General features: G+C 41.0%; 1 protein-coding gene, 1 long non-coding RNA gene and 1 pseudogene across 2 annotated transcripts; 2 read left to right on the forward strand and 1 right to left on the reverse strand.

The window, feature by feature from the left end:
* Positions 1-12,005: 12,005 nt before the first annotated feature.
* On the reverse strand, positions 12,006-14,340 carry MID1IP1 (MID1 interacting protein 1). Its single transcript, XM_016188191.2, has 2 exons — positions 14,044-14,340; positions 12,006-13,822 (listed from the first exon to the last, which is right to left on the reverse strand). Exon 2 carries the CDS (start codon positions 13,570-13,572, stop codon positions 13,021-13,023), a length of 552 nt encoding a protein of 183 aa, XP_016043677.1. The 5' UTR covers positions 13,573-13,822; positions 14,044-14,340; the 3' UTR covers positions 12,006-13,020.
* A 3,893-nt stretch (positions 14,341-18,233) lies between these two features.
* Positions 18,234-51,966, forward strand: LOC132535734 (uncharacterized). Its single transcript, XR_009547454.1, has 5 exons — positions 18,234-18,410; positions 19,117-19,177; positions 26,229-26,332; positions 47,606-47,765; positions 51,433-51,966. It is a non-coding gene; the product is annotated as an uncharacterized LOC132535734 (long non-coding RNA).
* LOC103113651 (large ribosomal subunit protein eL21-like) lies at positions 38,799-39,383 on the forward strand (annotated as a pseudogene).
* Positions 51,967-72,089: the final 20,123 nt, after the last annotated feature.

Below are 72,089 nucleotides of genomic sequence, written 5' to 3' on the forward strand. Positions count from 1 at the left end.
ACTGCTGTATCCAGTTGGCTAGAATTTTGTTCAGTATTTTAGCATCTATGTTCATCAAAGATATTGGTCTGTAGTTTTCTTTTTTGGTTGTGTCCCTGTCTGCTTTAGGTATCAGAGTAATGTTAGCTTCATAGAAGCTGGCAGGGAGTATTCCAGTGTGTTCAATCTTCTGGAAGACTTTTAAAAGTAGAGGTATTAGTTCTTCTTTGAAGGTTTTATGGAATTCATTTGTAAGACCATCTGGTCCAGGACTTTTATTTTTGGGAAGATTTTTGATACCTGTTTCAATTTCATTAGCTGTGATGGGCCTCTTCATGTTACCCACTTCCTCTTTACATAGTTTTGGAAGTTGGTAGGTATCTAGGAAATCATCCATTTCTTCCAGGTTCTCTAGCTTGGTGGCATATAGTTGTTCATAGAAGCCTCACATGATATAATAATATAAAATTATGAGTCACTACTCAAGGAAATTGAAAAAGGCACAAAGAAGTGGAAAGATATTCCATGTTCATGGGTTGGAAGAATTAACATCATCAAAATGAATAATACTACCCAGAGCCATCTACAAATTTAATGCTATCCCCATGAAGATCCCAAGCACATTTTTTAGGAGAATAGAACAAATGCTACAAATGTTTATCTGGAACCAGAAAAGACCTAGAATTGCCAAAACAATCTTGAGAAGAAAGAACAGAACCGGAGGCATCACACTCCCAGATCTCAAATTGTATTATAGGGCCGTTGTCATCAAAACTGCTTGATACTGGAACGTGAATAGACACACTGACCAGTGGAATAGAGTTGAGAGCCCAGAAGTGAGCCCCCACACCTATGGACATCTAATCTTTGACAAAGGGGCCCAGACTATTAAATGGGGAAACCAGAGTCTCTTCAACAAATGGTGTTGGAAACAATGGGTTGAAACATGCAGAAGAATGAAACTGAACCACTGTATTTCACCAAATACAAAAGTCAATTCCAAGTGGATCAAGGACTTGGATGTTAGACCACAAACTATCAGATACTTAGAAGAAAATATTGGCAGAACTCTTTTCCGCATAAATTTTAAAGACATCTTCAATGAAAAGAATCCAATTACAAAGAAGACTAAGGCAAGTATAAACCTATGGGACCACATCAAATTAAAAAAGCTTCTTCACAGAAAAGAAACCACTACCCAAACCAAGAGATCCCCTCACAGAACGGGAGAAGATCTTTACATGCCATACATCAGACAAGAGTTTAATAACCAACATATATAAAGAGCTTGCCAAACTCAACAACAAGACAACAAATAACCCCATCCAAAAATGGGGGGAGGACATGGACAGAATATTCACCACAGAAGAGATCCAAAAGGCTGAGAAACACATGAAAAAATGCTCCAAGTCTCTGATTGTCAGAGAAATGCAAATAAAGACAACAAGGAGATACCACTTCACTCCTGTGAGAATGTCAGACATCAGAAAAGGTAACAGCAGCAAATGCTGGAGAGGTTGTGGGGTCAAAGGAACCCTCCTACACTGCTGGTGGGAATGTCAATTGGTCCAACCTCTGTGGAGAACAGTCTGGAGAACTCTCAGAAGGCTAGCAATGGACCTACCCTATGATCCTGCAATTCCTCTCCTGGGTATAGATCCTAAGGAACCCAACACACCCATCCAAAAAGATCTGTGTACACATATGTTCTTGGCAGCACAATTTGTAATAGCCAAAACCTGGAAGCAACCCAGGTGTCCAACGACAGATGAGTGGCTGAGCAAGTTGTGGTATATATACACAATGCAATACTACTCAGCTGTAAAAAATGATGACTTCACCGTTTTCAGCCGATCTTGGATGGACCTTGAAAAAATCATGTTGAGTGAAATAAGTCAGAAACAGAAGGATGAATATAGAATGATCTCACTCTCAGGCAGAAGTTGAAAAACAAGATCAGAAAAGAAAACACAAGTAGAACCTGAAATGGAATTGGCGTATCGCACCAAAGTAAAAGACTCTGCAGTGGGTGGGTGGGGAAAATACAGGTCCAAGAAGAATTCAGAGGACCTAGTTGGGGTTGTATTGTTATATGGGAAACTGGGGAATGTTATGCATGTACAAACCATTGTACTTACTGTTGAATGTAAAACATTAATTCCCCAATTAAAAAAATAGAAAAAAAAAACCATGGTCTTGAACTAGAATACTATTTACAGCTTTATTCACGACAGTGCAATGAACTAAGTTTTAAAATGGAAACAATCAAAATGTTTAGCAATAGAAAATGTATTTATTTATTTCTTAATATTTTATTTATTTTCCTAATTTATGAGAGAGATCGGAGAGAGATAGAGCTAGACATCCCTTTGGTACATGTGCTGCTGGGGATCGAACTCAAGGCCTCATCCTTGAGAGTCCAACACTTTATCCGCTGTGCCACTTCCCAGATCACGCAATAGAAACTTATATGAGGAAACACTGCTCATCAACAAAACAAGAACGAACTACTGTGCTGAGAAAATAACACAATGGTTTTCTTTATTATTATCATTATTAATAATATTTATTTATTTTCCCTTTTATTGCCCTTTTTCTTTTTTTTACTGTCGTTGATGTTGTTGTTAGATAGGACAGAGAGAAATGGAGAGAGGAGGGGAAGACAGAGAGGGGGAAAGAAAGATAGACACCTTCAGACCTACTTGACCACCTGTGAAGTGACTTCCTTCTGGCTTTGCAGGAGCCAGAGTCTTGAACCAAGATCCTCACACTGGTCCTTGTACTTTGTCCCACATGCACTTAACCCGCTGTGCTACCGCCCGACTCCCGAGAATTTTTTTTTTTTAATTAAGGTACAGAGAGTGGTGGGAGATAGCACAATGGTTATGCAAAAAGACCTTCATTACTGAGTCTCCCAACCTCAATTCCCTGCACTACCATAAACCAGAATTGAGCAGAACTCTGGTGGGAAGAAAAAAAAAAAAGTGAAGAAATAATAGAAATGGGTAAGATCCTAAGATTGTCACAAAATATATAAAAAATAAAACCACTATATTTAAAGAGAGGGTTTTTTTTAGTAGCACAAAGGCAGCATCATAAGTAGTGTCCATTTATGCAGTTACTGTCACCTGCTCAGAACTTAAAGGACAAATAAACTATCTTTCACACATCAGGAGGAGACGAAGCTTTCGATATTGTCATGAACAAATTGTTGTGCTCAAAATTCGCTATTTTAACCAGCCCAAAAGTAATGGGTGGATTCAGTGCCATGAGTATGTATACAGCCCTTTTTTTTGTTGTTGTTTTTTGTTTTGTTTCATTTTCCGGCAACATGCTAGAGGTCAAGTGTTCCGGTCTCCTACTGTTTCTACCAAATTCCCACAAATTGGGTGACTTAATACAACGCAAAAGTCTTGCCTTACAGTTCCAGAGGTCAGGAGTCCAAAATGAGATGCACTGGCCTAAAGTCAAGGTGTTGGCAGAGCTGCATGCCATTTGGAGGTTCTAGAATTAATCTGTTTCCTTTGGCTTTCCCAGCTCCTGGAGACTGCCTACATTTTTTTTTTTTTTTTTTTGGCTCAAGGCCTTTTGCTTCATCTTCAAAGCCAGCAAGGTCAAATCAAGTCTTTCTCATGCTGCATTACTCTGACTCCAGTTCTTTCTGACTCCTGCTTCCATTTTTAAAAGCGTCTATGATTACTCTGGACCTATTTGGGAAGTTCGGGGTAATTTCTCCACCTGAGGGATCAGGTGATTAGAAACTTTAATTTTAGCTGAAACCTTAATTATCCTGTGCCACGGAAGGCAACATGCACACAGCATCCAATTATTTGGACGCACAGCTTGTCCTGAGGGTGAGTCAGTATTCTGCCAGTTCTGCAGGCTCTAATGGAAATAAATATAAATGCTCTTTACAACATCTTTCTAATCATCCATCACTTTCCTTTTTGCCATCACTGCTCTGAGCTGATTCTTGCAGATAGAGAGACAGAGACAGAGGAAGAGAGAGAAGGAGACCAGAGCACCAACGTTTCCACCAGTGCAGTGGGGGCTGGGCTTGAACCTGGGTCAAGCACATGCCAAAGCAGGTGCACTGTCCACGTGAGCTATCTTACCAGCACTCATTTATGGCTAGTAATCTTTTTACTCCCCATACCAGCTACCCAAGAAATGTTTCCAAAGGTTCCAGGTTTATTATAAGCTGTTACTCAGGTAAATGTGATAAAAATAGATCCTGTTCCATAGATGATATTCTGCTTTCAGTTGTTTTCACTTTGCTCTACAGTCTCCTGAAATGTGAATAAAAGGCTGCTGTTCCAACTATTGTTGCTGTATAGCAAACCACTTAGTGACTTAAAAGGATGGGAATATTTTGCACACTGTTCAGAACACTGTTCTGAAGTTTGGGTAGGGCTCAATGGGGACAGTTTGTCTCTATTCCACTTGGCATCAGCTGGGTGGCGCAGAGACTGGGGGCGAGAGTCAGCTAAAAGCTCGCTACTATGTCTGGCAGACTGTGGGCTGTTGGGTAGGACTTCAACGATGCTGCCACCTGGCACACCTCCATTCAGCTTCTGCCCTTGACCCGGCCTCCCACACAGCATTGCGACTGGGTTCCATAGCCCAGGATCTCAAAATGCAGCCATGCATCTCATACAAGAGGAAGGAGTGTCACTCTTTTTTTTTTTTTTTCTTCGCCAGGGCAGCCTCAAAGCCCTACCTAAACCCAAAGGGAGGAAATGGCAGTCCTGCTTCTTGATAGGATGGAGAGGCTGAGAAAGGGTAGACAGTGCCAGCAATAACTCTGCAAACTTTTATGGAAGATACAATTGACTGCTTTGCCACTTTCCCATTTCTTCTCTTCATTGGAAGTCTCCTCCTCTCTCTTCCCTTCTCTTTGTCTCCTTCATATGATTGACCCTTTTGGTCTATTTTTGTCTCCCACTCCATCTACCACTGAATCAGACCAATCCTGAGTTGGCAAACACTTGGCTCATAATGTGAGGGAAAAGAGCAATAAACACATCCAGAGAGGGGCACCTAGTTGCTGGAATCAGCAGTTATTCAACTAGCTTGGACCACCAAAAACGGTAATCTCATATGTCTCAGAATTTGCTGTCTCTTCAGTCAGAGGGAAAGGTTCTGCATGCAATCAGAAGAGGATGATTTCCTTTATCCTCATCTTCCCCATGGGCAGGAGTGACATAAAACACACTCCGCCCTTCTTCATCATGTCCCTTATCACACTGAGCCAGGAGCCATAGGATGACAGTTGGTAAACTTGAAAAGACAAAATGAGGCAGGCTTGTCTTGGCACACATTCCCTTTTCTACTGGGCCCAAAATGGCTGCAGAGAGCAAATTTTTCCCACTGCTTCCAAACCCTTTAGAAGGAAAGGGCTGCTGGTTTGGGGGGGTTCCTCCCAGGCCCCTCCCCAACACCTAGCTACATTTTTGACACTTTCCTCCCAAACATGGAAGCTATGAAGGAATTGTTGTCGAGTATTTTTCACAACAGAAACTAAATTATACCCTCAAAGCATCCAGGGGTTACAAGCTGCAATGTCAATTAGGTGCCACAAAATACTCTACCTTGTTTTGAATGACGACATGACACTAACTATACACACCTTACATTCTACACATAGTTTGACTGCTATGGAACACATTCTTTCACAATGTATACATTTCAATTGTTTTAAATACTTATTTATTTATTTCTGTTGCCCTTGTTCAATTTTTTAAATATTTATTTATTCCCTTTTGTTGCCCTTGTTTTTTATTGTTGTAGTTATTGTTGCTATTGATGTCGTCGTTGTTGAATAGGACAGAAAGAAATGGAGAGAGGAAGGGAAGACAGAGGGGGAGAGAAAGATAGACACCTGCAGACCTGCTTCAAGGCTTGTGAAGGGACTCCACAGGTGGGGAGCCGGGGGCTCCAACTGGGGACTCCCCCGCAGGTGGGGAGCCAGGGCTCCAGCAGGGATCCTTAAACCTGTCCTTGAACTTTGCACCATGTGCACTTAAACCCCGGTGCTACTGCCTGGACTCCCACATTTCAGGTTTTTTTTAAGCATAGCTTAAAATTTAGATCCCATTGAAAACAGCTAGAAAATTTAAATACTTTGGTCAGAATCAACAATGTGGTACTTTCATTTTCATCTTTCCTGGCCTACCAGACAGGAAACCTCCTCAATTAGATGTCCGCTAAGATGAAAATAAATAAATAAATAAATAAATAAATAAATAAATAAAATAACCATTATTCAAGAACACAGCAAGTTCTGTCAGGTATTTCAACATGGTGGAAGAGTAGTCAGGTTTTAATTGGCCCTATTGAGCTCACCCACAAGCTACAACATTCTTTACCTCAGCAGTGTGGTATTCAAAAGAAAGAAGAAAAAAAAACTACAAAGTTAGTTTCCACCTTTGAAAACATCAAATGAATCATGTCCAGTTTCATCCTGTTAACTGAATGCTGGCTGATAAAAGTGCACATATCAACACTAGCAAGTTTGGTATTGAAAAGTAAAATAAATTCTAGAAAACTCTCCACCTCCAACATTGTTTATTTAGCTAGTTAATACAAAGGGATGAGCTCTGTGTTTTGCGACAATCTTCTCAGAGCTCCTATTTGCAATGTTAGAAAGTAGTTTCGCTAGGCAGCCGAAGGTCATCAAATTACCTTTTCTAACCCTGTTCTTAACTAAATGATAAGAAATTTCTCCAATCGAAAACTCTTACCAGTTTGGAATTATTCAAGTTGGGCACACAGACAATTAATTACATTTTTAAAACTGCTAAGCAAAGCATTCTGAAACATTAGGCAAAGAAAGAAGTCATAAAATATAAGAAAAAGAATGAGGAGGTAGAAAAATGTTCCTTTTAAAAATAGAGAATGCCAAAACAGGAAGAGCTGATGAGATAGTTGTGGTTTTAAACAGACCTTGTTTAGACAGATGCTCAGCTATTAGCCTCCTGCTTAAACTTGACCAGGACTTTTGACACTAAAAAGAGAACAGCAAACTCAACAACACCCCCAAGATAGATCAAAGAAAACGTAGGAAGGTGAAATCTTCATGGCCTTAGAGAAGATGCATCCTTTTGGGTCTTTGCTATAATTGCGACCCTTCAAGTCCGGAATAGCAGGCAGCTGGAAAAGCTCCGTGTACAGATGTGGTTTGCCTTTTCCTTAACCAACATTGCATTAATTGAATGACATTCTTCAGTGGAGCAAGGAGACTCCTAAGGAATGTGGGAAATAGAAAAACCATGGAATCCTCATTTGCCAATACAGGAAGAGAACTTAATAAGGTTCAAGCTGCCTTCAGCTCTTTCTTTTGCAGCCTTTCAAATCCTTTGTTAGCACTGAGGGGGGTGGAAGTGGGAGGGCTCCAGCTCCTGCCTCCCCTCCTTAGCTTTCTGCCCAACCTCCATCTTTTGCAAAGCCCAGTTTGTATGTGCAGGCCCTGTCCACTATCTCTGCATGTCCACCATAGAGAGGGTAAACTTAGGGCAAACATCTATGGTGTCCTGGAAATGGGTTGAGGGCCATCTGGACAGGAAAATTTGGGGAACCAGGTACCCAAGTGTGGTCTGGAAGAAAGGTATAAGATATATGCATTTTTCCCCCTCTGAGGATGCAACAGTCCCTTTGAGGAGTTCCAAGACCTCAGGAGAGTCAATATGAAGGCCTTCCAAAGAAGGATCCCTGGTTACATGAGATAAAGGATGGTACTGGCCTCCAGTATAAAAAATGGTTATTGGCAGTAGACTATTATTATCACCCCAGAATATCATACACAGATCCACATGAAATAACTAGAGGTTTCATGCAGTGTGGAAAGTAACTCAAGTGCAATCTTTACATTTCCCCAAGTTATCAAAATAAAATAAAATAAAATAAAATAAACTTGACCTTAAAAGAAAAAATAATTTTAAGCTTAAACTATCTTTCTAACTGAAGTGATTTAGTCTTGATCATAGTTTGAAAAAAATTAAAGAAATAATAATTTTTTTTAAAGAGACCAATCCACTAGCTAAATTTTTTTCAGAAGGTTCTGCTCCAGATTTTTTTCTCTCTTTTTTTCCTTTGTTTTAGCCAGAGTACTACTAGGCTCCTAGACCAGGAACCTCTGAGTCTCAGGAATGAAAATCTCTTGCATAACCATTGGTTTATTTCGCTGGCTCTTCCAGATGTTGTTTGTTCATTTATTGTTTTATCTTGGGGGGGGGGCGGTGGCAAAAAAAGACTGCCTTTTTTTTTTTTTTTTCTGACTCTGTCTTTTTTTAAGAAAACATTCCTTCTGTCACTCATTGAAAATCTTTGAAAATAAATTACACAGGAATGTAATGCTCGGTTTAAGTCTCCTACATGTCCCATCGAAAGAGAATTTAAAAGAAAAGTATATGATACATGATTGGAGCCTTCAATCCTCTGGAGCTGTGTTCAATTTGCAGATGTCTGAGCACCACGGAATAGGGGTGAAGGAAAGGAGGAACAAGATAGACTCTGCTTCCAAAACACTTTTTGATTAGCAAAAACAAAGGAAGGGAAATGATAAGCCAAATACAAATGGCAAGGACTTTCATTACAAAAACAAACAAACAACAAAAAAAAACAAAAACAAAAAAACTCTTGGGCAGGAGTAGATAGCACAATGGTTATGCAAACAGACTCTCATGCCTGAGGCTCCAAAGGCCCAGGCTCAATCGCCTGCACCACCATAAGCCAAAGCTGAGCAGAGCTCTGGTTAAAAAAAAAAAAAAAAACCTCTAACAGACTCCAAGCTGGTGAGAAGAATAACAATCCCAGTTGCAGAGATGTGTTCTCTAACAGCTGGGTTCAGGTTCACAGAAAGACTAAATAAGGCCAGCCCACTAAGGAGCCCTGTCTAAATGTAAAACATAAAAATCCCCACACCAGCAAAGCAGGAAAGAGTGTTTTGGAGGCAAAACCAGATCTTCTCATAGGCTTTGGTGTGAGGCTTTAATGTAGGAGATTATTTATTTATTTATTATTGGATAGAGACTGAGAGAAATTGGGAGGGGGCAGAGGAGAGATAGAGAGACAGTGTAGTCCAGGAGGTGGCGCAGTAGATAAAGTGTTGGACTCTGGAGCATGAGGTCCTGAGTTTGATCTCATGAACCACACGTACCATGTACATGTATCACATATACCACATGCACATGTCCCAGAAAGATGCCTGGTTTTTTTTTCTCTTTCCTCCTATTTTTCTCACTAATAAATAAATAAAGTCTTAAAAATATATAAATATATATTTTTCTTTTACAAAATTTTATTATTTATTTCCCCTTTTGTTGCCCTTGTTTTATTGTTCTTGTAGTTAATATTGTTGTTGTTGTTGTTGATGTCGTTGTTGTTGGATAGGACAGAGAGATATGGAGAGAGGAAGGGAAGACAGACGGGGAGAGAAAGACAGACACCTACAGACCTGCTTCACTGCCTGTGAAGCGACTCCCTTGCAGGTGGGGAGCCGGGGCTTGAATCGGGATCCTTTCACAGGTCCTTGTGCTTTGCACCATATGCGCTTAACCTGCTGCGCTACCACCCGACCCCCCAAAATATATATATATTTTTAAAAGAGATAGGGAGATAGAGAGACACCTGCATCCCTGCTTCAACCACTTGTGAAAGTTTCCCTCTACAGGTGAGGACCAGGGGCTTGAACCCAGGTCCTATGCACTGTAATGTGTGCGTTTAACAAGGTTCACCACAGCATGGCTCCCTAATATGGGAAATTCTCATCAAAGGTATCCATAAATATGTAGAGGGTGGTCAATTTCATTCTAAGCTTTTCCTTTTTACTCAGTTCCTCTGTTTTTCTCTCTAGTCACGAACTACTATGATAAGTTCTGTCTCTGAGAGCTTAATTAAGAAGGTGCCATAAAGGAATTGCATTCAAGTCCCTGGTCCTCACCTGCAAGAAGGATGCTTTACAAGCAGCAAAGCAGTGCTACATGTGTCTCTTTCTACCTCTTATCTCCCTGTTCCCTCTCAATTTCTGTCTCAAAAAAAAGCCGGGGTGGGGGGGGGATGTAGCCATCTAAAGCAATGGATTGTTGTAGACACAGAGCCCCACTGAAAACTCTGGTGGTGTGTGTCTGTGTGTGTGGGGGGGGTAGCCACAATACTTACAATATTAAAAACCTCTAAAGTACTTTGATCTTCCTCTGGAAAGACCTTTTTAAAACATGAAGTCACTTAACATTTTTGCCTCAGAAGTTAAGCACAATTTAAAATAATTCAAAAAAAAAATTCAACAGGTGGCTGTCAGGGAGAGGCTAGACTTTGTTTCACAAACGGACCTTGAATAGTAGTTACTCTAAGTGGAAAAGAACCTACTGGACCTGGGAAACCTTATGTAGTTCATTAAAAATCCAGTCACCTATAATAGTGATTATTACTTCTTGGCCAGAATAATTATCTACATATAAAAACTACTCCTATATGAAGTGCTATTTTCCAAAATAAAGTTAAAATTGGGAAACCCCTTACAGTTTAGTTTTTGCTATCAACAGGTACTTGTTTGGACTCTTTCCTGAATAATCTCAAAACAACATTTAGTTAGCGTTTCATAAAAATTGTCATAATTTAGCCCAAACCATGAGGTTTTGATTTTCATTTAAGCTTTTCCTCATAACTGAGAAAAGAATTAAAGGGCAGGGGTAGATAGCATAATGGTTACACAAAGAGTCTCTCAAAAGTCTCAGGTTCAGTCCCCGCCCCATCACCATAAGCCTGAGCTGAGCAGTGCTCTGGGGGGGGGGGGGGGAACAAAATGAAAGCAATTAAGTTTACACCAGCTTCATGTATGTGATTGAAATTGAACATTTCCTAGAAACCTGCAAAACCTTTCAGTAGTACCCAATGAAATTCAAATGCCCCATTCTATTTATCATCTAATTTAATTCTTGCTGCAACTGTATGAAGTGTGTTCACTGTTATAATGCCTAATTTCAAGTGTGGCAACTAACTTGCATGGCCAAACACCTAACAAACAATAAGTAGTAACAAAAGTGTGAACACACACAACTTTCTGGCTCCAAATTTTTGGTGTTTGTATCAGGTAATTTTTTATTTTATTATTATTGTTGTTGTTGCTTGCACTTTAAGGGCATACAAAGCCAAAGACTATGTATGGGCCTGTCAGTGCTGCTTTGCTTATTATCTCTTTACATATTAACAATTAACTTTCTCTGGCAACAGCAAACAGCCTTCTTGACACTTCCCCATCTTTATCACTGCTGCTAAGAGCTGATAATAAGACTTAAGCTGCCCACACAAAAACTTTTGACATTTTTTAAAACTAATCATATCCATTTTAAATTCAAGCACTATGCACTTAAGAGAATGTCTCATGGGGCTGGGTGGTGGTGCACCTGGTTGAATGCACATGTTATAATGTGCAAAGACCCAGGTTCAAGCCCCCTCCCCCAGTCCCCACCTGCAGGGGGAAAGCTTCACAAGTGGTGAAGCAGTGCTGCAGGTAGCTATATCTCCTCCTTCCTTTCAATTTCTAGCTGTCGAGATGGAAAACTGAAGTTGAGTGAACACTTATTCCCCCTAAATAAATAATGGAGTTAGGAAAATGCGGGGCACTGTGTTCTGCCTTTGCTACCAACTACAGGGAAATCACCATAATGGCATCTAAGGGCTGTTCCCAAGGGCCCTACTTCAGATCAGACCTGCTGTCCAGAATTGCAGGCTGGCTCACAAGAAAACTGGAAGTATTGTTGGAGACCACTTAAAGTTTAGCAATTCACTGGGAACTAGCAAAAAACAAACAAAAACCACTGTGCATAGCAGCACATTTAAGTTTATCTACTGCTAGATTTACTTCCAAGATTTTTACTTGGTATGGAATCAGAAAGAAAGGAAGTAAATCTTGTGGGTAGCCAAATCCCCAACATAACTGAATACCTACAGCGTTGACTATTCACACCACCCCCCGGAAATTTTTTCCAAAGGGAAAAAGCAAATTGGACTTCTGCTAAGAGGAAAGACTCAATTAAATGTGCTTTTTATTCAACGACTAATGCATTAGTTGGGGGATTAAAGAGGAGCAAAGTTTTTTTGTGGCGTTAACACATTTAACTTTTTTTTATTTTTTAGAATATAGTCTACATCTGGATTAAAAAAGTTTTAAATAAGGTTAAGACATAATAACAACAGTGGAACCCTTCATCATTCTATGTACGACAAGGATAGAATGTCAGTTGGTTCCATTTCGGATAAGTCCACTTTCTCATAATAATGCTATTATTTTCACTGGCTGAGTGGCAAGCTTCGTACAAAATGGCACAGTGCCAGATTACACACACAGGATGGGGGTGGGGTGGTGTTGAAAGGGACAGAAGGGTGCCACAGGACAACTATACAGTGTAACAGAAAATCATTAATAAAGTAGTACCAGTTACCCACACAGTGCTGTTTGTGCGCTTATCACAATGGAATCACTGAAGTTTCAGAAGGAGATTCGAAATACTTAAAAGAGGGCCACAGTTACAGAAAGAAATAGTGCAAACAGGAAAACTGATGCAATCCTAACTAGGCTGCGGCCTCCACCAGCCCAACGGCAAGGCTGTGTGCCCCGCCTTCAACCAGCACCCAGCTCTGGGCGGCGCTCCCAAGTGTGGCAACCCGGCGCCGCGCCCTGGCAGGGCCCCTTCTCGGCCCTTTTCCTCCGGAAGGAGTAGAAAAGAAACTCCAGGAAAGGCACAGGCTGAATGCAGGGCGTCAGCTCAGTCCCGTTCCTTTCAACACAGAATGTAGGCCTCTCCCTCCCGGCTGGAAGGTCCTAGAGCCCTGTCTCTCCCACTAGCACTCTCTTCTCCCCAGTGTCCCCTCCATGCAGTCCCGCTGCGCCCCCCTGCACGTACGCAGCCCCCCCACTCCCACCCCCGACAACTTTACAGTCTGCCCATCACGCCCAACAGCCAGAAAGGGAATAGCTTTGAGGGGAAAAGAGGGTGAGAAGATGGGGCCGGAAGGGTGCTGGACAGCCGCAGGCGTCCTGCTTCAGTGGCCCCAGTTGCTGAAGCCGATCTCCTGCTTGTATCTGTTGGTGAGGATGTTGGCTTTGCGTGTGAGTTTGGAGAGCACGGTGTGCAGCCCGTGCAGGTGGTAGTGGAATTGCTGTTCCAGGTCCTCCTCGCCGGCGTCCGCGCCCTCCAGGTGGCTCAGGTCCACGAGGATGTCCTTGGACTTCCAGGCGCTGCCTTCCTCGCTCCCGGCCGGTGGTGGTGGCTGGTGCAGGACTCCCCACTCGATGTCGTTGCGGATGGACTTGAGTAGCATGTAGTGGCTGTACATGTCCCGGCTGGGAGAGAAGAAGCTGCCGTTGGCACTGCCAGGGCCGGGGGCCGAGGACGAGCGCTCCTCCAGGCAGCCGCCACTGCTGCCCACCTCCACGCCCACGTCGTTGTCCAGCCCGGGCTCGGCCAGGGGCACGTCGCGCAGCAGGCTGGGCACCATCACCGTCTGGTCCATATTGTTCACTGCGCCGATGAAGCGGTTCATGGCGTTGAAGAGAGAGTGCTTCTGGTTGTAGGTGTCGCAGATTTGCATCATGGTGGCCGTACGGGCGTCGAGACACAGGCAGACAGGGAGGCGGGTTGGCCCACGGGGCGAGGAGTGGCCGCCTTCACGCGCTCTGGGAGGCCCGCGCCCCGGGCCTGGCTACAGCTGCTGCTGCGGGATCCCCGACTCCGCCGCCGCCTGCTGCCACTCTCGGCTCGATCGCCGCCTGGCACCTGCGGGATGCCCGGCGTCCGGAAGCTGGCGAGGATGGGGGCGCGTGGTCCGCGGGGCGAGTCCTGGCCTGGTGGGGAGACCGGGGAGGGGAGAGAAGACTGTTGGCCCAGCCAGCGTCCACCCCCACCCCAATCCCAGTTCCCGCTCGGCTCCCCCAGGACTGAGCACGGGCGGCTCCCCGCAGCGGGTGGTCCCACCCCCACCTCCCTCCGGATAAACCCTGGTCCCAGCACTGACTCTGGCCAGGGCAGAAAATGGGGTGGCGGTGGGGGATGGGAGGGTACCCACCTCGCTTGACTCCTCGAGATCCCCGGCTGCTCACGGCTCCCGGAGCTGGCGGCGGCTGACTGTGGGCACTGCTGCGCTCTGTGGCCGGACAGGGACTGAAGGCGTCGCTAGTGGCGTGAGCCCCCTACCCATCCCAGGTGCTCCATTTATAGAAGCCTGGAAAGGTGTCGCCGGCGCTCGGCCCACTCTCGGTGTCTCCACCTCCCGCCTCCCCGGCAGCGCAGAGATAAAAGGCCCAGGATGACCGCGAGTAACACTCCTCGGCCTCTCTGCTGCGGGGCGGGGCGCGCTGGGCCAGCTCCGCCTCTCGCCTGATACCCGGGCGGAGGGAGGGCGCAGGGGCAGGGCAGGGCAGGGCCGACGGATGGAGCTGCCGCACCCCTCCAGCGCCGAGCGCGCAGCAGAGCAGCTGGGGGAGGGCCGATCACTGAGCGCGGCCACAGGGCACCAGTACCCGGACCTGGAAGGCGGCTGAGGGTGCTGGGAGTGGGTGGGTTTTTGAATACGCTTTCCCCCCACCCCTACCACCACCTCTCCACCCCCTACTCCAGCAGGATGACCGGAAAGCATGCTACCAGGTTTCAAAGTAACTCCCCCAAGCTGGCATTCAAAGCAATCAAGGCCCGGAAACTACTTTCCCGGTTTATTATTAGCCGTCGGGTAAGAGGGACCACAGCCGGCAACTCCATCCTGGGACTCTTACGTAAGAATGGCGGTTGGGCATGCGGGCTGCACGTGGACTCCCGGTGTTCCTGCAGTGGCCCTGGCCTTGGCCTGCTGCTGGGGGAGGGAAGCTCAGAGGCCTTTTGCCTCTCCTCTCAGGACTGGTTTTCTTCCAATCTTTCCTGTAACAACAGCTGTCTGGGATGGAGTATGAGCCACCATTGGATCTGTAACCCTCTAAGAGAGCGGGTGTGCCAGTTGCCTTGACTTGTGTACAAGTCCTGCTACTTAGACATGTTGGAGAGCCCGGGCTATGTGACCTTTCGGACTGCTTAATAAGCCAGGAGAAAGTGACAGTATTAGGACCCATATTGGGTGTCTTTCATCATTTAACAGAAACGTGGGAAAGAGTACAGTCATTTTTTAGGGGGAGGGAGGGCGCAAGGAAGGCATTTGAAATATTCCTTTGCAAACAGTTCTCAAGGCACAGGGTTATTCAGTAGGGTCTTTGCTGTGCGCCCAACAAGAACTTTTCACTTCAAATTTCACTTTAAGATTTCCTTACTGCAGCCTATTTTCATATTGTCATCTCACCCCCATGCTCCCTTCCATGCCCCATCACCCTTCAGTCTTCTCTAGCGGTCTCATGGGTAATTATGTTTAACAAGACTTACATTTCTAATGTTAAATAGCTTTTCTCTAAATCCTTTCAGGGGTGCCTTTGCAGATCGAAAATGCTTTACACAAGAAGGGAGAAGCACGTGATAAAGAGCTTTCTTTCCTTCTTTCTTTTTTTTTTTTTTTCATCACAGTGATCGATCTATACATAAAATTTCTGCAGGAGCAAGCCATCTCCCTGATTGTCTTTTTGGATGAAAATCTTATTTGACCTGTTGATAACAAGACACTGTCAATGTATGACTCATAGAGTTCAGTTGGGGGGTTACTAGCTCTCCAGACCATAGCCCAAGTTGTTTTGTCTGTAAATCTCGAACAGTACCAGACTCTCAGTGTATCAGGATCTTTGGTAGGATCAGGGAAAAGAAAAATGTTAAGCAAGTTATATACATTTTAAGTATTAAAATAAATTGTGTGGTCCAAGAGGTGGTGCAGTGATAAAGCTTTGGACTTTCAAGCATGAGATCCTGAGTTCAATCCCTGGCAGCACATGTGCCAGAGTGATGTCTGGTCTTTCTCACTCCTCCTGTCTTTCTCATTAATAAATAAATAAAATCTTTAAAATAAAATAAAATAAATTTATCCTCTTTGAAAATACAGACTTAGTTCTTCCAGCTTCAGTTTCTTCATCGGTAAAATGGGGCTTCTCTTGTGTCAATTTTTGGCTAAGGTTAAATAAGTAAATGAATTAAAAAAATTTTAAAAATATTTATTCCATTTTGTTGCCCTGTTGGAATTTAAAAATTTTATGTCGACTGCACAGCACTTTACAAAGATTAATTGTACTTACTATAGGATCGCATCATTGTCTAGAGGTTATATGTCAAGACTCTGAAACTGAAAGTGTCTCTCTCTCTCTCTCTCTCTATATATATATATATATATACATTTTTTTTTTATCAGAGCACTGTTTAGTTCTGACTTAACGGTGGTGTGGGGGATTGAACCTGAGACTTTTAGAGCCAGACTTAGACATGAGAGTCACTTTGCATAAACATTATGCTATCTACCCCTGCCCCAAAATGCTATATTCTTAATTTAAATAACACACAACTGTTGGAAAGGAAAACCAAAAGTAAAACTTTGCAAAAAGAGAAAAGAGAAAGCCATTGGCCAACAGAGGAAAAGGAGATAGGATCCTCAAATATTTTTTTCCTTTCCTTCCTTCCTTCCTTCCTCCTTCCTTCCTTCCTTCCTTCCTTCCTTCCTTCCTTCCTTTCTCAGTTGCATACTTTTGCTCCTCTAAGCCTGGTGTTTTCTTCAGACATTCAAACTACAGCAAACACCAATAGATAGTCAGAAGACAGGGCTAGGTGGTGGTGCACCTGGTTAAATGCACACATTACAGTCTGTTGCACACATATCTGCGTTCAAGCCCCTGGTCCCCACCTGTGGGGGGAAAGCTTCGTGAGTGGTGAAGGAAGCAGGGCTGCAGGTGGTTCTCTCCCTCTCTCTCTCCCCCTCCCCATACCCTCTCAGTTTCTATCCAATAATAATAACAACAAAAAGATTTAGTTCTTTGAAACAAAAGATATTCAGAAAAATAGGGTTTTATTTTAATAATATGGATGCTGATAGTTTTCCTCTCCCTGTGCTTGTTTATAAAACTGTTAAAATGGGGTAGGGGTAGATAGCATAATGGTTATACAAAGAGACTCTCATGCCTGAGGCTCCAAAGTCCCAGGTTCAAGCCCCTGCACCACCATAAACCAGAGCTGAGCAGTGCTCTGGTAAAAAAACAAAACAAAACAAACAACAACAACAAAAAAAAACTGTTAAAATGTAGGAGTGACAAAAATTATTAAAGAAAAGAAAGCTATAAATATGAAAAAAATCCTTACTTATAAAACTTTCATTAATGACTCAAAATACCAACACAGATTTTTTTTTTCCTGTGTTCATTTAAACAATTAAATTGCAAAGTAGGTATGTGACACTGAGCATGGAAAATAATGGACAAGTACTATTAAAGGTTTTATTGAAAGTCAGTAGGAAAAAAATGTAGAAAAAAAAAGTAGGAGTGGGCTGTGGAAAGCCACATACCCCCCAATCCTTCTACAAACAGCCCCAATCCAAGATGTAGGCTGATTTTTTAATTCTTAAGTCCAATGAGATGCAAAGAACATGCAAGAGGAAAACTAGTGAAAAACACAGCCTCAGTTTCCAGCTGCTGCTCCTTTCATAATTAAAGCATAGTTTGTCCCCTTTTTACAGGTCCTCTATAACGGGATCAAAACTTTTGTTTTCAGATTTGAATAAATTCGGAGTCCTGTCTCTTTTTGTCTTCTTCCCACTTGCGGCAAAGTGTGATACTCCATCACAGAAAATGGAAATTCAAGTGTTTTAATACCACAAAAAGAGTCCACTAAAAAGCCTAGCTTGGGAAAAGTTCTTAACTCTGCCTATTTAGCCTCCATTTCTCCCCCTGGTCGCTTGGTCACACTCTAGCCCCATTCTCACTTCTTTCACATTTCTTAAATAAGACAAACATGGCTCATGCACCTGCCTGCAAAACTTCCCAAACCAGGACTCCTTGGCTTCCCCGGACTAGCACAACAGCTCATGCCCTACCCGGGTAACTTCAGAACGAAAAGTCCCTGGGCCAGAGCTCCCGGCCATTGGAATCACCCCACCGCCGCCCCTCGAGTTTCAGCCAATCAAATGCCATCACAGAGTGTTATGCAAATAACCTTCATGACCCAGCCAGTCAGGAGCCATGGGTCCCCCCACCTCTAGCATCCTCTTCCACCCCAGCCCTACCAACTGGCTGCCGCGTCCTTGGCAACAGGCATGCCGCCAGCCACAAGTGGCTGGAAAAAAAAATTGTTTTTTTAAACGCTTCCCGGGAGTCACTAGGAAGGGTAGTGACCAGAGCAGGCAAGCCTGTCTGGTTGCCTTGGACACTTACTGAAAGAGGCTGGAGTTGTTGATCAACCTGCCCAGGCCTCATTTTCCCTCCTGAAAGCAGGAAGTCATCCATTGAACAAGCAACTCTTGTGTCCTTGTATAAAGTCAACATTTTCAAGGTAAGAGTCCCGTGGTCTCTGTTTTCTTCCTAGAACCCTAAATTCTGAGTAAAGAGCCTTGTCTGAGGATCTGGTGCCCACTCCACTTCTTGGTCTATAATTCCACCTCTGAAGCACTTAAATTCCAATATCTTAATTCCTTAGCAATTAGGAAACCATGTTTTGCAGCCTTTCTCATTCTCACACCCCTCCCCCCCACACACACACTGTCCACAAATTACACCCTTTACTGTGTATCTTGGGTAGTTTGGGAAAAGATGACAATTTAAAAAGTCCTAAGTAGGAAATAAGAGTAAACTGGTCAAAGAAGACAGATTGGAGAAATAAGAGGTTTGGCCTAGAGCTGGAAGAAATGTGATATGACTTCAGGCCTAGAAACAACTAACCTAAGACAGTGGAGATCTTGCATTATTTTGAGGCAGAATTTAGAAGGAACCACATCATGAAAACTGTCCCAGAAACATGACAACCAGACTGTCATGTTAAAGGCCATGCACTCCAGCCCTTCACTTGTGCTGAAATCACTCACAACATCCCCACCAAGTGGTCGCCCTGGCCCGCATGCTTGTAATTGCCACCCTCCTGTAATACTTCTATCTTGGAGCGTTCCAGGAGGCTCTACAACAGACCTCCAAATGTCTGCAGGTAGGAATGGTCTCCCTTGAATGTACTCACCAGTCCTTACACTAGTTATCAATTCCTACAGCACTTCTCTACTGAGTTGCTCATCCAACCTGCTGACCTTTGCAAGTAGCTCCAGTTTGCTTGTAAGTATAGCTCCTAGAACTCTAGTTTTTTAAAAATATGTATTTTTGTTTTTATTTATTTGTTATTGCATAGAGACAGAAATTGAGAAGGGGTGGGAGACAGGGGAGAGACAGACACCTACAACCCTGCTTCACCACTTGCGAAACTTTCCTCTATACAGGTAGGGACCAGGGACTTGAACCTAGATCCTTGCACACTGTAATGTGATTGCTTAACCAGGTGTGCCAATGTTTGGGCCCTAGAACTTTAATTTTAAGCTCAATCATTCCTAGGACAAAATGGAAGTGCATAGGTCACCTGCTTGATTGTAAATGGTAACTTTTCTAAGTGATGCTGCACATAAGCCCGCAGGAAATTAGACACTTAAAGGCATTTTAACTTCACAACAACAACTTTAAAAAGAAAGAAATGGCGAGTGTAAGTGGTTACAAAAGCAGAATTGGAATTTGACCTAATTTTCAGATAAGAGACAATATTCATTCTTTTTACTACTCAACAAACATCAGCTTCTTACAATGCTACATAACAAGCTTCTTTAAAATTTTGTTTATTTATTTTTTTAATGAGAGAAACCAGATCATCACTCAGCTCTAGCTTATGGTGGCTCTAGGGATTGAACCCAGAACCTCTAGGGGCTTCAGTCATGCAAATCCTGTGTTGCACCGTGTTAAACTATGTCCTCAGTCCAGTAAATTTCTTTCTTTTTTTTTTATAGCTATCTCCATATGCTTCCAGTTAATAAACTGTGTGTAGTCTGTTCTTGGACAGGACAGAGTTTTTCTTTCTTTCTTTCTTTCTTTCTTTCTTTCTTTCTCTCTTCCTTTCTTTTTTTTGCCAGACTACTGCTCAGTTTTGGCTTATGGCATTGTGGAGGACTGAACCTGGGACTTCAGAGCCTCAGGAATGAGGGTAACTTTGCATAACCATTGTGCTATCAACCCCCACCCTAGATTTTTTTTTTCTTTTTGAACCAAAGGATAGAACTTCATCTTTATACTACTTAAACTTGAGATAATTCAATTTTACCCATTACTACAGCATCTTTTGATGTTTTAGGTTCTAATTCTGTACTCTAGTATATTTACATCTTGCTCATGATTAGTAACTATTCTATACATTCAGGGAGTCCAGTGATGTACACGTTACGATTTATATATATTCATCCAAGTTGTTTAACAGCTGAAAGACAGCACTAAGCAAAGAGTAACTTGCTGTGGACCATTTGAAGAGCTCCTTCAGCTTGAAATCTCTTCATAAGTTAACACCTGTTGGCATATATTGTTTTAGCCAGCTATGATTCACCCTTACTGTATAATCACCTAGCCTGTGTTTTTCTTCTTCTTTTTTCCCCTTTTTTGTTGCCCTTGTTGTTTAACGTTGTTATTATTGTTGTTGTTATTGCTGTCGTTGTTGGATAGGACAGAGAGAAGTCGAGAGAGAAGAGGAAGACAGAGAGGGGGAGAGAAAGATAGACACTTGCAGACCTGCTTCACTGCCTGTGAAGCAACTCCCCTGCAGGTGGGGACCTGGGGGCTCCAACCAGGATTCTTACTCTGGTCCTTGCACTTTGTGCCATGTGCACTTAACCCACTGCGCCACCGCCCGGCTCCCCTGTGTTTTTCTTCTTAACTACCAAATATTATGAGAGACCTTGCTGAAGTCCAAATGAATATTCAGTTTCCTTATTATGGATTAAGGAAGAAGGACATTTTTGTCATCTGCCACAGCGAAAGATACAAAAATGCAGAAATCTCATCGTAATATTTTAGTAAAGTGTGTGTGTGTGGGGGGGAGGTAATCTCATTGGAGATGTCATTACACCCTCATGAGATTTGTTGAGAGAAGATGGAGGAAGATGCTAAAACCTAGGAGCACAGCAGCAGTGAGTCTGCTGGCCTCCAATAAATAGTAAGCTTTCAGGTTCTGGTGTGTGTGAATATGTTGGAGTTAGCATTTTGTCACAATTTCATTTTTTAAAAGCCTCTTTAACTTGGAATCCAGGAGAAGCAAAGCTCAGGGAAAGCTGAACACATGAAAGAATGCCTTTTCTTATGTCCTCAGCATTTCTACATCTTCGGGAAATGTGAACTGTGTAGAAAGAGAGCGGTAGATAAGAAAAGTGCAAGACTCCATATAGGTTTGCTTACCTACCATACGGAGATCTCAGTTTATTGTTCTTGGGTCTCTTAGAATTCCAAGAATCTTTTCACATCATCAGCATAGAAGCAGCAACAGGAGTATTCTTCTGTCATGCTACTCTTATGTAAGTGTGTCAAAATAGTTTACACCCTGAAGTTATATTCAAAGACTACAAGTTATGAAACTAAATTAACACTGAGGAGGGAAATGTAACTGTCAACATATCCATATGTTTAAGTCCTAGTCTTTATACATATCATCCTTTTTTGGTTATACATGCAGCATCATATATAAACTTTATGCATACATACTTTTTGTTTACAGATATACAACCCATTTTATGGAAGCTACAATGTCATAAATACAATATGATCTAATAGAAAGTTTCAATAGTTCCATGCCATAATTTTCTCTTTTAGCCATAATGATAAGAGAAAAAAGAAAAAGAAACTGAACCTAGAAAGATGCACTGGAATGGAAGAGAATTCACCTGCATCACATTAGAAGGGCTGAACAGGGCACATAGGTTAATCTCCCAGTCATGGGCAAAAAGAATAGTATGGAAAACTAAAGCCAGAAAAATAATACAGGAAAGAGATTTGTCTGGAAATAAATACAACCCACATGTCCTGCCACTTATGGAAGGCCTTTGTATGAAAAAGGAAAACTAATAAACCATTATGCAGATTTTTATTTTTTAAAAATATTTATTATTCCCTTATTGTTGCCCTTGTTTTTTTATTGTTGTAGTTATTATTGTTGTTGTTATTCGATAGGACAGAGAGAAGTCTAGAGAGGAGAGGAAAACAGAGGGGGAGAGAAAGATAGACACCTGCAGACCTGCTTCACCGCTTGTGAAGTGAATCCCCTGCAAATGGGGAGCCAGGGGGCTTGAACCGGGATCCTTATGCTGGTCCTTGCGCTTTGCACCACCTGCGCTTAACCCTCTGTGCTACCACCCGACTCCCAGGGAGATTTTTAAAAAGAAATTGCAGAGCAAAGAGAAGGAAATGAACCACAAAACAAACAAACAACCTCACTATCAAGTTAATAAATGAACTTGAAACAAAACAGGCATGGCAGGTAGTTAAGTGATTGGCATCGAATGAGGGGTTCAGATAATTATGGAGAAAAGATATAAAAGGTTACAATAGAATGCATGTATGTAGAAGACAAGGACTATATAACAGAGAAATCAAATGAGATAAAAAAATCATATAAAATACAGAAAATGCAGGGGCCAGGCAGTGGCGCACCTGGTTAAGCACACACATTACAGTGTGCAAGGACCTGGGTTCAAGCCCCTAGTCCCCACTTGCACAGGGAAAAATTCACAAGCAGTGAAGTAGGGCTACAAGTGTCTCTCTGTCTCTCTCCTCTATCTCCCCCATCTCCCTCAATTTCTGTCTATCCAATAAGTAAATAAAAACAACAAATAAACATTTAAAAAATGAAAAGAAAAAAACAGAAAATGCTTCGTAATAAAATGTATTTATTTGCAGGTGAAATGCTTCAGAAAAGTTGACATTAGAAAGCAAGAGTATTTAGGGGGCAAGGGGGTGGCACACCCAATTAAGCGCATAAATTACTATGTGCCCTCGCTCCCTGCCTGCCTACACTTGTGAAGCCAGGAGTGATGAAGCAGGTGTCTATAGGTCTCTCTTTATATGCATATATATCCCCCTCCCCTCTCAATTTCTATCTGTCCTATCTAATACAAATAGGAAAAAAGGGGGAGGGGGAAGAAAAGAAAGAAAGGAAGGAAAAAAAGAGAAAAAGTGACTGCTGGGAGCAGTGGATTTGTAGTGCTGGCACCCAGCCCCCACCAATAACCCTGGTGGCAAAAACAAAACAAGAGTATTTTGCAGATACCTATCATGGGAAGATGAGAAATTGTACCTATGTGTCTAGCTCTACTGTAAATCATTAAACCCCCCCATAAAATGATTTTTAAAAAGTCAACAAGATCTGGGTAGTGGTGCACCTGGTGGAGCAGACATTACCATACTCAAGGACCTGAGAGCCTCCAATGCTGTGGTGTTTCTCCATTCTCTGAAATAGAAAAGTTGACCCAGGAGCAGTGAAATCACACATCCGGGAGACCCCAGCACCACCAAAATCAAGCAAAAACAATTCTCAAACATGAGGCCAGTTCTTTTCATAATAATTTTACTCAATAATGGAGTCAGGTGACAACTAATTTGGTGGAATGTACCCGTTACCATGTATGTGTAGGCCCCGAGTCCATTCCCCAGTGTTTCATTAAAAAAAAAAAAAAATCACTCAGATTTAAATCCTGATAAAAATATAGGAGTCAACAACAAATAACCCAGGAAAGCAGAAACCCTGATGAAGGGATACATACCGGGTGGGGTTGCTTTGCAAGTGTACTATCCAACAACAACAACAACATCAATAATAATTACAACAATAAAACAACAAGGACAACAAAAGGGAATAAATAGATAAATATAAATAAATAAATATTGAAAAAATAAAAAAATATTTTTTCCTCTATCCTTCTAGGTTCCTGATTGAGACACCCTCATCCTTGGAAAAAAAAAAAAAAAGACATTCACTAGGGAAAAAATAAAAATCAAGTTTTATAGCATGCACCCATGGGGGAGATCTGGGAAAACTGAGCAACTCCCCCAAAATGATCCACCATTCCAGGTTAAATACCAATTTAACTAAAGTCAAAAGCAAGCTGGTTTGGGGGTGGGGTGGGGAGCAGCCAGCTGTGGGAGGCCATCAGGCAGAGGACAGCCTTCTCTATTGATTAATATATCCATACAGATCTGATCACTTTTCACTTGCAGACAGGAAGGCATCCTATACAAGCAACAGTTTCCTACTCCAGGATGGCTTCTACTTAGTTTTCAGGGTTTTGTTTATGCCTGTGTTTCTTTAAAAGAGTCATTCTGGAAAAAGGTCCTTCTGCCCAGAAGACATATTTGGGCAACCCTTCAATTCGAAATATCCGAAAACCTGTCGTCTTACTATTCTTTCTGTGAAGTCTGTGCTTCTTTAATGTTAAAGGTAGAAGAGTTTATGATAGTGGCGTTCTAATCATTTCCTTATGTATTCATCTACACCCCACACCTAACTAGAGGAGTATATTAGTTGTATACATATTTATATACATGTACTGTTCGCCGCCCTACTGTGCAAAGATTAGCCTTACCTATTTGTCCTGCAAAGATTGCATATGGAGACCGAAATTTAGCTGGGCACATAGTCAACTTCATTTTTTTTTTCTCTAAATGATGTCACAGTTTTTAGAGGTTTGTAAACAATTTCACGTGCACATCATTAATAAGCACCTTGAATTTTGATGTAACAAGCTTGTTGCTGGAAGAGTATTAAACAAGGAGACATATGTTCCTTTTTAAGAGGATTTTAATCATCTTTAGTTATTGCATAGAGACAGCCAGAAATCGAGAGGGTAGAGAGAGACAAAGAGAGAGAAAGGGTAGGAATAGATAGCATAATGGTTATGCAAAGAGGCTCTCCTGCCTGAGGCTCTAAACTCCCAGGTTCAATCCCCAGCATCACCACTTGCAAAGCTTTCTCCATGCAAGTGGGGACCAGGGGCTGGAACTTGGGTCCTTGCTCATTGTAACACTCAACCAGGTGCACCACCACCTGGCCCCAAGACATTTATTTTCTATCTTTAAGACACAGAATGTCCAGTGAGTTTTTATTTTGTGTAAAACAGTTGATTACTTCCCTCCTAACCTATGGTTTTGTTAATTAATCCTTTCTTTAATAAAAAATAAATAAAAAAAAGAAAAAAAAAACAGTTGATTACCTCCACTGAAAATATTAAATATTTGTGGCATAGAGTTCAGTCAACAATATTTGCTACAAATGTCTATTTTAGCTTATATGCTGTCTACAAAATGACTTCCTGGATTGCTACTGTAAAAAAGTCTCAAATATCAATCTAATTCTGACTTAAAGGGTTGGTTAATATAAAGGGAAATGCTGAGGTGATTCATGTAATAGTTAAATTTGAGGTTTTTAGAACTACCAAGCTTGAATAACTTAACAAAACGTTTGTAAGGGAAAAACTGAACCACATGGCCAAGTATTAAAACAAATCTCCGGCCCGGTCAGTAGCGCACTGGGTTAAGCGCACATAGTGCATTGTGAAGTGCAAGGACTAAAGGATCATGGTTCGAGGCTCCAGCTCTTCACCTGTGTGGCGGGGGGGGGGGGGGGGAGCTTCACAAGTAAAGAAGCAGGTCTGCAGGTTTCTATTGTTCTCTCTCCCCCTCTCTATCCCTCCTCTCTCAATTTCTCTCACTCCTATCCAACAACAGCAGCATCAGCAACAACAATGAAAAAAAGATGGCCACTAGATACAGTGGATTCTTAGTGGATTGGTAGTGCAGGCACGCAGCCCCAGTGATAACCCTGGAGACAAAAAATATATATATATAAGAAACTATCATTTAGTCTCCTTCACCAGAAAAGGCTATCTAAATCATTGAACTTTATATTCAGAATCCAGAATATTACAAGTGAAAGGTTTTTAGGAGTCTAAGAAATGTTAAGTCTAAGAAATGTTAAATTTTATCAATTCTAAGTGCTAAATGTTTATTTATTCCATTCTTTTCTCTTTTCATTTCAGACAACAAAGTCACTTAGCAGTTAGTAACATCCAGATTGAAGCAAACAGATGCCATTTAGAATGGTCAGTTCAGCTGTTTTTATAAATCTTGTTCATGACCTAACATAAGAACCATGCTTCTCGTGCAGTCAACCAATTGGTTCAAGTACTTCACATTATGTTCTATCATTTCTGACTGGAAAACAGAGTGCTTGGGTTATTGCTACTAATACCATATTTATTTAAATGCTATTTTTATTTATACAAGCATCAGTTATTATTTTTCTTCCTCCTAGAATGCTGGCCTTGACCTATCTTCAAGACAGAAATAGTTTCCTCTTCTCTCTCTCTTCCGATCAAAGAAGGACAGAAATTGAAATGGGAAGAATGATTAATGAAGGTATGGTGCACTCCTTAGTCCTTATTTTGGTATTTTTTTAAAATAAAAATAGTAATAATAATAAAGTATGCAAAGTCAAGTTCACCTACAAGATGCTGTATAATATGGTGATAAAATAAACTAGCAAAAATGGAGCCTATCACACATTGCAAAGTAAGTGATTAACTCTAAAATGATGACTGTCTTTTTGTAAAGGTCATAGAAACAGTTGAGCAAATTTGTGTTATAATGCCAAAAATTGGTAGAAATACATTTTCCCTAACATTGCTTTTACCTGAAAAGGTGGAGGTGGCAGACCACACAGTGTGATAAAAAAGAGCAAACCTTCTGGAGTCAGAGCCATCCCCAGCCTACACCTCCCCAAAAAGAAACTTTCCCCCCCTAAGAGTCAGCTTCCTGGGGGCCCGAGGTGGCACACCTGGTTAAGCGCACAAATTACCAAGCTCAGGGATCCAGGTTCCAGCCCTGGCTTCCCACTTGTAGGGGGTACACTTCACAAGCAGTGAAGCAGGTCTGCAGGTGTCTATCTTCATCTCCTCTCTCAATTTCTCTCTGTCCTATATAATAAAAATTAGAAAGAAAAAAAAATGGTCACAGGGAGTGGTGGATTCATAGTGCTGGCACCAAGCTGCAGCAATAACCCTGGAATAATTTTGATGGCAATAAAAAAAAAAGAGCTTCTTCACCTTACAGAGTTAATGGAAGGATTCAGGATGAAGTATACCAGGCGTATGGCAGACAGTGAGTACATCCTCTGACTGTGATCAATTTTCCTGTATATTGATTGTATTAACATATATATATATATATATACACACACATATATATCAAAGTGGTAGATATGAAAATTGGCAATGCTAATAAATACTGATATGTTTTGGCAGCTCTGCTACCTTTTTTATTTTTAATTTAAAATTTTTTAAATATATTTATTTATGTATTTATTCTTTTGTTGCCCTTATTGTTTTATTGTTGTAGTTACTATTGTTGTCGTCATTGCTGGCTGGATAGGACAGAGAGAAATGGAGAGAGGAGGGGAAGCCAGAGAAGGGGAGAGAAAGACACCTGCTTCACTGCTTATGAAGCTACTCCCCTACAGGTGGGGTGTCAGGGGCTCCAACTGAGATCCTTGATGCCAGTCCTTGTGCTTTGTGCCATGTGCGCTCAACCTGCTGCGCTACCACCCAACCCCTCATTTATTAAGTTTTAGTTAAAAGCCTTAACTTGAAGATTTCTGTCAATTAATTTTTTAAAACATTTATTTATTCCCATTTGTTGCCCTTGTTGTTTTATTGTTGTAATTATTATTATTGTTGTCATTGTTGGATAGGACCGAGAGAAATGGAGAGTGAAGGGGAGGACAGAGAGGGGGAGAGAAAGATAAGACACCTGCAGACCTGCTTCACCGCTTGTGAAGCGACTCCTCTATAGGTGGGGGGGGGGGCTCGAACCGGGATTCTTATGCCAGTCCTTACACATGCGCTTAACCCGCTGAGCTACCGCTGGACTCCCTTTTGTGAATTAATTTTAACCGGGATCCTTATGCAGTTCCTTGCGCTTTGCGCTACCTGCGCTTAACCCGTTGCGCTACCGCCTGACTCCCATCTGCAATCTTTTTTAAAAAAAGAAATAAGATGTAGTTTTTTTTATTTTTTTTAAAAACATTTATTTATTTATTTATTCCCTTTTGCTGCCCTTGTTGTTTTATTGTTGTTGTTAGATAGGACAGAGAGAAATGGAGAGAGGAGGGGAAGACAGAGAGGGAGAGAGAAAGAGAGACACCTGCAGAACTGCTTCAAGGCTTGTAAAGGGACTCCCCCTCAGGTGGGGAGCCGGGGGCTCAAACCAGGATCCTTACACTGGTCTTTGCGCTTTGCGCCACTTGCTTAACCTGCTGCGCTACCACCCGACTCCTGATTGTCTTTATTTTTATTTCCAATCTTTTTCTCTTGTCAAATTTCACTATATTTTTCTTTCTTTCTTTCTTTCTTTCTTCTTTTCTTTTCTTTTCTTTTCTTTTTTTTTTTGGTCTCCAAGGTTATTGCTGGGGCTCGGTGCCTGCACTACGAATCCACTGCTCCTAGTTGCCCTTGCTGTTTATCATTGTTGTTATTATTATTATTATTGTTATTGCTGTCGTTGTTCTTGGATAGGACAGAGAGAAACTGAGAGAGGTTGGGGAGACAGACACCTGAGACCTGCAGACCTGCTTCACCTGGCCCCCTTCACTATGTTTTTTATGTTAGCACACATTTTTTAAAACAACCCACAAATACCGCATCATATATAACACTTGTGGTTTAAATCTCTCAAAATATATAGATGAGATAGATGGTACTTGAAAAAAGAATGATTTAGAAAGCTAGCATAAACTGAAGTAGAGGAAGCTAGATATACAGATATTGAGGTAAGAACAGGTCAGGCAGAGGGAAGAACCAGTACAAAAGCCCGGAGGCAGAAACATGCTTAGAGTGTTCAGGAAATAGCAAAAAGGCCAGTGGGGCAAGAGCAGATAGATTGAGGGGGAAGAGCGTTCAATGAAGAGAGAATGGGGTTGTAGGAGAGCAAACATCTGCCACCCCACAATATATCTCTGGCAAAAGGATTATTTTGTGGGAAGGGCCTTGACCCCAGTAATATGGTTCCATCTGAAGGCTTTATCTTCAGGAGCAAGGGAAGCAAAATATTGTTATGCAAAAAGATACTCATGCCTGAGGGTCCCAGGTCCCAGATTCAACTCCCACCTCACCATAAGCCAGGGCTGGTGTTTCCTTCGCCTCTCCTCTCCTCCCCTCTTCTCCCCTCTCTGCTTCTCTTCTTCTCATTGAAATAAAATAAATCAAAAAAGAGGAGCCAGGCAGTGATGCACTTGGTTAAGCACACATACTACAGTGCTCAAGGACTCGGGTTCAAGCCCCTGGTCCCCACCTGCAGGGGGAAAGCTTCACAAGTGGTGAAATAGAGCTGCTGGTGTCTCTCTGTCTCTCTCTTTCTATCTCCACCTCCCCCTCTCAATTTCTCTCTGTCTCTATCCAATAATAAACAAAATTTGTAAAAAGTCTTCCTAAACATTGCCCTTAGGGCAGAGTTAGATCGCATAATGGTTATGCAAAGAGACTCTCATGTCTGAGTCTCCAAAGCCCCAGGTTCAATCCCCTGTACCACCATAAACCAGAACTGAACTTCAGCAGGTGCACCACCACCTGGTCCCTCCTCCTTTCTCATTAATAACCAAATTTTAAGGGGCCGGGTGGTGGTGCACCTCATTGAGCACATGTATTACAATGCACAAAAAAGCAGGTTCGAATCCCCGTCCCCACCTGCAGGGGGAAAGCTTTGCGAGTGGTAAAGCAGTGCTACAGGTGTCTTTCTCTCTCTCTCCCTCTCTATCACCCCCTTACCTCTTAATTTCTGTCTGTCCTTACCCAATAAATAAAGGTTTTAAAATTTTTTTAAAATAACCAATTTTTTAAAATCTTAAAAAAAACCAATAAAAATAAAATTAAAAAATTAAAATAGGGGGCCGGGTGGTAGCGCACTGGGCTAAGCGCACATAGTACGAAGTGCAAGGACCCACTCAAAGATCTTGGTTCGAACATCCAGCTCCCCACCTGCAGGGGGTCACTTCACAAGTGGTGAAGCAGGTCTGGAAGTATCTTTTTTTTCACCCCCCTCTCTATCTTCCCCATCGTTCTCAATTTCTCTCTGTCTTATCCAATCAAGAAAAAAAGAGAAAAAAAGATGAAAGAAAGAAAGAAAGAAAGAAAGAGAAAAGATGGTCGCCAGGAGCAGTGGATTTGTGGTGCCAGCACCAGCAATAACCCTGGAGGCAACCACAACAAAATAATAACAAAATAAAATAAAAATAAAGTAAGGCCCGTATTATTCTCTGGATTAACAGTTGACTTGGGGGGGGCATGGCTGTGTGAATAGAAAATTTCAAATGTCCCTCTGAGTTTGTCAAGACTGGATAAATAAGCAAATATGAGACTGATTGGTAAGATAAAAATTAATGTTTGGTTATTGGGTAGCATTCTTTTAATGTGCTAGTGAACTCTATATGCCAAGCCAATTATGACACTGATAAACAAAGTTCAAAGGGTTAAGTTGGTGCTTAAGACATCACAGTAGCCCAGTTGCACTAATGACTGTTGATGTGAAAATCTTAAATAAATATTCATACACATTTATGTAAACGTGTGATTTTTGTGCATATTCACACACACACACACACACAATATGTAAACAAATACAACCTACCAGTATGTTAAACTTTAAGCGTCTCAAGAATTAAAAAAAAATGTTGAGGTTGGTTAAAACTGCAAGCTATGGGAGTCGGGTGGTAGTGCAGCGGGTTAAGTGCACATGGTGCAAAGCGCAAGGGCTGGCATAAGGATCCCAGTTCTAGCCCCCACTCCCCACCTGCAGGAGGTCGCTTCGCAAGCAGTGAAGCAGGTCTGCAGGTGTCTTTCTCTCCTCCTCTCTGTCTTCCCCTCCTCTCTCCATTTCTCTCTGTCCTATCCAACAACAACAGCTATGACAACAATAACAACTACAACAAGCACAATAACAAGGGCAACAAAATGGGAAAAATAGCCTCCAGGAGCAGTGGATTTGTAGTGCAGGCATCGAGCCCCAGCAATAACCCTGAAGGCAAAAAAACAAAAAACAAAAAACCTACAAGCTGTATTTCCCAAAATGTCTTTGCTAGCCAGCTTCCTGTTTTAAGTTCTGGTAATGGAAGGAACTAGAAGGAAACTGGAATGAGCTAAGGGGAAGAAAGAACTTCTTTTACATTTTTCGTTGTAGCTGTGACACGGCTCTAGCAGTGGCAGTTCATTCCATCAATAGCAGGCTGTTCCAGCCTGCAGCTTCCCTTAGAAACAGCCTATGAGTGCCCTTCCTCAGATGTCTCAGTCCCACCCTACGGAGCTGCTGTGAGCACTGGACATGAGCAACAGCTGGGCAGGACCTCTCTTCAAAGGTCTGAGCACCAAGTTCACGGGTTCCCTTCTCTGAAAACATAGATTTTAGTCATGCCAGCCTCTTCTTATTTTCCAACTCCTACAAGGGGGAGCTGCTTCTTATAATCATTTTGTCAGCATGACCTCCATTTTGCCTGTGTTCTTTCAGTCCTCTGCTGCCTGTGCCAGTCAACCTCTATACTGAAACTTCACTGTCGAGCAGATCTGTTTCTCTCCTCTCCTCTCCTCTCCTCTCCTCTCCTCTCCTCTCCTGTCCTCTCCTCTCCTCTCCCGGATCAACTAGGAATACCAAAGGAGACCACCTGGGACTGAAACAAGACAGGACTAGAATGACTACAGGAACCCATCAAATCACTGGTGAGTGCAAACACGTGGCTGGTGACAGAGAGGAGCCTAGGGAGAGACTAAGTGGCTGGTAACAGTCCGTCGCTCTATCAGTTGAGACACCACCTCCAGTCTGTTCCACCAACAAGGGGACAGCTGAAGGGAGGAGAGGACTCCGCGGAGACTCACCAAGTGCAGGCCTGAGTCTCCATTGCTATTTCCCTCAAAATCTGGAGCAGCGGCAGGGAGGGACACCGGAGGACAGATATCTAACCAGGAAATTCAGGAGAAGACCTATAACTCCGAGGCATAGCTGTGGTGCTGTGAAAGTCTCTTTGCATAACCACTGGACTATCTCTGCCACACCCTGCCTTATCTCGTGGTTAGGAGTCAATGATTAAGTTAGAAGCCCTCAGGCTCCCATAGCCTACAGAGAAGAAAAAAAAGAGGCTTTTAAATCACTGAGCTCCAACTCAGGGATTAAAATACTATTGAAACAACTGTTAACTTCCACCACTGTGAACCCTTTAATTACCTTACTTAGACACAAGTCAATCCAGAAAATAGTGATCAGTAATTTGAAAAGTACTAAGAGAGGGAACTCATAACATAATATATAAAATGGGTAAACCAACAAGAAGAAATATTGGAGAAACTAACGAGGACAACAGTCCAGCTAAAAGCCCCCCAAAGGGTGAAGCACAAAATAATGAGTTCAACATCCAAACATTAGCTAAGGAAATAATCACAGGAGTGAGTAAAGAGTTTGAAAAAATTGTAATGAGAACTACAGGAACAACAAATGAGACTCTGGAAGAAAACACTAACTATCTCAAGGTTATTAGAGAGCTGAAAGCTGAAATAGCTGAGCTAAGAACACAACTAGCTGAACAAGCTAAAACAGTATCAGAACAGGGAAACAAAATAGATAAACTCCAGAAAACAGTAGAGGGCAGAGAGAATAGAATCAATGAGGCTAAAGACAGAATTAGCAAGATCGAGGATGAATTAGAGACAATTAAAAAAGAAGAGATCTCAAAAAGAGATTAAGATGCTGAAAACAACAACAGAGACCTATGGGATGACTTCAAAAGAAACAGTATACACATTATTGGCTTACCAGAAGAAGAAAGAGAGGGAGAGGAAGAAAGGATTCTTCAGGCCATAGTAGCTGAAAACTTCTCTAGTCTAGACAACATCAAAAGATTCAAGAAACCAAGAAGGTCCCAAACAGAATTAACCCAGACATAAAGACACCAAGACACATCATTTTTAGAATGGAAAGGAATAAGGATAAAGAAAGGATCCTGAAGCCTGCAAGAGAAAAACAAACAGTCACCTACAGAGGAAAACCCATAAGATTAGCAGCAGACTTCTCCACACAAACACTACAGGGCAGAAGAGAATGGCAAGATATCTATCGAGTGCTCAATGAGAAAGGCTTTCAACCAAGAATACTATATCCTGCTAGACTTTCATTCAGACTAGAGGGAGGCATCAAAACCTTCTCAGACAAGCAACAGTTGAAGGAATCAACTATCACCAAGCCTTCCCTGAAAGAAGTTCTGAAAGATCTTCTATAAACAGTCAGACCATCATAAATAGGACATATATCAGAACACTCTAAAACTCTACAAGAATGGCGTTAAAATATCTTCAGTCTTTAATATCAATAAATGTCAATGGCCTGAATTCACCTACTAAAAGACACAGAGTAGGAAGATGGATCAGAAAACACAACCCAACAATATGCTGTCTACAGGAAACCCACCTGACTCAACAAGACAAACACAGACTTAAAGTGAAAGGATGGAAAACTATCATACAAGCCGATGGCCCACAAAAGAAGTCAGGAACAGCTATTCTCATATCTGACACGACAGACTTTAAAATAGATAAGATTAAACAATGATAGGAATGGACACTACTTGATGCTCAGAGGATCAGTCAATCAAGAGGACTTCACAATTATTAACATCTATGCACCCAATGAGAAGCCATCTAAATACATCAAACGTCTACTGAAAGAGCTACAGCAATGTATTAACAGCAACACAGTCATAGTAGGGGACTTCAACACCCCATGCTCTCAACTTGACAGATCATCCAGGCAGAAAATCAATAAAGACATAAGGGAGCTAAATGAAGAGATAGATAAACTAGAACTATTGGACATTTTCAGAGTCATTCATCCTAAGAAATTGGAATACACATTTTACTCAAATCCACATGGGTCATTCTCAAGGATAGACCATATGTTAGGCCACAAAGACAGCATCAGCCAATTCAAGAGCATTGAAATCATCCCAAGCATCTTATCAGACCACAGTGGAATGAAACTAACACTTAACAATCAACAAAAGATTAGTAATAGGGAGTTGGGCAGTAGTGCAGCAGGTTAAGCGCAGGTGGTGCAAAGCCCAAGGACCAGCATAAGGAATCCGGTTTGAGCCCCCGGCTCCCCACCTGCAGGGGAGTTGCTTCACAGGTGGTGAAGCAGGTCTGCAGGTGTCTATCTTTCTCTACCCCATCTGTGTTCCCCTCCTCTGTTTCTCTCTGTCCTATCCAACGACATCAATAATAACTACAACAATAAAACACAACAAATAAATATTAAAAAATAAGAAAGATTAGTAATAGTCCCAAAATGTGGAAGCTCAACAGTGCACTTCTTAACAACCTCTGGGTCAAAGAGGAAATCAAGGAAGAAATCAAAATGTTTCCAGACTTCAATGAAAATGAAGACACAAGCTATCAAAATATTTGGGACACAGCTAAGGCAGTACTGAGAGGGAAGTTAATAGCTATACAAGCACACATTAGAAAACAAGAAAAAGCACAAATAAACAGCCTGATTGCACACCTTAAAGACCTAGAAGAAGAACAACAAAGGAACCCTAAAGCAACCAAAAGGACAGAAATCACTAAAGTTAGGGCAGAAATAAATAACATTGAGAATAAGAAAACCATACAAAAGATCAACGAAAGTAAATGTTGGTTCTTCGAAAGAGTGAACAAAATCGACAAACCTTTAACCAGACTCACAAAACCAAAAAGGGAGAAGACCCAAATAAATCAGATAGTAAATGAAGGAGGAGATATCACAACAGACACCACAGAAATTCAACATATCATGTGAGGTTTTTATGAACAACTATATGCCACCAAGCTAGAGAACCTGGAAGAAATGGATGATTTCCTAGATACCTACCAACTTCCAAAACTATGTAAAGAGGAAGTGGATAACATGAAGAGGCCCATCACAGCCAATGAAATTGAAACAATTATCAAAAACCTCCCCAAAAATAAAAGTCCTGGACCAGATGGTTTTACAAATGAATTCTATAAAACCTTCAAAGAAGAACTAATACCTCTACTTTTAAAAGTCTTCCAGAAGATTGAAGACACTGGAATACTCCCTGCCAGCTTCTATGAAGCTAACATCACTCTGATACCGAAAGCAGACAGGGACACAACCAAAAAAGAAAACTACAGACCAATATCTCTGATGAACATAGATGCTAAAATACTGAACAAAATTCTAGCCAACTGGATACAGCAGTATATTAAAAAGATTGTTCATCATGACCAAGTGGAGTTTATCCCAGGCATGCAAGTTTGGTTTAATATACGTAAATCAATCAATGTGATCCACCACATCAACAAAAGCAAGACCAAAAACCACATGGTCATATCAATAGATGCAGAGAAAGCCTTTGACAAAATCCAACATCCCTTTATGATCAAAACACTACAAAAAAATGGGAATAGATGGAAAATTCCTGAAGATATGGAGTCTATATATAGCAAACCTACAGCCAACATCATACTCAGTGGTGAAAAACTGGAAGCATTTCCACTCCGATCAGGTACTAGAAAGGGCTGCCCACTATCACCATTACTATTCAATATAGTGTTGGAAGTTCTTGCCATAGCAATCAGGCAGGAGCAGGGGATTAAAGGGATACAGATTGGAAAAGAAGAAGTCAAACTCTCCCTATTTGCAGATGACATGATAGTATACACAGAAAAACCTAAGGAATCCAGCAAGAAGCTTTTGGAAATCATCAGGAAATACAGTAAGGTGTTAGGCTACAAAATTAACATTCAAAATCAGTGGCATTCCTCTATGCAAACACTAAGCTAGAAGAAACTGAAATCCAGAAATCAATTCCTTTTACTATAGCAACAAAAACAATAAAATATCTAGGAGTAAACCTAACCAAAGAAGTGAAAGACTTGTATACTGAAAATTATGAGTCACTACTCAAGAAAACTGAAAAAGACACAAACAAGTGGAAAGATATTCCATGTTCATGGGTTGGCAGAATTAACATCAAAATGAATATACTACCCAGAGCCATCAACAATTTTAATGCTATCCCCATGAAGATCCCAAGCACATTTTTTTAGGAGAATAGAACAAATGCTACAAATGTTTATCTGGAACCAGAAAAGACCTAGAATTGCCAAAACAATCTTGAGAAAAAAGAACAGAACCGGAGGCATCACACTCCCAGATCTCAAATTGTATTATAGGGCCGTTGTCATCAAAACTGCTTGATACTGGAACGTGAATAGACACACTGACCAGTGGAATAGAGTTGAGAGCCCAGAAGTGAGCCCCCACACCTATGGACATCTAATCTTTGACAAAGGGGCCCAGACTATTAAATGGGGAAACCAGAGTCTCTTCAACAAATGGTGTTGGAAACAATGGGTTGAAACATGCAGAAGAATGAAACTGAACCACTGTATTTCACCAAATACGAAAGTCAATTCCAAGTGGATCAAGGACTTGGATGTTAGGCCACAAACTATCAGATACTTAGAAGAAAATATTGGCAGAACTCTTTTCCGCATAAATTTTAAAGACATCTTCAATGAAAAGAATCCAATTACAAAGAAGACTAAGACAAGTATAAACCTATGGGACTACATCAAATTAAAAAGCTTCTTCACAGCAAAAGAAACCACTACCCAAACCAAGAGACCCCTCACAGAATGGGAGAAGATCTTTACATGCCATACATCAGATAAGAGTTTACTAACCAACATATATAAAGAGCTTGCCAGACTGAACAACAAGACAACAAATAACCCCATCCAAAAATGGGGGGAGGACATGGACAGAATATTCACCACAGAAGAGATCCAAAAGGCTGAGAAACACATGAAAAAATGCTCCAAGTCTCTGATTGTCAGAGAAATGCAAATAAAGACAACAAGGAGATACCACTTCACTCCTGTGAGAATGTCAGACATCAGAAAAGGTAACAGCAGCAAATGCTGGAGAGGTTGTGGGGTCAAAGGAACCCTCCTACACTGCTGGTGGGAATGTCAATTGGTCCAACCTCTGTGGAGAACAGTCTGGAGAACTCTCAGAAGGCTAGCAATGGACCTACCCTATGATCCTGCAATTCCTCTCCTGGGTATAGATCCTAAGGAACCCAACACACCCATCCAAAAAGATCTGTGTACACATATGTTCTTGGCAGCACAATTTGTAATAGCCAAAACCTGGAAGCAACCCAGGTGTCCAACAACAGATGAGTGGCTGGGCAAGTTGTGGTATATATACACAATGTGGTATATATACACAACTCAGCTGTAAAAAATGGTGACTTCACCGTTTTTAGCCAATCTTGGATGGACCTTGAAAAAATCATGTTGAATGAAATAAGTCAGAAACAGAAGGATGAATATGGGATGATCTCACTCTCAGGCAGAAGTTGAAAAACAAGATCAGAAAAGAAAACACAAGTAGAGCTGAAATGGAATTGGCATATTGCACCAAAGTAAACGACTCTGGGGTGGGTAGGTGGGGAGAATACAGGTCCATGAAGGGTGATAAATGACATAGTTGGGGTTGTATTGTTAAATGGGAAACTGGGGAATACTATGCATGTACAAACTATTGTATTTACTGTTGAATGTAAAACATTAATTCCCCAATAAAGAAATAAATTTTTAAAAAAAAGATCAGAAAAGAAAACACAAGTAGAACCTGAAATTGAATTGGTGTATCGCACCAAAATAAAAGACTCTGGGGTGGGTGTGTGTGGAGAATACAGGTCCAAGAAGAATTCAGAGGACCTAGTGAGCGTTGTATTGTTATATGGGAAACTGGGGAATGTTATGCATGTACAAATTATTGTATTTACTGTTGAATGTAAAACATTAATTCCCCAATTAAAAAAATCAGAAAAGAAAAAAAAAATCAATTAAAAAAATAAATCTTTGCTACCAAGATACCTATAGTAACTCCTGTTTTTGTTTGTTTGTTTTTCCTTTTGTTGCCCTTGTTTTATTGTTGTTGTTATTGATGTTGTCGTTGTTGGATAGGACAGAGAGAAATGGAGAGAAAGACACCTGCAGACCTGCTTCACCAGTTGTGAAGCGACTCCTCTGCAGGTGGGGAACCTGGGGCTCGAACCAGGATCCTTCCACAGGTCCTGACTCCTGGTTTTGTGGATGGACCCTGGCTGCAGAAACAACCTTGGCTATAGTCCGTTTTGAATTTTTCCAAATCTCTTCTTTTTCGAGTCAACTGTAATACTTCTGTGAATATATCCATTTGAATGGAGCTGAGCTAAGTATTTTCTTCTAGTTCTTATAATTGCTGTTTCTGTGATGATAATCCTAATCTCATTCACATTTTTAAAATTCTTTTTTAAAAAATATTTTATTTATTTATTAATGAGAGGGAGAGAGAGAAAGAACCAGACATCACTCTGGTACATGTGCTGCCGCGGATTGAACTTAGGACCTTATGCCTGAGAGACCAACGCTTTATCCACTGCGCCACCTCCCGGACCACTCTCACTCACATTTTACTTTTTATGTTTATTTATTCATTTATTTATTTATTTATTTATTTTTATCAGAGCACTGCTCAGCTCTGGTTTATGGTTTTGCGGGGAATTGAACCTGGAACCTGGAAGCCTCAGGCGGGAGAGTCTGTTTGCATAACCACTATGGTTATCTCCCCCATCCCTAATCTCATTCATAGATTTTTGTATTTGTTTTCATTTTCTTGTTCAGGCTGTCTAGTTTTTTCTTTGTTGTTGTTTGGTTTTTGTTTTTTCCCTTAGGCTGCCTAGCTTTATTGCCCCTCCCTGATTCTAAAGAAACAACTGCTTGTAAATTTATTTAGGGCTTATTTTTTTCTCCTTTCGGATGGAGCAGCCACCTTCCAGTAAATCGCCAAAATGACTAACACAAAGGGAAAGAGGAGAGGAACCCGCTATATGTTCTCTAGGCCTTTTAGAAAACATGGAGTTGTTCCTTTGGCCACATATATGCGGATCTATAAGAAAGGTGATATTGTAGATATAAAGGGAATGGGCACTGTTCAAAAAGGAATGCCTTACAAATGTTACCATGGCAAAACTGGAAGAGTCTACAATGTTACCCAGCATGCTGTTGGTATTGTTGTAAACAAACAAGTAAAGGGCAAGATCCTTGCCAAGAGAATTAATGTTCGCATTGAGCATATTAAGCACTCTAAGAACAGAGACAGCTTCTTGAAACGTGTGAAGGAAAATGATCAGAAAAAAAAAAAAAAACGGAAGCCAAAAAGAAGGGGACTGGGCTTCAACTGAAGCGCCAGCCTGCTCCACCCAGAGAAGCACACTTTGTGAGAACCAATGGAAAGGAACCAGAGCTGCTGGAACCGGTTCCCTATGAATTCATGGCATGATCAATATAAAAACATAATAAAATATCTGGACTATAAAAAATTGTTTAGGAATTTTTGTCATTTTTCCTAATCTACTCTAGTTTCAGAATTCATCATGTGAAGTTTCGCTATATGAATGCCTTTCTTCTGCTTTGTTTGGTTGTTTTGGTGCTTTTCTCTGCAGCCTTCTAGTTCATTTCTTTTCATCTTTCTTATGTACTGATAAAAGTACTTAAGGGTACAAATCTATGTTTGATTACTGCTTTAGTTGTTTTAATTCTTCAGATAGACTATTTCTGGTTTTGGTATCATCTTTGGCCCAAGAGTTGTTCTGAGAGTTTATAAAAGTTCTAGATGGGGGCCGGGCGGTAGTGCAGTGGGTTAAGTGCACATGGCGCAAAGTGCAAGGACCAGCATCCTTGAGCCCCGGGCTCACCACCTGTAGGGGGGGTTGCTTCACAAGCAGTGAAGCAGGTCTGCAGATGTCTATCTGTCTCTCCTCCTCTCTAACTTCCCGTCCTCTCTCGATTTCTATGTCCTATCCAACAACAATGACAGCAATAGTAACAACAATAATAATAGCAACAACGATAAACAACAAGGGCAAAAAGGGAAAAAAAATAGCCTCCAGGAGTAGTGGATTTGCAGTGCAGGCACTGAGCCCCGGCAATAACCCTGGAGGCAAATAAAATAAAAGTTCTAGATTGTGAAGTGGGTTTAGCTTCTTTTAAAAAATATTTCATCATGGTCTGGGAGGTGGCATAGTGATAAAGCTTTGGACTCTCAAGCAGAAGGTCCTGAATTCGATCCCCGGCAGCACATGTGCCAGAGTGATATCTGGTTCTTTCTCTCTCCTATCTTTCTCATTAATAAATAAAGAAAATCTTAAAAAAAATATTTCATTTGAATAAAAGAGAGTTGCAGAGGGAAAGAGACCAGGGCACTGTTCAGCTTTGGTTTATGGTGATGCTGGGAATTGAACTTGAGATCTCAGAGCAGCATAACCTTCATGCTGTCTCCCCAGCCCCATGAGTTTAACTCCTATGCTTGTTATTAATTTAGGTTTCACTCTTGGAAGTCAGCAGATTTAATCTATGTGATATATGCTTTGGGGGATGTATTAAAGCTTGTGGATTATTTTCTCAATCCTAATACACACTTTTATTTTACTGCCCTTTTTATTGACTCTAAGACCTCTTTAATGTCTATGAAATGGAGCTTCTAAGCAACAATTAACGATATCTCACAATTATAACCGGCAGCATTTCTACTTAATGGAAGATAAAATAATATTAGTTCTTACAAGCTGAGGGCATCTTAAATTTGGTGAATGTGATTTGTTTGAATCATTCTAAAACTGTAACATAATTCACAATCTCCATAAAAAGAAATTTGACAACTTCTTAGGTGTTTTTTTTTCCTCTATAGCTACTACTGAATCATGGGTGTGTCTTATTGATGAGATCTTGGTACCCATGATATAGTTTTTCTTTCTTTTTTTATATTTATTTATTTATTTATTCCCTTTTGTTCTTGTTTTATTGTTCTAGTTAATATTGATGTCGTTGTTGTTGGATAGGACAGAGAGAAATGGAGAGAAGAGGGGAAGACAGAGAGGGGGAGAGAAAGACAGACACCTGCAGACCTGCTTCACCGCCTGTGAAGCGACGCCCCTGCAGGTGGGTAGCCTGGGGCTCAAACCGAGATCCTTACGCGGGTCCTTGCGCTTTGCGCTGCGCTACCGCCCGGCTCCCGATAGTTTTTCTTATAACTCTGTGGATAGCTAAAGAGAAAACATTATTTCCTATTTTCAGAGTATAAAGTTCATTGTGTAGCTATTCAATTAACTATCTTAACTGTGTTATTTGACTTTTCTACAAAATCCTACTTCAATTTTGATGATGGTGGTTGTGGGGAGTTGGTGGTATCGCTGATCTTATTTGATCTGCTCTACTGCAGAATAAGTCAACATCTCCAGCTTGAACATGTTATCAATTTCTCATTGTAGTTCCTTCAGGTCTTTAATTTATGCATTTTGATTATATATTATTTGATGAATAAATACGTTCTTTATTTGAATTGTATCTTTTATCATTGAAAATTGATTCTCTTTGCCATTTCAGTGTGTGTTTTTTTGTTAATTCAACCTTACAGGATATTAATTTCAGTGACTTATTCTCACTTTGTTTCCACTTGCCTGATAAGTCTTGCCCATTGTTTTAATTTAAATCTCTGTATATCAAACTGTTTTCATGGTAATTGGATTTTACCAGCTTCCCCATTCCTTGTTTGTTTATTTTTTAACTTTAGTTCATCTCTTGGTTGACTGGATTTTGTCATCAGGTGAAATTTTTGTTTTTCCCAAGAAGAACCTGTAAGTGCAGTATTCTCTGAGTTTTTACATGTCTTAAAATATCTTACTGCTCATTTTTTTTAAATCTAGAAAAAATTTTAAACTGACTAATGACATTATTGGGATCAAAATTCAAAATGTCTTTAGAATATGCAGGAAGAATTTTTTTTATTATTATTACAGAATTGCATGTCGACAGGGGTTTGAATCCACACCATTCCCACCACCAGAGTTCTGAATCTTTACTCTCCCCACTATAATCCACCACAGTTCCCCTAAGGTTGTAGACATGGGCCAGCCATCATCTCCACAACTATCTGTCCACATTTATATATAGTTGCCCCTGCTTTTTCTGATTCAATCCTCTCTTCCATCTAAGCCACTCACAACATCATAGCTACCTCCATATGTCCCTCTCTTTTTCCTTCTCTCTCTCTGGTGCTGATGGAGCTGGAGATCAGAGCCCTCTTATCTTCATCCTATGGAAGAACTTTTTTTTTTTAAAAAGGACAGAAAACACTGGCCTGTGCCCTTTGTTGGCCCTTTTTCTATTTGTTCTCCTTCCTTTTTATCACTGTAAGAGCAGCTTGGGGTCTCAGCTGCGACATCCATTTATCACCATAAGGCAGATGGTCACACGAGGATCTGTAAGAACTAGGTGTAGACGGCATTGCTGAGCAGCTGGATTGTATACCTCCATACTTCATTTACATGAGAACAACCAGGCCCTATGTATTTAAACTTCTGTGCCTGGTTTTCTAATACATGCTGAGGGGCTCCATCTTGACTCTTCAGCACCATCGAGACAGTTTCCTAGTTTCCTGAGACTGCCATAACAAATTACTGCAAGCAAGGTGCTTTTGAAACAATGGGATTTCTTCTTTTTTTAAAAAAAATTTATTTATTTATTTATTTTTGGATAGAGACAGAGAGAAATTGAGAGGGAAGGGGGAGATAGAAAGGGAAAGAGAGGGGAGTCGGGCTGTAGCGCAGCGGGTTAAGCGCAGGTGGCGCAAAGCACAAGGACCGGCATAAGGATCCCGGTTCGAACCCCGGCTCCCCACCTGCAGGGAGTCGCTTCACAGGCGGTGAAGCAGGTCTGCAGGTGTCTATCTTTCTCTCCCCCTCTCTGTCTTCCCCTCCCTCTCTCCATTTCTCTGTCCTATCCAACAACGACAACAACAATAATAACTACAACAATAAAACAACAAGGGCAGCAAAAGGGAATAAATAAATAAAATAAATATTTTAAAAAAAAGATAACTTAAAAAAAAAGAAAGGGAAAGAGACAGAGACACCTGCAGCCCTGCTTCACTGCTTGAGAAGCTTTCCCCCAACAGGTGGGGATCAGAGGCTTGAACCCAGGTCCTTACACACAGTAATGTGTGTGCTTAACGAGGTGCACCACCGCTTGGCCCCTAACAATGGAATTTCTTCTTTCAGCTTCCTGGGGGCTGAAAATCCATAATCAAAAGGTCTAAAGGGTTACCTCCTTCTAGAGGTTCTGCTCCTTGCTTCTCACTTGGTGTCTGATGGATACCGGCAATCCTTGGCCTCCCTTGACTTTTCACCTATACTTCTGCCTTCTCCCTCTGTCCCTCCCCATGTCTCATCCCTTTATGCCTTTTATTAGGACATCAATTGTTGGATTCAAGTCTCACCCTCATCCAGGATGACCTCATTGAGATCCTTAGTTATATCTGCAAAGACCACTATTTTAAGTAAGTTCACAGCCTAAGATTTTATTTGAGAAGGGGTAGCATTTAACCCATTGTTTAATATAAACATACAATCATATGCATACATTATTGTTATGTATATTGTAGTTCCTTCATTTATGTGTGTTTTGGTGTCATTTGGGACCTAGAATACGCATAATCTCACTGCTCTAGGCTGGCTTTTTCATCTAGATAGAGAGACAGATTGGCAGACAGTCAGAGAGAGAGACACACACTACAGCACCACCTGAATATCCCCTAGTGCTACTGCCGCACTGAGCCTTGCACATAGAAAGGCAGGCGCCCTACCCAGTAAGCTGTTTCTCTAGCCCTATTTATATACTTACTTATTTAGGATTTACTTTCAGCTTTATTCTTTTTTCTCACATCAGCCTACATCATAATACTGCCATAATTCAGATTAACCTGTTATATACCCTTTTATTTATTTATTTTACTTTATTTTATTTGCCTCCAGGGTTATTGCTGGGGCTCAGTGCCTGCACTACGAATCCACTGCTCCTGGAGGCCATTTTTTCCCTTTTGTTGCCCTTGTTGTTTATCATTGTTGTTGTTATTATTGTTGTTATTGCTTTTGTTGTTGTTGGATAGGACAGAAAGAAATGCAGAGAGGAAGAGAAGATAGAGAGGGGGAGAGAAAGATAGACACCTGAAGACCTGCTTCACCGCCTATGAAGTGGGCCCCCCCTGCAGGTGGGGAGCCAGGGGCTCGAACCAGGATCCTACACCAGTCCTTGCGCATCGTGCTATTTGCTCTTAACCCGCTGCGCTATCGCCCATTTATTTTTATCCACAGACATCTTGTGCCATGCAAGACAGACCACACACACACACACACACACACACACACACACACACACAGTATTGGATTGTTATTCTGCATAATGAACTACCTGAACCCTCAGTGATTTAATATGGCAATTACTTATTATTATAGTCTATAAATCATGAGATGGGGCATTCTCCTCCTGAGATCAGTAGGCTAGTTCCAAATATCCTCCCCATGGAGCTAGTAAAAGTACAAGTAGGCAAGTCTAATCACACAAGCACCTCTTCAAGAGTCTATTTCTATCACATCAGCTAACATTACATTGGCTAACATCATAATCAATGGGCAGGGAAGTTTATTCCATCTCTAGAAGAAAGAAGCTGTGAAGTGACATGGTAAGGATATGGATACAAGAAGGAGCACAAAATTGAGACCATAATGCAATCTATCTCAAATATATGATAAGCAAACACATATACCTACATTTGGTGAGTATTGCTCTTAAAAAAATAGAATTTTTAAGGGGCCGGGAGGTAGCGCAGTGGGTTAAGTGCACATGGCGCAAAACTCAAGGACTGGCATTAAGGATCCTGGTTGGAGCCCACCCTGCAGGGTGGTCACTTCATAAGTGGTATAGCAGGTCTGCAGGTGTCTGTCTTTCTCTTCTCCTCTCTGTCTTTCCCTCCTCTCTCGATTTCACTCTGTTCTACTCAACAACAATGACAGCAATAACAACAACAATAATAACAAGAACAACGATAAACAACAAGGGCAAGAAAAATGGGAAAAAAACACAATAGCCTCCAGGAGCAGTGGATTCATAGTGCAGGCACCACCCCTAGCAATAACCCTGGAGGCAAAAAAAAAAATAGAATTTTTGTTTTGTAAATCACTTGCATCTTGCATGTCTTATTGACAAATCATGAAAATACTTCAAAGTCATCTTATTCATCTGATTCACTTTTAAAAGGCTGCATATTATTTCATCCTGTGAGTCTACTGTAATTATGTCACCATTTCTCTCTTGATGGGTATATGATTTATGTGTCCACTCATGCGCACAGACACACACACACACACACACACACACACACACACTTTTTTGGTCATTTTGAACAGTATAGAAAAGTCGCTGGGGTCAGATTCTTGAGAAAGGATTTTCTGAATCAAAGTCTATGTGTATTGCTAACTGTATAGCTTCCCAAGTGCCATGGTGCCCTCGTGTGTTGCTAGGGCTTGAAGCTGGGTCCCTCACACAGCAAGGTGACTGCTCAATCAGCTGAGCTACATCCCAGCCCTGTGTGTTACTAATTTTAATTGAAATTTCCAGGTTACCTTCTAAACAAGGTTTCTGCACGTCACTTTTATCAGTGATTTATGACATTCTTTCTTACATTGCTGCCAAGAAGTGCTGGCATTGTTCTTTATTAATCCTCGCCACTTTGCTGTTGCTTCTTCACTTTTCATTTCTCTAGCTGTTCAGGAATTTGAGCATCTTTTTATGTAGTTCTGCCATTTTAATTTGCACTTCTGTTCCTACCTCTTTTATACCATTTTCCAAGTTTTCTATTGTGCTGATTCTCATTTTCTTGTCAATTTGTAAGAGCTCTTTGTATATTACAGACATTATGTCTTTGAGTTTTTTATGAGTTACAATTTCTTTCCAGATCTGTGTTTGTTTATTGACACTGTTTATGATATCCTTTGTCATGCAAAAATTTGGTTTGAGGCTGTTCTTACTGTTCAAATATTTATTGAATTAAAGGATTCTAGAAACACTGTCACAGCAGCTAAGCTAGTGTAATCATCTGGAGGTTGATGGGAGTGGGGGGAGGAATCATCTCTTGACACTGCTAGGCACTTCCTCCAATTCCCAGTGCATGCAAAAGAGAAATGAAATAGGGCATTTCAATTATACCTCTACAAAATTGAAAAAGGAGAGTGAGAGAAATGAGAAGTCACAGGTAAAGGACATGTGATTGAGGCCCCAATAACTGTTATTTAACAGAAGAAACCCCACTTGGGTCTACTAGAACTGGTGTATTAGTTTCTTAGGATTGTTCAGAAAAAGTACCATAAACTTGATAGTTTCAAATAACAGAAGTCTTGTCCCAGGGTCCTAAGCATTTGAAATGGTGGTGTGCAAGGTACTGTTGTTTTCTGTAAGCTCCAAAGGACACTGTGTCCTATGTCTTTCTCCTGACTCCTGGAAGTTGCTTGAAATCCTTAAGGATCTTCAGCTTGTAGACACACAGTTTCCCTCAGTGTGTCCATCATCATAAGGCCTTCCCTGTGTGTTGTCTCATAGCCTTCTAGAATATAAGGACACCAATCACTGGATTTAGAGTCCATTGAATACATTATAATGTCATATTCATTTCACTAATTACGTCTGCAGAGAACATATTTATGTATGTGTATATGCACATGCATAATGATAGCCTTTAACCACCCCCATTTATAGGTGAGGAAAGTTATGCTCGGAGGGGCAAGTTATGCCCAGGATCATCCAACTAGCACATTGGGGAGTAGCCATTTAAACCCAGTTCTGCCAAACTCCTGAGGTCACATTTATTTCAGACATGACTTGTCTTTACATTCATTCTTGTGGAAGAAACATATGGCTGTTGTAAAACAGATCCGGAAATAAGGAACTGCACAAGAAAGAAATATCCCTGTTAATTGCATTGCTCAGAAATAACTGTGGTTAACATATCGTCTTGTTTCCCCCGGTCATTTGACAATGTGTGGAATAATTTCAGTGATCTCATAAAGTTTTCTTTATGTCACCACATAGCCCTCCAAAAAACATGATTGTGAATGTCTGCTTAAAATCTCACCTTATGCTATGATGTCCTTTGCTTATCCCCACTCATCAAAGTTCTGGGTTCTCCCCTCTCTCACACATGAGATTATTCTTATTTATTTATTTATTTATTTATTTATTTATTTATTTGTTTGCCTCCAGGGTTATTGCTGGGGCTCGGTGCCAGCACTGTGAATCCACTGCTCCTGGAGGCCATTTCCCCCCCCCCATTTTTTGTTGCTCTTGTTGTTATCGTTGTTATTGATGTTGTTGTTGGGTAGGTCAGAGAGAAGTGGAGAGAGGAGGGGAAGACAGAGAGGGGGAGAGAAAGAGAGACACCTGCAGACCTGCTTCACCACTTGTGAAGCGACTCCCCTGTAGGTGGCATATGCGCTTAACCTGCTGCACTACCGCCCGCACCCCCCCCCCCCCCCGAGATTATTCTTTTTGTTGTTGCCGCTCTGGGCCAACATTTTCAGTTAGAGATAGGGCCAGAAAAATAGCTTACCCAGTTAGTGTGCTGCTTTTTTGTGCGCACAGGTTCCAGCCAGGCCTCCACTGCATTGGAATAAGCTTTGGTGCTGTGGTCTCAATCTCTCTCTCTCTCTCTTTCTAGCTGAAAAATGTCAGCTCAGAGAGGTGAAGCCCTACTGATGTCGAAAAGAAAGAGAAGAAACAGAAGGAAAAAGAGAACATAACACAGCAGCTCCCCTCAATATGTTGGGGTCCAGGTTGGAATCCGGGTGGAGCACATGAGAAAGCAGACACCCTCCCAGGTGAGGTATATTGCTGGCCCCCAGGAGGCCACATTTTTAAAAGGTTTTTTTATTTATCTTTATTTATTTATTGGAAGAGATAGCCAGAAATTGAGAGGAAGGGGGAGTAGATAGATAGGAACTTGCAGCACTGCTTCATAACTTGTGAAGCTTTCCCCCTGCAGGTGGGAACCTGGGGCTTGAACCAGGGTCCTTGTGCACTATAATGTGAATGCTTAACCAGGTGCGCCACCACCTGGCCCCAAGCCCACATCTTAAATGAAGTAACATTCTGAGTTTTTTTGGATGGATGGAACATGTTTAGGGACACTGTTTATCACAGTACAATACACCTTTTGCCCACAACATACCACCCCTAAAATGCATCTATCCCCAAGCAGAAAATACAGCCCCCCAAATACTTTCAGTCTTAATTATGAATCCATAAATATCATCTAAATACCACAGATTTTTAAAAGTCATAATCTTGGATTAAGGAGATAGTACAGTAAGATTGTACAGGACTTGCATGCAAGAGGTTCCCAGATCCAATCCCCAGCTCCACTGATAGCCAAGCTGAGCAGATGGAGGTGAGATTTGGGGTATTATCTACCCTGGGGTTAACTTCGACATCTGTGATCCTATGAAAGTAGAAAATAAATTATCTAAAAATGAAGGAAGGAAGGAAGGAAGGAAGGAAGGAAGGAAGAAAAGTAAATGTATGATCTGCTTCCAAATGCAACGATGAGCTAGTCACAGGCTAGACGTTCCTATTCTGAAAGGAAGGAAAGAGTTATGAAATCTAGTAGACCCTTAACAGTGTCTGATTCTACAAGCCCCATCACCAAGGCTCATGGCCCTACACTGAGTAGGATGGTCAGTACCCCACCCTCAATAACTGTTCTTGCAAGCTAGATACATTTTTTAATCTATACAGTCAGATATATACAGCCTTTTCCTTTATAGCCTCTGTGTTTTTAATCTAGACAAATATGTGTCCCCTGGAGTCAGAAGATAGCCTGGTTGGTAGAGCATACATGGCCCAGAACAGAGCCCCAGCCCTAGCCCCAGTCCTAGCCCCAGCCCTAGCCCCAGCCCTGGCCTCAAGGGGAAACTCTAATGCTAGGCTGTCTCTCCTTCTCTCTCAGTCTCTCTGTCTCCATCTCTATTTGAATAAAAATGTTGACCCAGAGTAGTCATGCATGAAATCCTGAAAAAACACACACACACGTTTCCTTGGATACCATATCATGTAGTGACCAATTTTTCTTTAAAGATTCCAGTTATTTAATTTTTCCACCTATATATTTTTTTTAATCTTTTTCATACACATTGGGGTATAATTCTTGATTCTCTAATCTTATACACTGATCGTGTTGCTTCTTTTTGTGCCAATATTATATTGATTCAATAGAAGTGGCTTTTCAGTATATTCTGCTACTTAGTAAACGTGCTCTCTCAACGACTTGATTTTTCTGAGTATTCCATATTATCCCCTCAACAAAATCCATATCAGTGCATTAAATGAGAGCATAGAATTACCAAGCATTGGTAACCACTAGCTGAAACTAAATTAATTTAAATTATATAGATTTTAATTAATTAAAGTTAACAAAAACTTTAATTGAAGTAAATAACATTAGACTTCAGTTCAATGGTTGCAATGGGCACATTTCAGGTGTTCTGCAGTCACATATGGCTGGTGGTTTCTATAGTGCATAGCTCAGAAACAGAAACAGAACATTTCCATCATTGCAGAAAATTCTATTACACAGTGTTGGTACTTTCATATTTCTAGGGATGAATCTTTTAGTAGAAACTCTGGGGGCGGGCAGTAGTACATCTGGTTAAGTGGATATAGTGCGAAGCACAAGGACTGGTGCCAAGTATCCTGGTTGGAGCCCCCAGCTCACCACGTGCAGGGGGTCACTTTGCAAGTGGTGAAGCAGGTCAGCAGGTGTCTATATTTCTCTCCCCCTCTCTGTCTTCCCTTCCTCTCTCCATTTCTCTCTGTCCTATCCAACAACAACAGCAGCAAAAACAACAATGGAAAAAAGATGGCCACCAGGAGCAGTGGATTCATAGTGCAGGCACCAAGCCCCAGCAATAACCCTGGATGAAAAATAAATAAATAAATAAATAAATAAACAAACCTCTTCCTCTGACTTGCATTATGTGCTTATTTTCTTTTTTGTTGTTGTTGGTGGTGGTACTAGTATCTTATTCATATATGAGCCATACCAGTTCCTTGCTTTGCTTATTTGTAATGCAGTTATGCAGATGGCTACTAAATGATAAAGTGACGAGGAGTTCTGCTTCCAAACTGGAAATTGTCTTAACTTCCCACCATAAAGAAAAATCCTGGGGAAAAAAAATATTTTTACTTTGGGGGCTAGAATATATAAGATAACTCTTTTCAAGCTTGGGACAATAGGCAGTACAGGAATGTGATCCTTAAGAGATTAGAACATGTGAGGGGAAGCCTGAATTCACATCACCTTTCTGCCTTAGGGGACTTTGGGATCACTGTGAAGACCAACCAGCACATAGTCTTACAGAGTTTAAGAAATCAGAATTAGGGACATGTGAAGCACATGGGATTTTTTTTTTGACAGAATACTAGAAAGAAGCAAGCTGAACAGCACAGAAACTGGAATAGCCCATCTTTCTCTTCCTTCCTTCCTTCCTTCCTTCCTTCTTCCTTCCTTCCTTCCTTCCTTCCTTCCTTCCTTCCTTCCTTCCTTCCTTCCTTCCTTTCTTTTGTGCCTCCAGGGTTATTGCTGGGGCTTGGTGCCTGCACTACAAACCCACTGCTCCTGGAGGTCATTTTTGCCTTTTGTTGCCCTTGTTGTTTATCATTGTTGTTGTTATTATTATTGTTGTCATTACTGTCGTTGTTGTTGGATAGGACAGAGAGAAGTCGAGAGAGGAGGGGAAGACAGAGAGGGGGAAAGACAGACACCTGCAGACCTGCTTCACCACTTGTGAAACGACCTCCCTGCAGGTGGGGATCGGGGGCTCGGACTGGGATCCTTACGCCGGTCCTTGAGCGTCTCACCATGTGCGCTTAACCTGCCGCGCTACCGCCCAGGCCCTCAAGCCCATATACTTCTTGAGATGAAAAATTAGAGAAGGGAGTCGGGCGGTAGCGCAGTGGGTTAAGCGCACATGGTACGAAGCGCAAGGGCCGGTGTAAGGATCCCTACCTGCAGGGGAGTCACTTCATAGGTGGTGAAGCAGGTCTGCAGGTGTCTATCTTTTTCTCCTCCTCCCTGTCTTACCCTCCTCTTTCCATTTCTCTCTGTCTTATCTAACAACAACGACATCAACAACAACAATAACTACAACAATAAAAAACAAGGGCAACAAAAGGGAAAATAAATAAATAAAATAAAAAGAATTATATATTTAAAAAAAGAAAGAAAAGTTATAGGAGTGGCTGAGGAGACAACATAATGGTTATGCAGTTATGTTAATGCCTGAGGCTCTGAGCTCCCAGGTTCAATCCAGAGCACCACCATAAGCCAGAGTTGAGAAGTGTTCTGTTTAAAAATAAATACATAAAATAGGCCTACTGGCTATCTACAAAAGGGAGACTTCCCCCAACTCTTCATCTGCACTACTCTAGCCTTTAGATTCATGATTAGTCAACAACTTGTTTGGCTTTATATGTTAACTCTCCTTTCAGCCACCAGGTTCCAGATGCTAACATGATGCCAAACAGACTTCCCTGGACAGAAGACCCCACCAATGTGTCCTGGAGCCCAGCTTCCCCAGAGTCCCGCCCCACTAGGGAAAGAGAGAGACAGGCTGGGAGTATGGATCGACCTGTCAACGCTCATGTTCAGCGGAGAAGCAATTAGAGAAGCCAGACCTTCCACCTTCTGCATCCCACAATGACCTTGGGTCCATACTCCCAGAGGGTTAAAGAATAGGAAAGCTATCAGGGGATGGGATGGGATACGGAGTTCTGGTGGTGGGAATTGTGTGGAGTTTTACCCCTCTTTTTTTTTTTTTCCTCCTCCAGGGTTATTGCTGGGCTCGGTGCCTGCACCATGAATCCACCGCTCCTGGAGGCCATTTTTTTCCCCTTTTGTTGCCCTTGTTGTAGCTTCGTTGTGGTTATTATTATTGCCCTTGTTGACGCAATTCGTTGTTGGATAGGACAGAGAGAAATGGAGAGAGGAGGGGAAGACAGAGAAGGGGAGAGAAAGATAGACACCTGCAGACCTGCTTCACCGCCTGTGAAGCGACTCCCCTGCAGGTGGGGAGCCGGGGGCTCGAACCGGGATCCTTACGCCGGTTCCTGCGCTTTGCGCCACATGCGCTTAACCCACTGCGCCACCGCCCGACCCCCAGTTTTACCCCTCTTATCCTATGGTTTTGTAAGTATTTCCTTTTTATAAATAAATTAAAATAATAAATAAATATATCATTAATCCCTCCAACTAAAAAATGTAGAAAAAAGATAAGTCAATTGATTTATGACAGAGAGATTGAGACAATTCATTGGGAGATAAAGAATGATTTTCCTAGAAGTGTTGCTACAATAACTGGTTAACCATCTGTTTGTTTTTTTTTTAAAAAAGCTCACACCACACACAAAAATTACTTCTAGTTGAATCACTTAACTAAGCAAGCAAGCTAAACTTACATATTCCTAAAAATCCTACCAGTGTAGGAGACTGTTAACTATGGGAAGGCAGAGATTTTGTAATCAGGACACAAAAGAAAATTCTTAAAATTGCAGATTGGACTAATGAAGAGTAAAGACAAAGTCAGATAAAATGAAAAGGCAAAGCATACTCTGAAAGATAACATTCACAATACTTAAGTCTCACAGGGGACTTGTATATAGACTTTATAAAGAATGCCTTCAATAACAAAATGACAAATAGCCCAATTCAAAGTGCTTAAAATGCTTCAAAAGCTCTTCATAAAAGAAAATATAAGGAGGCCAACGAGCACACAAAAATATATTCAACAATCATCAGAGAAATGCAAATTAAAATCACAATATGATGCTATTGCACACCCACTAAAATGACTGAAATTTAAATGCCTAATAACACTAAAATTAGGGAGAGATCTATAGCAACTAAATGTCAACATTGCTGTCAGAGTATAAAATGGTATAACCACTTTGAAAAACTGTCAGTTTCTTGTCAATTGAAGCATTTACCAGTACTAGGGTCATTAATTATACTTAATCTACATCTTATTCAAGAGAAATGAAAAACTTGTATCCACAAAGGGATTTATACATGATGATTATAGCACCTGTACTCATAAGAACCAAGAGCTAGAGGCCATCCCAATGTCTGTTCACAGATTGTTAAGTCAGTGCATTAAAAAAAAATAAAAATAGGTAAGTAAAATGCAGTGTATTCTCACAATGAACTATTAGTCTGCAAAAAAAAAAAAATGAGTGACTTGCTTATGTGTGGAAGAACATGGATGAATCTCAAAGATAGATGTCAAGTAAAAGAAGCCAGATGTGAAGGAGTATGTATGATCTGTAGTTATGTTGATATGACATTTAGTAATAGGCAAAACTGATCTGTAGTGAGAGAAGCCAAAACAGTGATTAATCGTGGTGGTGTCACGGGAAAGGAAGAAGAGGAATTAAGAGACTGACTGACTACAAGGGAGCACAAAAGAGATTTCTTGGGTAATGGAAGTGCTGTTTTATTTCTTGTTGATCAGGATAGTGATTACAGAGGTACAAGTATTTGAGAGGGTTTGAGACATCTACAGGCTAGCCTCTAGATATATTATTGTGGATGAGCTGTAAAAGTGAGGGAGCCATGTTGAAATAGGTGCAGACTTATTTTACAACCTAAAGAACTATGGGAGAAAAGACGCTATGGAGATAACTATTTTGGTTTTCACAGTCACCATTTTTACACACACCCTCATCACTCCACCTTCCTGTTTATCATGGGTTAAGTAAATAAAGGTAGATCAATATTTAATACAATGCAAGTTTCACTTCCCAGGCCATTTATTCTGCTATGGTGACACACCCACTATTCTCTGCTGTCCACAGAGGTAAACTTTAAATTTTCATAAATTATTCCTAACTGGACACTTCCAATAGACTTGGGAAAGGCAAGGCTTTGAGGTGATGATTTTGCCAACATGTGTCTGTGCCACTTTCTCACCTCCAGGGATGTCTCTCAGGCCCCTTACCAGTTTCTGATTGAATTAAATTTAATTAATTAATTAATTTACTTATTTATCAGAGCACTGCTCAGCCCTAGCTTATGGTGGTACAGGGGACTGAACCTAGGGCTTTGAAGACCCAGGCATGAGAGTCTCTTTGTATAACCATGATACTATCTATTGGTGCCCGTGATTGAATTTTTAACTAGCCTCACAAATGACAGCCTTACATTTTAGTCTCTCTGCTGCATTTATCATCAATTTGTTTCCTTTGAAAATAGGTTTTAGTGATCTAAAACACATCCCTATTTCGAGAGTCTAAATAATAGAGTAAGTTCTGTTCAAGAAAGTTTCATTTCAGTTACTGTCTCTTCCACCCGACTTCCTTCTCCTGTATGTAAATATTTTTATTAGTTCTTCATTTGTCCTTCCAGTGATTTCTTTGTGGGAGAATACAAGCCAAAAAAAAAAATGTGTGTCTGTTCATGCATTTACCAGTTTCTCTTCCTTTCTTAAGTGTAAGCATGCTAAATACCCTGCTTTGTATCTTGTTGCTGCTGTTAGTGACATGTCCCGGAGATGTATTATGTAAAGAAATCATTCTCATGCCTTTTTATGGTGGCTTAATAGTCCACCGTGGTGATGTACTGTTCTGTTTCCAGCAGGTCTCAGGGTTGAACATCTGGGTAATTTCAGTGCTTTTAATTGACATAAAATTTAATAAAAAAAATAAGAATCTGGTAGCAATGTTGGTCCCTTGTTCAGAAACCTCTGTGACTTTCCATTACCTGCAAAATCTAAATGCCAGGGAATCGGGCGGTAGTGCAGTAGGTTAAGCGCAGGTGGCACGAAGCGCAAGGACTGGCTGAAGGATCCAGGTTCAAGCCCCAGGCTCCCCACCTGCAGGGGGGTCGCTCACAGGCGGTGAAGCAGGTCTGCAAGTGTCTGTCTTTCTCTCCCCGTCTCTGTCTTCCCCTCCTCTCTCCATTTCTTTCTGTCCTATCTAACAACGATGATGACATCATCAACAACAATAACTGAAAAAACAATAAAAAACAACAAGGGCAACAAAAGGGAGAATAAATAAATAATAAAAAAGAACAAACAGAACTATTTTTTAAATATTAAAAAAAAAATCTAAATGCCATAGGCCGTCTGGTCTGCTTAAAGTTCCTCACAGGCTACCTTCCCAAAAGTGGACCCCAAGTGGGAGCCACAGTGGAATCTGACTTGCCCATTCCCCAGATTTACCCTACACAACTGCTCCTGTGGTTCCTTCAACTAGAATTTCTTTTCCCTCCTGGCCCTGTCCTTCCACCCCTTCCTTCTAGCTGATTGCAATTATTCTACCCTCCCTTGAGGAACCATCTCCTCCAGGATTCCTGTCGCGCTCTACACCTCCTCCAAGAGAAATCAATCACTTATCACTTCCATCAGGTCTTCCCAAAACACTGTACGTATATTTTTAGGTTTCACTTTTTTCAGTTTACATCATGTAGTGTTTTCTGGCTATTTATGCACGTCATCTCCCCCCACCCCCCACGGCCACCAATAGACTATGGAAAAACAATTTCTGCACAAAGGTTTTACATGCTTAAGTGCTCAGTACAGACTCACTGAGTTGTTTGTTTTTATTAAATGTCTGTAAAAGTAAAACACACATAATAACTAGAGCTAACATTGCTTATGGCTTGGAGAAAACAATTGCCACCCATCCTTCACTTGTTTTGTTTGGATGGTTTGTGAGGGCTCAAAACAATTCCTGAAGAAATTAGAATTATCTGAGAGAGTGAAGGTTGCTGTTCTTGTTTATACATCATATTTTTATAGTTTTAAATTACTGTGTTTTTGGGAGTTGGGTGGTAGCGCAGCGGGTTAAGCGCATGTGGCGCAAAGCTCAGAGACCGGCGTAAGGATCCCGGTTCCAGCCTCCGGCTCCCCACCTGTAGGGGAGTCGCTTCACAAGTGGTGAAGCAGGTCTGCAGGTGTCTGTCTTTCTCTCCCCCTCTGTCTTTCCCTCCTCTCTCCATTTCTCTCTGTCCTAGCTAACAACGATGACATCAATAACAACAACAATAATGATAAACAACAAGGGCAACAAAAGGGAAAATAAATAAATAAACATTTTTTAAAATACTGTTTTTGATACATAACTCTTTCCCCTAATAACTTTTTGCCAACTACACTAAATTTCAAATCAACTTACATTCTTTCTATCCAGAAAGACTAGCAATCACTTGCCGAGTTTAAATGGTTTACTAATAACATAAACTCAACACTTAAGTGTAAGGGCATGAATTATCGATCACTGCCCTTTTAAACTAATATGGTGGATTCAAACCATTCTGGGACTGTCTTTCACAAGTGAACAGATCTGATTTCTTGGAATACACTAGAAAATTCTCAGGAATATTAAGTTTGCTTTTCTTCCGCTGTAAGAAAAGAACCCCTCAAATTTCATTAAGCATTATAAGAGTTATAATGAGCTCCTTAAATGGAATATTATCAAAATTAAAACAATGCTATATAAATTTCATTCCAGATTTTTTTGAACGACTTTTGTAGGTTGCAGCAACACAAATGGGATTGTATCAAGTTATTTTTTTTAATTCTTTAAAAAAATTTTATATTTATTTATTTATTTTCCCTTTTGTTGCCCTTGTTTTTTGTTGTTGTAGTTATTGTTGTTGGTGGTGTTGTTGGTGGTGTCGTCGGGACAGAGAGAAACGGAGAGAGGAGGGGAAGACAGAGCGGCGGAGAGAAAGACAGACACCTGCAGACCTGCTTCACCGCCTGCAAAGCGACTCCCCTGCAGGTGGGGAGCCGGGGGCTGGAACCAGGGTCCTTACACGGGTCCTTGCGCTTCGCACCACGTGCACTTAACCTGCTTCGCTACTGCCAGATTCCCTGTGTCAAGTTCTAATTGTTAGGAATTTTGTGGCCAGTTAACAAATTTTATGTTCCATGACGGAACATAAAAATACATGTAATCTCACAGCCTGGAGGTGGTTCATCAGGTAAAACAAAGGACTTACATTCTTGGTTATAGAGATGGCACTTTGATCTGGTCTCTGTCTCTCCACAACCTCTCATACAATATGTATGAAGAAAAAAAACTTTTTTAAAAATTTATTTATTCCCTTTTGTTGCCCTTGTTGTTTTTTATTGTTGAAGTTATTATTGTTGTTATTGATGTCATTGTTGTTGGATAGGACAGAGAAAAACGAAGAGAGGAAGGGAAGACAGGGGGGAGAGAAAGACACCTGCAGACCTGCTTCACCACTTGTGGTGGGACACCCCTGCAGGTGGGGAGTGGGGAGCTTGAACCGGGATCCTTAACGCCGGTCCTTGTGCTTTGCACCACCTGTGCTTAACCCGCTGCGCTACCGCCCAACTCCCGAAAAAAACTTTTTTTAAACCAGAGTACTGCTCAGGTCTGGCTTCTGGTGGTGCTGGATACTGGGGGTTGAACCTGGGAACTCAGAACTTCAGGCGTGAAAGTTCTGTTCTCTACATCACTGTGATATCTCCCTGGACCTGAAAGTGATCTTTAAAAAAAAAAAAAAAAAGATCTCTTCAGGTTATGTTAAACCTCTCAGAAGGGAAAACTCTGAGGGAATTTGTAGCCATCTTGAATCTCTGCCAGCCTAGGTGCCAGAGCGTGCCTATGAAACCTGAGGTGTTTGACATAACCTGAAGAGATCATAATTTTTTTTAAAGGAAAGTGGCTATGTAAACAGTGTCCCCGTCAAGTTCTAGCCAAGAACCCCTATTTGTAGTATTAGTTCTGCCACACAATACATATTTAGCAGTTTAACAGATAAATAGTAGACTTAGTGCATGGGGAAAGATAAACAACTAGACTTGTGGTAAATTATATGTAGGACACAGAGGAGGGAAAACTAACTTGATGCAGTTCTGAAACTGGGAGGCAGAAAGGCCCTGTGATGGCAGTGCTGACAGCAATTGGAAGGAAGGAATTTATTTATTAACTCATTTTGTGGCGAGTTAACTTTCACAAACTCCTGGAAACATCCTTTAAACTTGTAAAATTAAATTCGTAACGATGATGACAATAATAATGCTAGATCACATTTTAAAGGTAAGGAACAGAAGGGCTGTTTTGGAAACAATATTATTCCAAGCAATGGTTAAGAATGAAGCGAATGACTTCATCCACAGGCAAGGCTGCAGCAGAACAATTTTAAACAGTCACCGAGCAGCGCTGTTAATGAACACTATTACAAGAACATCTCTGTTGACCTTATTAGGATTGTTCTCCCATTAGTGTTAGTAGGTGCTCTACAGAAATCAGCAGTAAAGATACCCCAATTCTGAAAAAGAGCTGTTTTCCTGCTAGAATTTCATCAGCTTTCCAAGTTGTCGAATTTGTGATCAGATGAAATGTGCCCGACTCATGTTCCAGTCCACATTCAAAGTTTACATTTCACTCGAAACGTTGAGCGGGCTGTCTTTTCTAAGACGGGGGAGCAGAATTGAGGGTGCATCTGGGCCTATCTGGCTGCGGTTTGTGGAAGAGACTGTTCCAGTCTTGCATTTGAATCTGTCCCTGCCTTCCTGTAACACAAGTTGTAAGATGCTCCGTAACCCCGTGACCAGGAGAAATGAGAGGCTCTGCTGAGACTGTAATCTCACTCTAAACAGGTCTCCGGTGAGGGTTGGTGAGTGGTGGTGATACATCACACAGCTCTCTCCTCTAAAGGTACCCGGTGTCACCTCTATGGGCGCTCCCTGAGCTGGCTGGAAGATAGGGGCACTTCCGGGCTGTGCTATCAGATGGAGGACTCCCGCGTGGAGCACGCAGAGCGCTTTAGCTGCTGAGCAATAGGCCTGATCCACGGCCTAATTATTATTTGAAAGTCGGCTGCTGGTCAACTGCAGAAATAGCTTCTATGACATTTTAAAATATGGATTTCTCTCCCCCTTACTGGACAAACCTCTTGCATGTTACTTCCGCATATACTGCCAGCACGAAACTATTGATCACAGCAAAGATGAGGGACACTCTTCTGAGGGACAATAAACATGAGTTACATGTTGGAAAATAACCAAGAGAAATATTCATACTAATTGGTATCAGATACCAATACTAACCCTATATGTATTTAAGCATTTAGGTTGTGGAGGGTTAAAAAGCAAACACTATGAAAGAAAGCCTAATCACTGTAGATAGCATCCTAGTGCACAGAATAGTTTATATTCTGTTTAGATAAGGCTAACAAATGTATTAGCACTGTATCTCATACATTCAATCAATAGGCCATAATGATTTGCAACTATATAGAGTTCACTTAAAAGTCTGAGCTTGTTGCTCAACAATTTGTTTGGCTTCGTATGTTAACTCTCTTTTCAATCACCAGGTTCCAGATGCCACCAGGATGCTGGCCAGGCTTCCCTGGATTGAAGACCCCACCAATGTGTCCTGGAGCCCAGCTTCCCCAGAGACACACCCTACTAGGGAAAAAGACAGGCAGACTGGGAGTATGGACCGACCAGTCAACGCCCATGTTCAGCGGGGAAGCAATTACAGAAGCCAGACCTTCTACCTTCTGCAACCCTTAATGACCCTGGGTCCATGCTCCCAGAGGGATAGAGAATGGGAAAGCTATCAGGGGAGGGGGTGGGTTATGGAGATTGGGTGGTGGGAATTGTGTGGAGTTGTACCCCTCCTACCTTATGGTTTTGTTAATTAATCCTTTCTTAAATAAAAAAAAAAGTTAAAAAAAAAAGTCTGAGCTTGTAGCCTCTGAAAACATCTTCGAAGATCCAAGAATGTGCTAATACACATTAAGAGGGTTTGTAGACTGGCCATATCACTAAATGCTGGAGAATCTGAGTTACCTTTCACAAAAAGGAAATTTCTTCTACAACTGGTCCAATAAATGAACTTAGATGAAATGTGACTCCAAGGAGAGACAACACCCACCTATGCCAGATCTGACATTTTCCTACAGTCACCGACAGATTCTAAGTCACCTCTTGAGTATGGTTGGTACTTGCCATGTTGCTCCTTTCTCCAGAGAAGGCAAGAACCAAAACATCCACTGAACGCTCAGCCAGGCACAGGAGGGAAGCCTCTGTTACAGAGCTGTGTCTGGTGAGATGGTAGGGAACCTCTCTTCTCAACCCTCTCATCTTAGGAGATCACTGCTTTGTCGATTTGAGAGTCGTTCCGTACTGTGGTGGCAAGAGGGGAAATATACGTTTGAAGCCATCCACTTCACTATCCCATATCTCAGATACATCACCTAAAAAGCTACAAGAATAATAAGAATACTCCGCTTATGGTGCCTTTAAAAAAATACTGGGGAATCGGGCGGTAGCGCAGTGGGTTAAGTGCATGTGGAGCAAAGCGCAAGGACCGGAGTAAGGATCCCGGTTCGAGCCCCCGGCTCCCCACCTGCAGGGGAGTCGCTTCACAGGCGGTGAAGCAGGTCTGCAGGTGTCTGTCTTTCTCTCCCCTCCTCTGTCTTCCCCTCCTCTCTCCATTTCTCTATCCAACAACAAGGACATCAGTAACAACAGCAACAATTAAAAACAACAAGGGCAACAAAAGGGAAATACATATTTCTATTTTATTACTATTGTTGTTATCATTATTGCTCAAAAGTGCCTTTTAAAAGGCACTTTTGAGCAATAATGATAACAACAATAGTTCTGTTTACATCTTGTGCTAGGTAGCACTTTGTAAACCACTGGCATAAATATTATAGTGGACATTTAAATCTCAGAGTCGACCTACAAAGTGCACAGATACTTTATAGTGATAAATAAGTAATACTAAGAGAAAATGAAGTTAAAAATTAACTTCAGATGACATTATTTTAAATGAACAGAAAATCATTCCATTAGTAATTTAACATTGGCACCAATACCCCAGAAAGATAGACGATTTGACCTCAGCTTTAAAGTTGTCTTCACTGTTAATTTCCATAAAAACCTTAACATTTGTCTAATTATAGGGTTCTGCATTCATTGATCTCACTAATTCAACTGTTTTATCTGAGTGCCTCTCCTGAATTGATAAATCTAAATTGCACATTTTCTAAACTGCTAAGCTCAGGAGAAATGTCTCAAAGGTGGCCCAACTGGCTGTTGGGGTCTTTTGTACCCGTCTAGCGCCACCTACTGTAACTTTTGCAATATTGGAATTATTAATCTTAAAACCAACATTGCTCAGATTCCTTAGCTCTGTCTTGGCATTATCCACCCAAAGTTTATGCTGATGGTTAAACTGAGAAGCAAGCAATTATAGTAGCGAAGCTTATAGAATGAACTTAAATGTTCACAGCATTTTTCAATTAAGGAATAGGTTTCTGCTGACTCATCTCAAAATCAGTAACTGCACAAGCTGGTTTTATTTTTTCTTTTCTATTTTGCTGGCAACCTTCTAAAAGGAGTGAGTAGTTACATATGAAAAAAACCAAGAGGTCCTTGCAATTGCTTTGTCTTGGAAGAATGTGTTTTCACATGATTCATATGACTTATTGTTTTACCATTTATCTGCCTCCCTGGAAATAACAGGACATAAAGAGAATGAAATCAATATTCTTTTCTACTAGCCTAGCACAAATGGCTACTTACTTGGGGTCAATAGTCCTTTTTGAGGGTTTTATGTGATGTACAAAAATACCTCTATTCCAGGTAGAGAGAGGCCAAAGTTTAGAATGATGAAGGAAATACAGGGTTAGATATAGCTTGTACAGAGTTCGGGCTTTCACTGGGAGGTGGAGGATGGGGAAGAGGGTTCAAATTTGCAGGAGATCACTAGAGTTCTCCAACCAACCAAACAGAATGGAAAATTAATTGAAAGTGGCCAGGAATGATAGTCTGTCATGGACCAAGGATTGTGATAAATCCAATTCTTTGCTCCTACCATCTAATACAGAATGAAAATATTCCCACTTTAGTTTGAACACTGGAAACCAAGGTCTTTCAGTCCACTGAGTTTTTGACAAGAGAAGTAATAACCAGACCCTCAGACCAGTTAAAAGTTGCCTAAGGAGGTGGGGGAGATAGCATGCTGGTTATGCTAAAGAGACTCACATGCCTGAGCCCCCAAAGTCCCAGGTTCAACCCCCCCCCCATAAGCCAGAGCTGAGCAGTGCTCTAGTTAAAAAATGATAGAAAAAAGTGGTTTAAGGACTTTCCCTAACTTCAGAAGCATTCCCTTGTCCATAGTCCCTCTGTAGGCAACTCGTCTCTAGGTGTTGCTGTGACACTGCAGACTTTAGGGATCGGTATGTGAATCAAGAGACAGGCAAGAAAGTTCCTAGCAACATCATTCAGGATAACCCCGAACTAGAGACAATCTAAATGTATTCCTCAAGAGTAGAACGGCTGAGGGTGACATATTGGCACTGAGGCATACTGCGGAGCAACGAGGCTAGCTGAATTCCTGCTATTTCGGAAACATGGAAGATGTTCACAAACACATCACTGAGGACTGGAGAGAGAGCTTGCTAGGCAGGGTGCGTGATTTGTCATGTGTAGGCCCAGGTTTGAGCCCCAGCACCACATGGGAGGTATTATGGCATCAGAGGAAGTTCTGGTCCCATAATGTCGTGCCCCCCCCTCCTCTCTCCATCTGAATAAAGTCAGACATAGGAAAGAATGAAGATTACAATTCAATCAAAATTAAGTATCAGTTTAGATGGGCATGCCAAGGTGGCAAAGCTATACTGAAAAGCAATGATGTCTTGATCATCAAAGTTAGGTTAGTGATTATATTTGCGGGGGTGATATTTATTGTAACTAGAAGAACGCATGAGGAGTTGGCCTTGGAGGCACTGGCAATGTTCTGTTTCATGACCTGGCTGTAGTTCCATGGGTGTTTGCTTTATAATTCTTTTCAGTATACATTTATGACTCATCTGCTGTGAATTTGTGTTCTACTGTATTTCAAAATTACAAGAACAGTTGAAAGATGAATAATGAAAAACCTGTGTGTGTCCAAGGCCCACCCAATTCTCCATCTTATTAATTACAGGTTGTTTTGTTTTGTTTTTTAATAGAGACAGAAAGGCAGAAGCAGAGGGAAAGAAGGAAAGACACCACCACACCAAACTTCCTTCAATATGGTATGGGCTGGGCTAGAACTTGAGTAGTGCACATGGCAAAGCAACACACTATCCAAGTGAGCTATTGTTCCAGATCTAATTATAGTCCTTCCTATCTGCTCCCAGCTCCTGGTCTTATTATTATATATTTTTTAGTACCAAAGCACTGATCAGTTCTGGTTTATGATGGTGTAGGGGATTGAACCTGAGACTTTGGAGCCTCAGGCATGAGTCTTTTTGCATAACTATTATGCTATCTACCACCACCCCCAGCTTTTGGTCTTTTTTAAAAATATTTTATTTATGTATTCCCTTTTGTTGCCCTTGTTGTTTTACTGTTGTAGTTATTATTGTTGTTGTCGTCGTTGTTGGATAGGACAGAGAGAAGTGGAGAGAGGAGGAGAGAAAGATAGACACCTGCAGACCTGCTTCACCGCCTGTGAAGTGACTCCCCTGCAGGTGGGGAGCCGGGGTTCGAACCGGGATCCTTATGCCGGTCCTTGTGCTTTGCGCCAGCTTTTGGTCTTATCTGGTTCCTTCTCCCCATCATTTTCCAATCATATTACACTCTTCAAAGACTTTTTATTTTTATTTTTTGCCTCCAGGGTTGTTGCTGGGCCTTGGTGCCAGCTCCACTGCTCCTAGTGACCATTTTTTTCCATTTCACTGGATAGGACAGAGAGAAATTGAGAGAAGAGGGGGAGATAGAGAAGGAGAGAGGAAGATAGACACCCACAGACCTGCTTCACAGTTCATGAAGCATCCCCCCTGCAGGTGAGGGTTGGGGCTCAAACCAGGATCCTTGCATGGGCCCTTGAGCTTCATACTATGTGTGCAGAACTGGTGTGCCACCAGCCAGCCCCCTTCAAAGACTTTGTACTATTTGCACTTCTACTCCTAAATGCCAGTCCCTTTCTCACAGCCCTGTTTCCACCCACTGAATTTGTACTTATCCACAAGCATAACAGTTTTCAGTACAAGAAGTGCTCAAAAATATATAAAATAAATTTAATCTTCAATAAATAAATGAGGATGATTTTCTACTTAGGATTGGAACCTAAACACTCCTCACAGTGGCTTGCCCACAGACAAAAGAGTCATTGTCAGGAGAACACTTAACAAACCCAGCCGATTTTACTGCATGTTACATAGAATTGGGTTGTGCCATTCTGGGAATAGACCTGCAGTAACCAGCTCTGGGACAGTGACCAGAATCAGTTAAAGAAAAATCATCTGGAAGACTATGTGTATATTCCTACAGGCATAGAGATTACCACACAGCATGTGAGTGAATATTTATAGAGGTCACACATACAACTGCCACTTTGGGGGAAGGCAGGGATGGATAGTTGCTTTGTAAAGTTCCTTTTAAATCCATAACTTAGAAATATATCTGTTGTTTTGGTAGGATTCAGAACACCTCACCCCTCTTCTCCAGAGGAACGTGGATGAGTCTGCTGAAAGAAAATGTTGACTGGGGACAACTCTATGGCTGTGTAGAGGAGGTGCCATCATTGCCATTTGTCTGCATAAAGGCACTCATAAATTGGGCATTCCTGAGTCAAGAAATGCCTTCACTGTGAATGTGTATGTTTGTGTATATGTGTGATACAGCCTATATTTAGAAACCTGTTAATTCACAAATGAGCATCCTTATATTGGTTGACTTCATACAAAAATAACCACTGCATCACCAGATTTGAAAGATGGCTCATGGTAATACAAATATTGACTTAAGACTTTGAGTTAGGGGCCAGATGATGGTGCACCTGGTTGAGAGCACATGTTACAATACACAAGGACCCGGGTTCAAGCCCCTGGCCCCCACCTTCAGGGGGAAAGCTTCACAAGTGGTGAAGCAGTGTTGCAGGTGTCTCTCTCTCTCTCTTACCCCCTTCTCTCTCAATTTCTGGCTGTATCTGTCCAATAAACAAAGATAATTCACACACAAAAAAGATTTTGAGCTAAATAGATAAACCAAAACCTTGAACCACTTAGACAAGATTCTGGATAACTTTGCTGGGGTGAATTTGAAAGGTACATAGTCTTTTAGGTTGAAGGAATCTGATAATTTGTTTATTTGTTTAGCTCAAGTCAGAACTAATTGTTCATATTTAAGAGGGGTGATGGTTGACCTTAGTGGTTATTAAGCAAGGTTATTAGCAGAGTTATAGGATCATAAATAAGTTAGTTTTGTGTGTGTCCTCTACAATGCACTATATACACGAAGTATTAAATGCAAGTGTAGTTAATGGCTAACAAATGTTTGAAATTCAAAGCTATTCCAGGAAAGGAAAAATGAAATAAGTCCATGCTATATTCATTAGGCAAATGGCTTCAAACAGTTGATATGTTTCCCAAACATGTCTATGAGTTGGTGGCTTTAGCATGCCACGATTTTCCTACTTAAAATATTATCAAGAAAATCCGGTAGAGGTTATCGGTGTGATATAGTATACAGTGATCTGTTGATGAAGTACTTTTAACCTTTCTTGAGGTCCAACATGAAGTATAATTCAGAAAGTGGTGTCATATGATTAGAAAATATCATGAACTCGCTTTGTTACTATGTCATGATAATTTTTTATGGACTGGATAGTATCTTTTTATAAGTCCCTTATGCAAACTATTAAGTCCAAATAGCTATTTCTGTTTTGGAAAAATTTAGAACGGTCAGTCAATTTTATCCAATTATTTGTAATATAAAATATAAAATATTTGTAATATAAAATATAATAAAATATAAAATATAAGTGGCTATTAGTTTTACCTTAGATCTTCTAGTTTTAAAAATATTCCAACTGCATTTTTCATTGGGATTCTCTGAAGAAGTGTGGAGTTTTGATTTTGAATTTCAAGGCTGTTCTTTAAAAGAAATCATTGTCACTGGCATTTTACAAGTGCTTTTCAGTTGTGGATGCTAGAGAAAATGAAATAAGCCATAATAAAAATAATTTTATCCAGGTGGTACATAAATCAGTTGCAGAAATATAGTTCTTTGTGGCAAATAAAAACCACATGTATTACCTAGTGTACTGGATCAAATGAATGTTATAGATGTGTTAGGATTTAGAGACGTAAGGAAGAAGAATATTTCGATAGAAGAGCATAGCAATACTGCATATTTTGCCTAATGTGGAATAATTGGAAACAAATACAGGAGGAATTTTGCATGAATTAGAACACAAGTTCATTTCGGGGGTATATGGGAATTTCCCCATTAGGAAGATTATCTGCTATTTACTCTTAATGGACAATTTGTTGAATACTGCTGAATAACTATCAAACTCCATCGAGAGAATTCAAAAAGCAGAAGCTACAGTGGATACTGTGTTAGCTAGCACAATTACCTGGTTACCTATATAATCTGGAAACAGCTGGAATCTCTAATTATATGTACATGTCTGTCTGTATATATATATTTAAAGTGTATGTATATGTCATAAGCCTTTTTTTTATTTAGCCGATTTCCATGGGATGTAACTTATTTTTATAACCTGAAACCAAACACATGTCCATCTATGTCCTTTTCTGCATGTATGTATACACATTATACTGCCTTGTTTTCTTTTTCATTAATAGTATGCTATTTTATAATTTTTGAGATAGCTTTTACCTGTTTAGCTTCCTGGATATTTTATGTGATGCTGGGGAATGAACTCAGCACATGCATGATTCTACTGAGAAGACTCCCAGGCCCATTTCTTCTTTTCTCTGTTCTTTTCTTTTCTTCCTTCCTTCTATTCTTTCTTTATCTCTTCCTCTCTTTTTTTTAAATATTTTATTGATTAATGAGAAAGGAGGAGAGAAAGAACCAGACACCAGACATCACTCTGGTACATGTGCTGCCGGGGACTGAACGCAGGATCTCATGCTTGAGAGTCCAAAGCTTTATCCACTGCGCCACCTCCTGGACCACTCTATTTCTTTCTTTCTTTCTTTTTCTTTTCTTTTTTTTTTTTTTTTTGCTTCCAGGGTTATTGCTGGGGCTCAGTGCCTGCACTACAAATCCTCTGTTCCTAGAGGCTCTTTTTCCTCTTTTGCTGCCCTTGTTGTCTATCGTTGTTGCTATTATTGTTGTTGTTATTGCTGTCGTTGTCGTTGGAGAGGACAGATAAATCGAGAGAGGAGGGAAGATAGAGGTGGAAAGAAAGATAGATACCTGCAGATCTGCTTCACCACTTGTGGAGCGACCCCCATGCAGGTGGAGAGCCAGGGGCTCGAACTGGGATCCTTACACCAGTTCTTACGCTTCGTGTCACGTGCACTTAACCTGCTGCACTACCACCTGGCCCCCTCCTCTCTTTCTTTTTAAAAAATATTTATCTATTTACTTATTATTAGATAGAAACAGAGAGAAATTGAGAGGGGAGGGGAAATAGAAAGGAAGAGAGGCAGAGAGACACCTGCAGCCCTGCTTCACCCCTCATAAAGCTTTCCTCCTGCAGGTGGGGACCAGGGGCTTGAACCCGGGTCCTTGCTCATTGTAATGTCTGCACTTAACAAGGTGTGCCACCACCTGGCCCCTCTCTCCCTCCCTCCCTTCCTCCCACCCTTCCATCCTTCCTTCTTTTCTTTCTTTCTTCCTTTCTTTCTTTCTCTCTTCTTTCTTTCTTTCTTTCTTTCTTTCTTTCTTTCTTTCTTTCTTTCTCTTTTTGGACAGGGGGAGGGGAGCCTATCAGAGAGGAAAGAGAAGGAGAGAGGAAGCAGAGGAAGAGACACCAAAGTACCATTCCACCACCAAAAGAGCACCCCTGTGCCATCCATGGCATTCTTTTATGGTTCCTGGGCACTTGAACTCAGGGTCCTGGTGCATGGTAAAGTATGTGCTCCATTGGCTTAGCTTTCTCCTGGCCCCTCACTTCCCAGTTTAATTCTATTTTAGAAATGCTTTGTTGCTTCTTTTGTAAACTCCCTCCATTTATTCCTCTAAAGTACTTACTAACAAGACAAGTTGGACTTGTCTTGTTAGTAAGAGTGTGTTGAAATGAATAAATTAACTTAAACTTATTTGCTATTATTAGTAGATTGCTATTTGCTATTGTTGGTAGATTAGACTGAGAGCTCAAAAAACTGATGCAGGGATTTTGAAAAATGTCAGAATGTTATAGTTAGTTGGCTTTAGCTGCAACACTCATTTTCATATTTTCTTCATTTCTTTGTGTTTCCCTTTCATTTTTATGCCAATTTTGCATCAAAGCTAGGTGGTTTTGGCTTTACTGAAAGAAAATGTAAAAATATAGCTTTGCTCCTTTTCTTTGACATTTAGTACACAGGAAGGAGCTATTTGAACTTTAATTTTTATAATACTTTCATGCATTATTTCTGTACTCAAAATATGCCATGAATTAATCAGTGTTATTATAGTGTACCCTGAAATCCAGCATGCAGTAGTAATCATTTTAAATGGGATGCTTTCAGTTCTTTCTTTCTTAAACCCAAATCTATAAATTATTTGTGATGACTTTAATACTGGTTAAATGAATACTACCATCATTTACTTTTTCAGTGAATTTGATATATTTATCACGTAAAATGGAGGTTTGACCTAAGTCGGTTGTTGATTGAATGCACATTTGTTATGCACAATAATAAATTCAGTCTCTTTAAATTTCTTCTTCCTCCTCTACCTCCTCCTTCTTCCTGACCTGCAAATCATAAAGGGGACAGAGGTAAAAGAAATAAATTCTCCAAGGGCTAAGAACATTTTGAAAAATAATATGAGTTAGAAGAGATCTGTGTGAATGATGGCCTAAAACAAAACCAGAATGTTTTTCCTCATGGAAGAGTGCTTCACATTAAGACACGTGTTCACTCATCTCAGGTCAGACTATGGTTAAAAAAATATTCCCTAATTCAATGTAATCAATTAATGCAAGTTAAAATGGTCACATACACAGAGTCATTTTATAGCATCAAGCATTTGATGCTGTAAGAGACCTTTCGTGATGTGTAGGTTCTGATTTAAGGGTCACGTGTAGCCCCTGTAGTTGTGCCTGAGTGTGTGAACCTGTCACCTGGTCAAATATCAAATGGGGATTTGCTTAAAATAAACAGTCTCACTTGACTTATCATATAGTCAAGCTTCATCTAATACTAGGTTTTAAAAGTGAAACCAACTGGTGACTGGTGATTAGCCTATGTTGGCAGGAGTACTGATCCTGAACCTAGTTTAGTCCTTAGAACATGGTCAAACATGCTGCATTCATTTGCTACTAAATTAGGATTCACCTATTTGCTGTCACAATCCAGGGTCCTTATTTACAAATAAAGGAGAGTATCAAATTCAGAAGTGCTTTAGAAAGCCTTAGTTCACAGCTGGTATGTATTTTGTGGGATACTTGGGGAGGATCACTACAGGGCACCTCTTCCAGTCCCTTTATGTTTTTTTTTTTTTTTTTTTTTGCTCCAGGGTTATTGCTGGGGCTTGGTGCAATCACTATAAATCCACTGTTCCTGGAGGCCTTTTTTTTTTTTTCCGCTCTCTCTCTCATTTTATTGGATAGGACAGAGAGAAATTGAGAGAGGAGTGGAAAACAGAGAGGGGGAGAGAAAGATAGACACCTGCAGACTTGCTTTACAGCTTGTGAAGTGACACCCCCACTCCCCGAGGGTGGGGAGTCGGGGGGGGGGGCTTGAGCCGGGATCCTTGCATCAGTGCACTACCGCCCGTCCCCCTTCCATTCAGCTTATGTTAAAGACTGAAAAAAGATGGACAAAGTGCTTCAAGGAACTTGGAAAATATAAGATAGCCTCTTGGTGATTGGTTCAGGGCACTGAGGTTTTATGACACTATCAACTTCCTCTAGTTCATCTAAGAAATATCACAACTTGTCAGATCAGTGACTCCCCAGCCTCGTGTTCCCCATCAAAGGTGAGACCACTCCTTCCTAAGACTATGGGCAATTTGCGTCTATGACATCATCTTCAGAGGTTGAGGCTGTAGCTTGATTTAATCAGAACTGCCTAATTTCCTCTTAGTGAACTGTTATGGTTTGGTTATCCATGGATTGATCCAAATTCTCCTTGACCACATTCACCTTCTCTTCCTGTTCAACTTTGCAGGTATAACGAGTTCCATGTGTTTACTAGTCTCCGTATAGACAACTCCTTCATGCTTTTTCTAAAACCATGCCCCAGGAGTTCTAGGCTATAACTTTCATCAGTAAGTTGTAGTGCACACTGGCCTACCTTCTTGGTGTCTTATAAGGTTGATCCTTTCCCTTCTATTTTAGGAGAGATGCTGCAAAACAGGATTAAGACATTCTGGTACAGTCCTTCACACCTAACCCCAAATAAAATTTGCCCAGGTCAAAGATAGAAACAGTCCTTCCACCTTCTGCACCCTATAAAGAATTTTGGTCCATACTCCCAGAGGGGTAAATATTAGAGGAAGATTATCGGAGGACTCTGAACTCCAATTTTATCAGGACCCAGAGAGAGACCGGGGGTGGGGTGGGGTGAGGTGGGGGTGGGAGGACACTCAGAGTAGTAGGAGAAGGAAGGCAGGACTATAAAAAATGGATATATATATATATATATATATATATTTATTTACAGACACAATAGTCAACCCGTATCTGTGATCTTGGGAGAACTACTGCAGTTTACAATGGAGGGAACGGGGACACAGAACTCTGATGGTGGGAAAAGTGTGGAATTATACCCCTGTTATCTTATATTTTGTAAGTCAATATTAAATCACTAATAAAAAATGAAAAAATATTGCCTAGGTATTTCAAATTCTGAAAACTTATTTGAGAATGAGTTTTTCAGTGTCATATTTTAGAAGCTCTCAATTCCCTTATAGTAGTTTGATTCTGGAACAAAGAAAAAGATTTGGTCTGCAAACACTCCTAGCCAGAGCACACACAGACTTTCATAATTCACTCAGATATACCAGTCTAACCCTCAATATGTGATAAAAATTGATTATCCATTTAAAGTTGTTTCATGGTCCATGCATGTGTTTCCACTGGTGTTTTAAGTGGCTTTACACAGAGTGAAATAGCATTACTTAAACAGTAAAGTATAAACATAATATGGCTCGTTTATTAAGGTCCCAATGCTGCAGCTGGAAGGAATCCCAGGCAGCCCTGATACACAGAAAATGCCAAGGTGCATGGCTTCATAGCTTCTGAGACAACTGAGATACCTTGACATGAAATATGACCCCTCTCTTCTTCCTCCTTGGCAATAGATGAGACACTGTACTTTCTTTTCCTTTAACCCACGCCATTCCTGATCAGAAATGCATTGTTTACATGACTTAATTGGTAATGAGTGCCATCACTCATTACCAAGATCCATTTCAGTGCAAGAGGTTGGTGTTGTCATCTTTGTTGATGGCTGTTGTCAAAGGAGGGGGTATAGTTAGCAAGATCAAGTAAAGAAAAAAAAGGTAATTAAATTGTTATGTTTCTGCGTAAACGCCTAGTGAGATTTTCCAAATCTGCTTTCTTCTGAGCCTGGCTTATCTACAAAATACCAGGGATACTTATTGCAGTGGACTCTATCCTCTTCAAAGCCAACCAGATGACCTTCAACTGGTCACACCCACAACTTTGTCTTTGGGCTTCCTTGTATTTCCAGAAACCCTTTGATTCATGTGTAACTATGGCTAGCAATGCCTGAGTATTAGTGGCAGAAGTTGATGAATACCCCAGCCGACTTATACTCAGAGTGGTTTAGCTCTAAGATGCTACTCTCATAGTGCCCAGGAGTGGGGTTGAACTATGATTTCCCCCCAGTGGTAACCTGTTAAATGATATTGATACATGCCTTATTGGATTGTTCCTTTCTATCATTTCTTCCCAGAATAATCTTCTAAATAGGCTACTTGTTTTCACATTTTTAAAAATCTCAATAGTTGACTAATCTAATCTAATAGTTGACGAGTCTAATCTTAGACAAAACTTCAAAAATGGTGTTCTCTAGTGACCCTGGAAGGTGGCACAGTGGATTAAGCATTGAACCCTTACCATGAGGTCCCAGGTTTGATCTCCAGCAATTCACATGCCAGTGATGCTCTGGCCTCTAGCCTCTCTCTCTCTCTTCCTTCTTCCCACCCATAGAATATAAATGAATAGAGAGTTGGGCG

Source organism: Erinaceus europaeus, chromosome X (genome assembly GCF_950295315.1).
Source record: "Erinaceus europaeus chromosome X, mEriEur2.1, whole genome shotgun sequence".
NCBI classification, from domain to species: domain Eukaryota; kingdom Metazoa; phylum Chordata; class Mammalia; order Eulipotyphla; family Erinaceidae; genus Erinaceus; species Erinaceus europaeus.

Excerpts from the sequence above, each read along its gene's own strand:
- MID1IP1 (XM_016188191.2), bottom strand. The coding sequence starts at position 13,572 with ATGATGCAAATCTGCGACACCTACAACCAGAAGCACTCTCTCTTCAAC.